The 60,948-nt window shown below is 40.2% G+C and overlaps 1 protein-coding gene across 4 annotated transcripts; it reads left to right on the forward strand.

Moving 5' to 3' along the window:
• The first annotated feature begins 45,458 nt into the window (after window positions 1-45,458).
• On the forward strand, window positions 45,459-58,498 carry PUP5 (purine permease 5). Of its 4 annotated transcripts, none has more exons than XM_028257554.2 (3): window positions 45,459-45,551; window positions 45,652-45,751; window positions 57,209-58,498. In XM_028257554.2, exons 2-3 carry the CDS (start codon window positions 45,727-45,729, stop codon window positions 58,282-58,284), a joined length of 1,101 nt encoding a protein of 366 aa, XP_028113355.2. In that variant the 5' UTR covers window positions 45,459-45,551; window positions 45,652-45,726; the 3' UTR covers window positions 58,285-58,498. The 4 variants fall into 4 exon arrangements, with proteins under 4 accessions (XP_028113355.2, XP_082780956.1, XP_082780955.1 ...); XM_082924830.1 differs by having other exon boundaries at window positions 45,471-45,551; window positions 56,562-58,498; XM_082924829.1 differs by having other exon boundaries at window positions 45,477-45,533.
• The last annotated feature ends 2,450 nt before the right edge of the window (window positions 58,499-60,948 follow it).

The following is a 60,948-nucleotide window of genomic DNA, read 5'->3' on the forward strand; positions in this document are numbered from 1 at the left end:
CTTGGACGTCACCATTTGAACACTCGGTGATTATCCATGTTTGTGTTTGTTTGGAGTTCCCGGAAGTCCCGGCTCGCGCATCCTGCCTCAGGATCTCCGAACTCGACCGTTTAGTGTCTAGTTTCATACCGAACACTTGTGCTTTGCCTTGGAAGGGCAGGGAATGCCTTGTGAAGCATCCCCACACACCACCGGCAGTGGCCAGAGGCCACCGGCTGGTCTTTTCCTGCCACCGGCACTATTTGTTGCCAGTCGGCACATTTTATTGCCGGTCGGCATAGTTTGTTGCCGGTCGGCACTTTTTTTTGTCGAAATGACATTTTTGGGCAGCCGACCACTGTTCATCTACTTTATGGAGATATTTTGTGCCAGCTGTGATAGATGGCACCAACTCTGCCTCCCTCCATACACGTGTATGGAGGGATCTCCCTCTAAGCAAGCTTGTTGTATAAGCTTTGCAAGAGGGAGTCTTATAAGAGGAAGGGCCTTCCTCTTTGATCTAGGTTAGAAAGTTAGGAGCAAAAACTAGAGCTTAGAGATATAGATATATCCTATCTCTATATCTCCCTCTCTCTCCTCCTTTGTGTGTGATTTTTGGCCCAAAAGTGTGTTTTTACCTTACTTTTGCACCATTACACACACTATTACGCCTAGCTCCGAGATTGAGGGACTTGGAGGGTTGATTCTTGAGTTTTTGGACTGGTTTTGATCAATAGAAGAGGGCTAGACCATTTGTTCTTCAAGGGTTCTTCAAGGGTGAGCATCTTGCTTTATATTCCCCAAACTTGCAATAGTCTTTTACCTATCTTGCTTGCTGTTTTAGCTTTTGTGTATAACATAAAAAGGGCTTGTATTTTCATGCTTTAGAACTTTTATTAAGGTCGTTTTGTGGTTTGAGTGCAAACTCACCCTTCTAGGCCTTGTTTGGTCCATTTTGGTGCCTCTTTGGTAAGGCTTTGTTCACTTCAGTGTCTTGGTCCTTTCGCCACTAAAAACCAGTTGATTTTCAGTGTTAAAAAAGGTGGTTTTAAGTCTTGCATAGGGGAGGGACACCCCTCTCCCTTCATTGTTTTGTTTCCTTGCTTTTTGGCTTAAAAGGGTAGCATGTGTGCTTGATCATTCTTGGCCTCACTTCAGAAGTTTTTTAGGTGTTTTAGGTCATATGTAACCTCTGTTTTTGGCCGGATTTGTGCCTCCTTGTATGCTTGTAGTACTTGCTTTGTATTGCTCCATTTTGCTTAGAAGTGCATCTCATGATTAGGCCATGATTCTTGCGTGTGTTGGCTTAGTTCCATGAAGCTTTTAGTATTTTTTTTCCATGCTTAAAGTCTGTTGGTTATCCATTTGGTCATGCTTGACATGTTTGTTATGGGTGCTATGTATTTTGGCTTGAAAGCTTTGAGCATGTTGACCTCTAGCATGCATGGTTGTGATCACCCTCATGATTTAACATCATTTAGGACCACATTTTAGTCCAAGAATCATGTTTGTATGTGTGCATGCATGACCTCTTTTATGCCTTGAGGGTGTACCCTCTTATGCCTAGGAATGAGCCTTGGTGCATATGCCTCTTGGGAGTCACCTTAGCTACCATATTAGGAGGGTTTGAAGTCCTATCTTGGTCCGTAAAATTCTGTTTTTACTTGTTTTAATCATGCCACTAGAGGTCATGTTGGTGGGGGTAAAATGTCTCCTTTTTGTGCCTTAACCTTGGGACCATTAGTTTGCTTGTTAGCATGAGTATTGGTCCACCTTTTAGACATCTTTTGGCCACTGTTTTGGGGTGGATCAAGGTCTGTCCCTTTATGGCTTAAGGCCCCATTGCATGCTTGTTCCATGTTTGTTGAATGGTTGCTTCATTAAGCCTCGTAGCATGTTAATCCCATTCCCAAATTGGTCCATGTTTGCATCACATTTGCACCTTGTATGCTTGGCATTACACATTTGTCATGTTGGTTGCATAGTACTTGTTGTGCCTTGCATCTTGGTATCATGTTGCATTTTGAGCCATGTTTGCATAACATGCATTGCATTTACTTGGTTTGGGGTGTCAAACCAAGTGTGGGAATCAAGGAACATTCATACTTCAAGTGATGTAATGTGCCTCGATTCCCGGTCACCGGGGCCTTTGACTCCAACTTGATAAGGCTTCGGTTCTCATTTTGTTTGTTGCATGCATCTTTATATCAAATGGGAAATTTGATTCTTTGAGCCACCATGCACCATTGATGGTTCGGGGATCGAGGGACATGCTTCCTTGAGTTCAAAGCATGATAGGAAATATGACCATGCTTACATGTGCCTGAAAACCCCATACCATGCACTGTCTATTCTCCGTTTGCTGTCAAAACTGTCTCTGCAGGAAGTTTCTGCCGACCGGCATAATTCAGCGCCGGCCGGCAATATTTTAAGTGCCGATTATCAATTCAACAGCCGATGGAAATTCTGGAGTGCCGGTGGGAATTCTGTCTGGCTGGTGGTGCTCTGCAATGTGTGAGGAACCTGCTCCAGGACTTTGGCAATTTTTAGAGAGACAGGGCAGTGTAAACAGAGGCAGCAATGCTATGGCAGCGAGTTTCCGGGCAAGGCGGACCGAGCATGCATCCTCTGCGCATCCCGAGGCAAAGGCTGTGGCTACCCTCTTCTTTCTTTTGCATCTTTTTTTTTTAATTAATTAGAAATTCTGTAATAATTTTATTTGTTTATTATTTGGGACTGTAATATTTATTTGGGCCCTCCGAGTGAGGGCAAATCTGTAATAAGTGTGTGTGAGTGTGTGTATGTCTTCCAACCTCACGTCTTTCTTCCCTTTTATTTACCTGCTTATGATGGTAGATTAGGGCATGTTTAATTTAGCATACCTTATGCAATGCATGCGTGCATTCATGCATTTGTGTTGCATGCATTAGGCTCGGTACATCACGCTAACTGCATTTGTACTTCAATTCCAAATTGAATATGTGATAGTTGATCGCATTTCACTTGCCATGCTTAGGTTAGCCGAGCCTGTCTAGATTGCATTTTTGCATGCGATGCATCAGCCATTCTTAACATGAACTAGGACATGCATATTTGCTAACTAGTTTATTGTTTTGGCACGGAGTACGATGTAAGTATTTATGTTTTAGCATCCCGCATGCGTGTGAGTGTTGCCATGACAGTATGCTTGCCATGCGGCTAAATGCTTACGTGAGATAAACTGTTTGAATGCCTGTGGGTGGAGGTTGGATTGCTTGAGTTGGGAAAACTCATTGAAATCCGTATTTTAGCCTACTTGCGAGTAGCAAATTCCAAGACATTTTTCCGAAACAAACGGATGTGCAATGCTTATTTCCAAATTAGGCAATCTAGTCTATACTTGTTTGCTGCGCGCATAACATAGTAATTCTAGGCTAACAATTGGTATAAGAACGCATAAAGTTTTCAAAAGTGGATATCACGGTTAGTAGAGGCCGGTCTTCGGACCGGGCGAAAGGGGGTGCTCATAGCTGACCTTCCCCGATCGTACCCAAGCTCCCGAGCCGAGACAACTCCGGTGATGACGGACATGTGGCCTTCGGCACCGAGTCAGAGTTTCCTAAATTCTCCCATTTTAAAATATTTAGGTGGCGACTCTGTATCTGGCAAAGCAGTCCATGTTTGGCACTACTTTTTCAAAAATCTGTTTTCTCAAAACGATTTGCCAGATTTGGACTCTTTGGTTCAGATTAAGAACCGCGACAACAAAAATCGCGAGTCCGAACTGTAGTAGTGAGGGCCCCCTCCGCGGGCGCGTCTACAGTTTCTGGCGACTCCGCTGGGGAATTTTAGAGAGCTTGACTCGAACTCGTGATATCCTGTTTTGATTACACTTATGTGTTTATTTGCATTGCATGTGCATTGGTGCGCTTAGGACACCGTGTTTGCCATCTGCCATTCCTATACGGTTTGCTAGAGGCTTGTCTTGTCAAGGCATGACAATAAGGCTAACCGGTTATGGGCTCTGACAGCATGGGAACACAAACCCCGATTTTACTGGGGCACCCTTTTTGACCATTCGACCTAGTGCATATTGAAATCCGTAGTGACCATTCCAAATTAGGACAGGTTGCTCACCCGATGTTAGGTTGTTTGAAACCGCTGTGTGCGTAGTGAAACCCTAGCTCCTGACAAAATAGGACAGGGAAACCCTACCCCAACATAGGGGTGTTTTGGCTCTCACTTATCTGCTATGTGCTTTAGAGTGCGTCTCTACAGGGAATGCGTGTATCAGTTTGCAAGTTTGGGCATCAGGCCTGCGGGCACCAGTTCAGTATTTTGGGATTCAGTTTACCTAAGGGTATCAGTTTACCGGCAGAATTTTGGGCAGAATTTAGTAGAGAGCACAGTCGTTCAGCTATGTGCATACCTGTTCTGGTGAAATCAAGCTGAGATACTGTCTGTTTTCTCTTTTGCAAGGTAGTCGTGGAACTATAGCTTCAGAGGGCTCCATTATCCCCCGAGGTTCATTGGATTTGTACTGATAGACTTTGTCAGGTCAGAGACTCAGTTCAAGGATAATCAGGGCCAGAGAAGGCTAGTCAAGCACAGACCACCTGTACAACAGCTACCAGATCAGTGATCTTTGAGCAGTCGGGTTGAGATTTCCAAGTCTGCTACCGACACAGATATACCGGTTGTTCAGTTAGATTAGAACAATATGTCGAGTCTGGAAGAGATGGTGCGCCAACTCCAGGATAGTATGAAAGCCATGCAGCAAGACGCTGTCCGTCAAGCGGAATTCGCCAAACAACAGGCTATGGCCATAACCCAACAGGTAGAGACAATTGCCAGATTGGAGCAGCAAACTGGAGTATCTACTTCGCACCAGGCTCCTCCCCCACCAAGAGTTCCCATACTCGGGGAGGCAACCCACGTCCAGGATGATACGGATATTCCAATCAGGCCAGCTCCGCCCCCGGTTCTACCCCAGCTATCCAAGACACCCATCAACCTACCGGACTCCCCTTTTGAGTTAGAGATGGATCCAACGGCGCTAAAGATGAGCAAGCTTGAAAGGTTGTTCAAGAAGGCTCAAGGCATGAAATCCATTCCTGACATTGAAGATGGGTATACAGACTCGGCTGTGACGCTGCCGGACAGATTTAAGATGCTGCACATCGACCGATTTGATGGATCTGGGGATCCCATGGTGCACCTGCGGCTGTTTTCAGACATACTAAGGCCGATGGGCCTCACCAGACTACAGAAGCTTTCTTTATTCGGTCGGACCTTGTCAGGTGTAGCGGCCATCTGGTATGCAAAATTGGAAGACGATGTTAAGAGGAATTGGGACGAGATGGCCGGGGCTTTCATCGATCAACACTCCTACAATACACAAATCGAGATTACAACTCGTGATCTCGAGACGACTAGGCAGGAGCCAAATGAGGGTTTCTCCGATTTTGTAACCCGGTGGAGGGCCAAGGCCTCGATGATGACCACTAGGCCCACTGACAAAGATCAGATTCGGATGATTGTGCGCAATCTCCAGCCCAAGCTCATGCAGAAGATGATCGTTCTTCCCTTCCCCACCTTTTCAGATTTACATGAGACGGGGGTACAAATTGAGGATGCTATGAAGCAGGGCCTCATTGACCAGGAGAGGGAGCAGCCTAGGAGGGCGTTTTCCCGCAGTTCGAATGTGACCACTAGTGGTGATGCAAGTGCAAGATCTTCTGAAGTAAACATGGTTACCACCACTGTATCAAAAACAGCTACCCCATTCACCGGTGCATCCGGAAGTAGCTCACAAAAAACCAAATATCCACCTCGAGTCAAGAGGGTCTTCACTCCACTTCATATGCCTTTGTCAAAGGCTCTAGAGGTCTTACTCCGGAAAGGACATCTGAAACCGTTGGAACAACGGCCCCTACCCGATCCTATCCCTGCGAAGCATGACCAGACTAAGTACTGTGCGTACCACCAACAAACCGGTCATGAGACCGATAGCTGCTTTCGTCTGCGCCATGATGTACAGGATTTGTTTGACAACAAGGCCATTGCCGCACCAGCTCAGTAAAGTCTATCACCACTGGATCAGTGAATTCGGGGGATAGTACGAATATGTGATCAGGGGATGAACCACCTGTGGGCGGCACTCAGTTTACTCCAGATGTGGCGTGTGGCACGCACTGTTTTGAGCATTTGCGAATGCTGGTTTTTTTGTAGCTTCTGACTTGGGTGTTGAGTCAGTTTTGTGGTTTTGTTTTGAGTCTGTCTTTTTGTATTGAGTCAGTCTTTTCATACTGAGTCAGTTGGGTCTGTCTTGTTGTGTCGAGTCAGTCTTGTTTTGGTAGAGTCGGGTGATTTCGAGGGTGTTACCTCGGACATCACTTGCTTGTTTTGTGTTTGTCTTTTTTTTCTCTTTCTTTTGAGTCTGTTTCTGCCTTGGAGCCAGTTACGCCAACAGATTTGAATGGAACAGCAGTGATTTTCACACTCTTGTGTTTGCTTCTGCCGTGTGCCAGTTGTGCCAGAAATTCTAAATGAGATGGCAGTATTTGACTAGAAGTTGTGTCTTTTCTGTGCCTTGAATTCATTGCATCGACCTAAGTTTTCTAAAACTTTTTTTCGATACATTGTGATAAAAACAAAGAGGAAGGAATTCCTCAGATTTTGCAAAATTTGATCAAACAGAGGGAAAGAGAGGCGTGCTAAGCCCTTAATGAATAAAATCATGTTTGTTAATGTGAGTACTGAGAAGGATCCTGGCTTGATCCAGATTGGTCCCACACTGTCTTCAGCGTGAGCGATTTGCCGCTTTCTTAAAAACTTTCGAAAAATGTTTTGCGCAGTCCTGTGAAGACTTGTGTGGAATCGCTCTTGAGATTGTGCAGCCTAGGATTGCTCTCAGCCTCAACATTCTGTCCATTTGTTTTCAAACCTCGGACTTAAATTCAGAATGTTCAATGGTCAACCGCCATATGAGGCCTGTGTGGCCAGATTCGAAGCAGCCCTCGGACAAGAGGCAAGAAAGTCAGATCAAGAAGATTAGACCTCATCAGAAGAAGCTTGCAAAGCTAGAACAGAAGTACCCTTCAAACTAGGGGCAAAGATGTCAGATGTGCTCGAAGAGTCGAAGATGAGTCCTCTTGCAAATCAACAGCCACTCTCCTGGATACGGATGGCTTCAAAATCTTACAACCATTTGGCATGGACCAAATTACGCTTTTACCCTTTGAGAGGCTCGCTGGGCCAAAAACCCGGAAGGGCGACCCAGGAAAAAGTTAGAGCAAGAGAAAAATACAAAAAAGAAAAAAAAATGCAAAGAAATGAAATGAAAAGAAAAGAAATGAAAAGAATTGAAAAGAAAAGAAAACAAAGCTCGCAAGGTCGAAAACCCGCATCGGGCGCCTTGGCAAAAGTTAGAGCCTAAAAAGGAGAGGTTAAATACCCGAGTGTACCTTAACCCCGAACTACGTAAGGCTTGATTCCCATCTTTGGGATACGTAGGCAACTTCATTCCGAAGTCCAGCCGTAAAACACTTCAAAATCAATTGTGTCCATGTAATGGTTCTGATAATTTTTGCCTTCTCTGTATCCGAGAGTTCGGTTGCAATCATCGCTTCGAGGACTGATTATAATGCGCTACGGTGTCGTGCAAACAAGGGGCAACTTTCCGTTGCCATGTAGCTCTCTTCGAGCAAGGGGGCAATTTTCCTCCAAATCCGAGGTTGTGCGTCTCAAGAGTGGGTTCCGTGCTTGTTAAGCATTGGTCATTTGCAAAAATAATTTTTGAGAATTTTTACTGAAGCTGACTACTTTTCTCAAAAATTGTTCCATCTTTTCCAAAAACTGGACCATTTCTTGGACCCAAAAAAGGAAAATTTTCAGTGCTCATAGCCTGACTTGCATGATTTCAAATCAAAAATCGAACAAGTGTGTTAATCTAACTCTCATATTGGTCAAAAATTGTTTTCGTAGAAAACCAAAAAAATGGTCAAAATGATGAACTAGGGGCACAGTTGAGTCAGGTGTTTTGTCTTTCCCCCGTCATCAACTACCCGCTAAGAAGGGCACCCGACCTGCCAAGAAGGGCACAACTGAAGTCAACAACAAAGGGCTAAAAGCTCTCTCATCCTCCAAGCAACGAGGAATCAAGTCAAGTACGAAGCACGAACTGGGATGGGGCGAGATATTCCACTCCCTCATCTGGACAGATCTAACCACGTCCAAACTCCCCAGCAGGGCATCATCAACTGATGTTAGCTGCAGATTTGCTACACACCCAGTTGTAGCACAACCCCTCTATGGGAGAAACTTACTGTTGTGAACAAGAGTCTGGTAAAATACCAGGGGCAAGAGCCCACAATTTCCAGCTTATCCATCAACCACCCAGGGGAGGGATGAAAAACGAGAGATTAAAGAATAGAGAGATGTGCGCTGAGAGAAAAAGCGAGAAAATGGTTTTGAGAGAAAAACCGAGCTTGAGAGCCGAGTGATGTGAGAATCACAAATAAGAAAGGGTGGGAATAATACCCGGTGAAACAGGCTCCCTGTGCACGTCTGTGTGTCGTGTCTTTTGTTTTGTTTGTCTCGATTCTTGCTTTGAGTCGTTCCGAGCGTGTCTCGACGTGTTTAGGTTGTTTACCTTTTGTTTTCCGTTGTTGAGTCTTTCTCGCTGTGTTCAGTCGTAGGCTCAATACCTGGTCGAAAACTCATCTCTCAATTTCAAAAATAAATCGTTTTGTGCTCAGAGTGCTGTGCCATCCTTCACGTTTGTGCAAAACAAGATTCTTTTTTCCATAAAACTACAGGGTCCACCCCCGATAAGTGTGAACGGTGAAACCAGGACCTATCTGAAGCTATGATGGTTCCAGACTACAAAGCAAAGATAAAAGAGCGAAAATCGAAGTATCTGAATTTGTGTCAACTTCAGAAAATTACGTGATTGTACTCCGGACGTACCTCTTCAGGGCCTTGTCAATGCTCCGAAATATGTGTGTACCTCTACCTCAGGCGCAAGATCAATCCTGCTTCAAGGTTATACACTCTTCCACTTACATTGTTATGCACCCACTTCACTTGCATTGTAATGCATTATACCTATCAAGTTTCTTCCTCAGTCATGCACGATATTGTATGCACGGTTCATTCAAAGAAGTTCCATTTTAAGGTCATTCACTTTCGTGTATCAATCACACACACTCACTTTAGTGTATCAATCACACTTCATTCGCTTAGTGTATCAATCACACTTCATTCACTTAGAGTATCAATTACACTCTAATTTCAATTACACTCTAATCTACTTAGTGTATCGATCACGCTTCAGTTACGCTCTCATTCATATAGTGTATCAATCACACTTCATTTGCCTTAGTGTATCAATCACACTTCACTCGCTTTGAGTATCTATCACCCACATTCTCATTTAGTGTATCAATCACACTCTCTTCACTTAGTGTATCAATCACATTTCTTTTATTTTGTGTATCTATCACACACATTCTCGTTTTCTGTATCACACTTTCAGTGCATCAATCACACTTCATTGATTTAGTATATCAATCATACTTGTTCACTAAGTGCATCTATCACACTTTGTGTTCACCTTTAGTATATCAATCATACTTGTTCACTAAGTGCATCTATCACACTTCGTGTTCACCTTTAGTGTATCAATCACACTCTGTTCACTAAGTGCATCTATCACACTTCGTGTTCCCTTTTAGTGTATCAATCACACTCTGTTCACATAGTGCATCTATCACACTTTGTGTTCACTTTTAGTGTATCAATCGCACTCTGTTCACATAGTGCATCTATCACACTTTGTGTTCATTTTCAGTGTATCAATCACACTTCATTGATTTAGTATATCAATCATACTTGTTCACTGAGTGCATCTATCACACTTCGTGTTTACCTTTAGTGTATCAATCACACTCTGTTCACTAAGTGCATCTATCACACTTCGTGTTCACTTTTAGTGTATCAATCACACCCTGTTCACATAGTGCATCTATCACACTTTGTGTTCATTTTCAGTATATCAATCATACTTTGTTCACACTGTGCATCTATCGCACTTTGTGTTCGCTTTTAGTGTATCAATCACACTCTGTTCACACAGTGCATCTATCACACTTTGTGTTCTCTTTTAGTATATCTATCATACTTGCTCACTAAGTGCATCTATCACACTTCGTGTTCGCTTTCAGTATATCTATCATACTTGTTCACTAGGTGCATCTATCACGCTTTGTGTTCACCTTTAGTGTATCCATCACACTACGCTTACCTAGCGTATTCATCACACTCTCTTCACTTTTGTGTATCTATCACGCATGTTTGTCCACTTAGTGTATCTATCACACTTCGTTCACTTTTGTGTATCTAACGCACATGTTCGTGAGAATTGCATAATTCTCTTACATCCTTTCTGCATGAGATGTAGTTTGGCTCATGTCTACTTGCTGGCATAGCATTCGCTTAAAATGTTGCATTTATTTTGCATAATTGCTTCATCACAGCTACATTCGCGCTATTTTGCGCATCGCACTGTTTTGTGCAGTTTACATTCGCGCTATTTTGCGCACCTCACTTGTACTTGTTAGTACATTGCATTGTTTTGAGTGCAAACTGGCTTCGCGTGGCGTATAAGTCCAATTATCAAAGTCTTCCTGCATATCATTTGCATCCTGCCCCTGAACTACGCCGGTTTGATTCCTTGCAAAGGGATACACAGGCAGCCTGTGGGCACAACCATTTACTTATCGGTATTTTGTTTGTTTGTCCAAGTCTTCGGCCTTGTCAAAAATGGGTCGTCTCTGGGCTTTGACATTCACTCCCGTCATTGTTATGACTTTCGAGTTCTGTCAAAGAGGGGCAACTGTAGACATCCCATTTTTGACCGTCCTCAAGACTTGGACGTCACCGTTTGAACACTCGGTGATTATCCATGTTTGTGTTTGTTTGGAGTTCCCGGAAGTCCCGGCTCGCGCGTCCTGACTCAGGATCTCCGAACTCGACCGTTTAGTGTCTGGTTTCATACCGAACACTTGTGCTTTGCCTTGGAAGGGCAGGGAATGCCTTGTGAGGCATCCCCACACACCACCGGCAGTGGCCAGAGGCCACCGGCTGGTCTTTTCCTGCCACCGGCACTATTTGTTGCCGGTCGGCACATTTTATTGCCGGTCGACATAGTTTGTTGCCGGTCGGCACTTTTTTTTGTCGAAATGACATTTTTGGGCAGCCGACCACTGTTCATCTACTTTATGGAGATATTTTGTGCCAGCTGTGATAGCTGGCACCAACTATGCCTCCCTCCATACACGTCCCTCTAAGCAAGCTTGTTGTATAAGCTTTGCAAGAGGGAGTCTTATAAGAGGAAGGGCCTTCCTCTTTGATCTAGGTTAGAAAGTTAGGAGCAAAAACCAGAGCTTAGAGATATAGATATATCCTATCTCTATATCTCCCTCTCTCTCCTCCTTTGTGTGTGATTTTTGGCCCAAAAGTGTGTTTTTACCTTACTTTTACACCATTACACACACTATTACACCTTGCTCCGAGATTGAGGGACTTGGAGGGTTGATTCTTGAGTTTTTGGACTGGTTTTGATCAAAAGAAGAGGGCTAGACCATTTGTTCTTCAAGGGTTCTTCAAGGGTGAGCATCTTGCTTTATATTTCCCAAACTTGCAATAGTCTTTTACCTATCTTGCTTGCTGTTTTAGCTTTTGTGTATAACATAAAAAGGGCTTGTATTTTCATGCTTTAGAACTTTTATTAAGGTCGTTTTGTGGTTTGAGTGCAAACTCACCCTTCTAGGCCTTGTTTGGTCCATTTTGGTGCCTCTTTGGTAAGGCTTTGTTCACTTCAGTGTCTTGGTCCTTTCGCCACTAAAAACCAGTTGATTTTCAGTGTTAAAAAAGGTGGTTTTAAGTCTTGCATAGGGGAGGGACACCCCTCTCCCTTCATTGTTTTGTTTCCTTGCTTTTTGGCTTAAAAGGGTAGCATGTGTGCTTGATCATTCTTGGCCTCACTTCAGAAGTTTTTTAGGTGTTTTAGGTCATATGTAACCTCTGTTTTTGGCCGGATTTGTGCCTCCTTGTATGCTTGTAGTACTTGCTTTGTATTGCTCCATTTTGCTTAGAAGTGCATCTCATGATTAGGCCATGATTCTTGCGTGTGTTGGCTTAGTTCCATGAAGCTTTTAGTATTTTTTTTCCATGCTTAAAGTCTGTTGGTTATCCATTTGGTCATGCTTGACATGTTTGTTATGGGTGCTATGTATTTTGGCTTGAAAGCTTTGAGCATGTTGACCTCTAGCATGCATGGTTGTGATCACCCTCATGATTTAACATCATTTAGGACCACATTTTAGTCCAAGAATCATGTTTGTATGTGTGCATGCATGACCTCTTTTATGCCTTGAGGGTGTACCCTCTTATGCCTAGGAATGAGCCTTGGTGCATATGCCTCTTGGGAGTCACCTTAGCTGCCATATTAGGAGGGTTTGAAGTCCTATCTTGGTCTGTAAAATTCTGTTTTTACTTGTTTTAATCATGCCACTAGAGGTCATGTTGGTGGGGGTAAAATGTCTCCTTTTTGTGCCTTAACCTTGGGACCATTAGTTTGCTTGTTAGCATGAGTATTGGTCCACCTTTTAGACATCTTTTGGCCACTGTTTTGGGGTGGATCAAGGTCTGTCCCTTTATGGCTTAAGGCCCCATTGCATGCTTGTTCCATGTTTGTTGAATGGTTGCTTCATTAAGCCTCGTAGCATGTTAATCCCATTCCCAAATTGGTCCATGTTTGCATCACATTTGCACCTTGTATGCTTGGCATTACACATTTGTCATGTTGGTTGCATAGTACTTGTTGTGCCTTGCATCTTGGTATCATGTTGCATTTTGAGCCATGTTTGCATAACATGCATTGCATTTACTTGGTTTGGGGTGTCAAACCAAGTGTGGGAATCAAGGAACATTCATACTTCAAGTGATGTAATGTGCCTCGATTCCCGGTCACCGGGGCCTTTGACTCCAACTTGATAAGGCTTCGGTTCTCATTTTGTTTGTTGCATGCATCTTTATATCAAATGGCAAATTTGATTCTTTGAGCCACCATGCACCATTGATGGTTCGGGGATCGAGGGACATGCTTCCTTGAGTTCAAAGCATGATAGGAAATATGACCATGCTTACATGTGCCTGAAAACCCCATGCCATGCACTGTCTATTCTCTGTTTGCTGTCAAAACTGTCTCTGCAGGAAGTTTCTGCCGACCGGCATAATTCAGCGCCGGCCGGCAATATTTTAAGTGCCGATTATCAATTCAACAGCCGATGGAAATTCTGGAGTGCCGGTGGGAATTCTGTCTGGCCGGTGGTGCTCTGCAATGTGTGAGGAACCTGCTCCAGGACTTTGGCAATTTTCAGAGAGACAGGGCAGTGTAAACAGAGGCAGCAATGCTATGGCAGCGAGTTTCCGGGCAAGGCGGACCGAGCATGCATCCTCTGCGCATCCCGAGGCAAAGGCTGTGGCTACCCTCTTCTTTCTTTTGCATCTTTTTTTTTTAATTAATTAGAAATTCTGTAATAATTTTATTTGTTTATTATTTGGGACTGTAATATTTATTTGGGCCCTCCGAGTGAGGGCAAATCTGTAATAAGTGTGTGTGAGTGTGTGTATGTCTTCCAACCTCACGTCTTTCTTCCCTTTTATTTACCTGCTTATGATGGTAGATTAGGGCATGTTTAATTTAGCATACCTTATGCAATGCATGCGTGCATTCATGCATTTGTGTTGCATGCATTAGGCTCGGTACATCACGCTAACTGCATTTGTACTTCAATTCCAAATTGAATATGTGATAGTTGATCGCATTTCACTTGCCATGCTTAGGTTAGCCGAGCCTGTCTAGATTGCATTTTTGCATGCGATGCATCAGCCATTCTTAACATGAACTAGGACATGCATATTTGCTAACTAGTTTATTGTTTTGGCACGGAGTACGATGTAAGTATTTATGTTTTAGCATCCCGCATGCGTGTGAGTGTTGCCATGACAGTATGCTTGCCATGCGGCTAAATGCTTACGTGAGATAAACTGTTTGAATGCCTGTGGGTGGAGGTTGGATTGCTTGAGTTGGGAAAACTCATTGAAATCCGTATTTTAGCCTACTTGCGAGTAGCAAATTCCAAGACATTTTTCCGAAACAAACGGATGTGCAATGCTTATTTCCAAATTAGGCAATCTAGTCTATACTTGTTTGCTGCGCGCATAACATAGTAATTCTAGGCTAACAATTGGTATAAGAACGCATAAAGTTTTCAAAAGTGGATATCACGGTTAGTAGAGGCCGGTCTTCGGACCGGGCGAAAGGGGGTGCTCATAGCTGACCTTCCCCGATCGTACCCAAGCTCCCGAGCCGAGACAACTCCGGTGATGACGGACATGTGGCCTTCGGCACCGAGTCAGGGTTTCCTAAATTCTCCCATTTTAAAATATTTAGGTGGCGACTCTGTATCTGGCAAAGCAGTCCATGTTTGGCACTACTTTTTCAAAAATCTGTTTTCTCAAAACGATTTGCCAGATTTGGACTCTTTGGTTCAGATTAAGAACCGCGACAACAAAAATCGCGAGTCCGAACTGTAGTAGCGGGGGCCCCCTCCGCGGGCGCGTCTACACCCGGCGATGATTGAAGATTTTTTTTAAGATTTGCATCCTAGACACTGGGCTAACACATATTTTAGGTATGAAACAATCTGCAAAATTGGGGAATGAAGGGTTATGGTATCATTTTTTTTGTGTAAAATGTTGTGTGAAGTGTCATGTTACAGGAAGGGGAAGGGGAGGGGGAAGGGGAAGGGGGTGTTGTAATTTTTTTATTCTTATTGATTTGTATATTGTTCGGCTGGAATTTTTGTAGTGGACAGCGTTACGACAAGATGTGTTTGAATTCTGCAGAGTCTCTCAATAATTGGATACGTGAGGCCCGTCATCATTTGATCACTAGGTTGGTTGATATGATAAGGGGTCAAATAACAGAGCAAATGGCGAAGCGCAGAGTCAAGTCTACCACATGGGTTGGCGTAATATGCCCTAAGATGAAAAAAAAAAAAAAAAAATTGGTTTAGGCGTACAATGACAATAGGGGTTGGAGTGTTAGCCATGCCAATGACGATGTGTATTAGGTCCATTCTCATCCATCGGTGTTAGTTGACATGGGGCGACATTCATGCTCTTGTTATGAGTGGCAGATAAATGGGTTTCCATGCTCGCATTCTGTTGTCGCATTTTGTTACAGCGGAAGAAACATATACAATTCAATTGATGGGTTTTACTTAATTGAAACATTTCGAGCTTCATATAGCGGAACAATATATCCCATTCCAACTATGGCGAAACCAGCATTCACACCTGATGTGTAGCGACCCCAAAATCCGTATCCGAAATTACTTTTATGTCCTTGTAGGTTAATGCATTTTAATTTAGTGATATCTGTTCGAATTAAGGAATTATCTGTTGAGTCACGGCTTTAAAATTTAAATTACCGACCTTTATGGGTTCAAAAATCAAAATTGAGTGTTTGGTTACGTTAATGGGAATTTTTAGAACTATTTGGGAAAATTAATTGAAAATCTAATTTGTCTGATTCGTTAATAGACGTTTGGGTGGTTAATTTTGTACTGCAAATTGAAGGCCTTATGTAGACACCCCATTTTTAACCGTCCTCAAGACTTGGACGTCATCGTTTGAACACTCGATGATCATCCATGCTCGTGTTCATTTTGAGTTCTCGGAGGTCTCGGCTACGCGACTTGCCTTAGGATCTCTCAACTTCTCTGTTTTGTGCTTGGTTGTGGACCAAGCACTTGTGTTTTTGCTTCTGAGGGAAGAGGGTGGCTTGTTTCCCATCCCCTCAACCCATCGGCCAAGGCATGAAGCCATCGGCCTTGTTTTCTTGCCATTGGCCAAAAGTGTTGGCTGATCGGCACTCTTTTTAGTCGATCGGCCCTTATGTTGGTTGATCGGCCATATTTTCTGGCCGAACCCTGGTCATCTGCTTTATGCAGATATTTTATGCCAGCTGTCACAGCTGGCATCCACAATTCCCCCCTCCATACACGTGTATGGAGGGATTTGCCCCTTGATTAGCTTGCTTAGGAAGCTTTAGAATTTGGAATTCTATAAGAGGGGAGGCCCTCCTCCCTTCTCAAGGGTCCTGAAAATCTGAGATATAAGATATATATATATCTCTCTATATATATTTGACCTCTCTCTTTTGTTTAGTGCTTGTTCTTGCTCTAAAGTGTAGTATTGTCTTACTATTGCACACAAACACCTACTAGAACACCATCCTTGGTTGTTGAGGTGCTAGGGAGTTGATGTTAGAGTTCTTGAGGTGGTTTTGATCAGAGAAATGTGCTGGAGCCTTGTTCTTGAAGGTGTTCTTCAAGCGTGAACATTCTTGCTTTAGATAACCCATTTTGGCTTAAGCTTTTAGCCCCTTTTGCTTATTATTTTAAGCTCAACTATAAACTACAATAAGTTCTATTTTTTCATGCTTTAGATCTTTGATTAAGGTCATTTTTGTGTTTGGGGTTGTTTACCCCCTCTCGGGCCTTGTTTGGCCTTGTTCTTGTGCTTTATTTTTAAGCTTTGAGATCACCTTATTTTGGCCTTCTCACCATTGAAATCCAGAGGGATTTCAATGGTGGGAATGGTGTTTTAAGCTCTCAAAAAGGAGAGGGTCATCCCCTCTCCTTGTTGTCTTGTATGCTAGTATAAATGGCTTATATTGGTAGCATGTTTGCTTAGCTTGTGTTAGCTCCATTTCAGCAAGTATTTGGTGTTATTTTACCATGATTTACCTCTGCCTAAAATTGGTTTAATGGCCTCTTACATGCTCCATATACTTGCCTTGCAATCCCCTCATTTGCCTTAATATGCATCTTGTGATTAGACTATCATTCTTGCATATTTTGGCTCAACTCCATGAAGCTTTTAGTCATGATTTGCCATGTGTAAGCTTTGTCTGGTGTTGTTTTGATCATATATGCCATGCTTTGTATAGCTACCATGTAATCTAGCTTGTTAGCTTTGAGTGTCCAAGTCCTAGCATGCTTTACTTAGGCCATTTCAGTGATTTGGCATCACTTGTTATGTTATTTCAGTGCATATAGTATGCTCATATACTTTCACTTATCACTTCTTTAATGTTTTAAAGAGTTGATGTTTTATGCCTCTTGAATGGATCATTGTGTATGCTTCCATGCTTAGGTCATTTGGATGCCATTTAAGTGGGTTTTTGGTCTTGTTTTACTATGCCATAACTCTATTTTTATTGGTTTATGTCATGCCATGTTTGGTTTTGATAGGTGTAGTGTAACACCCCTTTTGTAGCCTTGATGCCTCATGCTTTTGGCATTATGTTCTAGCTTGTGTAGTTTAGAGCATGTTTTTGGTCTTGTTTGGACCTGCCTTGGGACTATTTTAGCTCCCCTTGGCCCTTTGGGGCTTGTTTTTGCATAGCCACGGTTTGAGCTCCTTGGCTAGCCTTAAGTTTTAGGCTTTCTTGTATGGCTTGCTTGCTTTGTTTGGTTGGTTTGGTATCATTCCTAGCATCATTTCAGAGCTTGTAGTATTGTCATACTTGCATACTTTGTCCCTTTTTAAGTGTTCTTGAAAGTTGCCCTTTTATGCCTAGGTGATAGGCCATTACATGTGCATGCTTGTATGTGCTTTTGTCCACTATTTTTTAGTATTTCGGCCACTGATTTGGGCATGTTTGAAAGTAGCCCATTTTAGTTTAAGTCCATTTTATCATGTTGCTGCATGCTCGTTCCATTTTGCATGTTGTTGCATGCTATGCATGTTTGCATATTTAGGTTGTATGCATGTTGCATATTGTATGCTTGTATGCTCATGTTGCATTAGATTTGTATCATGCTTGAGTTGTTTGCATGCTTGCTTACATGTTTAGGTTGCATTGCATTATGTGTGCATTCCCTTGCCTCTTGATCAATCATCATAGAGGTTGGGGCCCCCTTATGTGTTTTTGTGCATTTCATTTGATATTGAATTGCACATTTGGCTCCTTTGGCCATCATGCATTGAAATGCGTGATTGGTGGTCCGAGGGTCGAGAACTACACTCCTTTGAGTCTCAAACATGATAAGGGGTGTAGCTGTGCAGACATTGTCTTGTAAATGTATTGCTATGCTCTGTTTGTCCTCTGCTGCAGCAACGGCAGCTTTTTGCAGGAAGAGATGGTCGATCAACCATATCCAGTGCCGATCAACTAACAACATTTGGCCGAGAGCCCTATTTTTGGTTGATGAACAGGTTACCTTGGCCGATGGCCCTATATTTTGGCCGATGACCTCCCACAGTGCCCACAAGGTGGTTCATAAGTGTCACAGAAGTTGGCACAATTTTCAGAGGTACAGAGCAGTGCAAACAGAGGCAACATGAAGCATGGCGATGGATTTCCGAGCGAAGCCGTCCGAGCATGCATTCATCCCTCGTCTCGAGGCCATTTCAGTGTCTTAATAACTTAGAATAGTTATAAATTTTAATTTGGTTGTGTAATTAATTAATTAGCTTGTTAGTTAGTTAATTAGATGATTTGTATTATTCTTTCGGACTCTCAGTCGAGAGGGCCAATTGATGTAATAAGCGTGCGTGTGTGTGATGCATGTCTTCCAACCCTCACTTCTTTCTCCCTTTTACTTACCTACTTTCAGTGGTTAGTTCTAGGGCATATTTCAATTAGTGTCCTTACGCTATGCATGTTTGCGTCATTCATCTGTATTGCATGCACCGGGCTCAGCGCATCATACTAACTGCATTGTATTTCAAATCCAAGTTGAATACATGTATCAAATTGTCGCATTTCATATGCCATTTTAGATTAGCCGAGCCTATTCTAGTTGCACTTTGCATGCGATGTATTAGCCATCTTGACATGAATTAGGATCATGCATTGATTACTAACTAGTTCTTTGTTTTGGCTCGGAGTACACTGTGAGTGTTTATGCTTTAGCATCTTGCATAAGTGTGAGTTTTTCCATGGCAGCATGCTTACCATGAGGCTAACCGCTTATGTGATATAACTGCCTAAATGCCTGTGGGTGAAGGTTGGATTACTTGAATTGGAACGATTCATTGAAATTCATGTTTTAGCCTACTTGCGAGTAGTAAACTTCAAACTATTTCCAAACAAATAGATATGCGATGCTTTGTTCCAAATTAGGCGATCTAGTCTACACTTGTGTGTTGTGCGCATCACATAGTAATTCTAGCTAATTAACCGGAATAAGAACGCATGTGTTTTTTCAAAAACAAGATATCATGCTTAGTACAGGCCGATCTTTGATCAGGCGAGTGGGGGTGCTCATAGATGACCTTCCCCAATCGTACCCCAAGTTCCCGAACTGAGGCAACTTTGGTGATGACGGACACGTGGCCTTAGGCACGAGTCAGGATTTCCTAAATCCCCCCAAAATAAAATATTTAGGTGGTGACTCTGTATCTGGCAAAGCAGTCCATGTTTGGCACCTCTTTCTTAAAAATCAGTTTTCCAAAACGAATTGCCGGATTTGGACTCTTTGGTGATTTATCGGTCTCGTATTTCACTTTGCGAGATTAGATTCAGAACCGTGACATTTAAGTTCGAACTGTAGTAGCAAAGCCCAAGGGCGCATCTACACCTTAGGGACTTTAGAAACCAGAACAGAGGACATATTTATGATCAGCGTAATTTTTAGAGTCATCTGAAAAGTTTAATTGAAATTTGATTTCGTACGATTTGTAAGGCCACGTTTGGCTCTCCCTATTGTGTTAAGCTTGTGTGTATGTATATTTATATAAATAGATGCCTTATGAGTTGTTGAACTCATCTCTTAGAACCAAAAATATCTAGAGGAGAGGGGGAAGCCACGTGAGAGGGAGAGGAACAAGAGAGTTTTAGAAGTGTTGAAGGAAAGCTTGGAGATGGAAGAGATTTAAAGGGCAAATTCAAGGATTTGAACTAAGGTATGTGAAATTCAACTATAATCTTGTAGATACTTCATCTATTGCATGGAATCAAGAGGAAGTATGAAGATTAAACCCCTAAATAAGCTAGGGTTTTGAGTTATGGTTTCTTAGAGTTAATAGGACCTTATTTCTTTTGAGTTTGTTTGATTTGAGTTTAATATGAAGAAATGGACATGAGATGGACTCTAGATTTTTCATGGAAACGGTTGAGTGAAGAAATCCAACCATCAATTTACTTGAAAATGAACTTTATGTTGAAAACCTTGAATTCATGGAAGTTAATATTTTGATTTTGGAATCAAAACAAGTTGATGCAATTGAGCTTGAATTACCCTTGAAATATGTTGGTTTATCATGTTTTAAAGAAAGATTATATGAGATCTTGGTTTGAATTTGAGTTTGAAAACTCACACTTTGATGAATTTTCGGACTATCTGATTTTGCCCAGACCGCACGAGCGGCCACGGGCACCGCATGAGCGGAACATGAAGAAAAAATGAGGTTTTCATTCTACTCTTTGGGCGCTCGAGCGGCCGGTTTTTCCGCTCGAGCGGATTTGGGCCGCACGAGCGGTCCAATTGGGCGCACGTGCGGCCAACCCTATTTCAACTTATACCTGGTAACTTCAAATAGGCATATCTCCTCCATCCGGACTTTGTTTTAGACGATTCTTGAGCCTAAAATCAAGCCCCGGAAGTCTAGTTTCTATTGGTCATGGTCTCACTCCCAAATTATAAGTACATAAATAGTTATGCCCAAATTAGTGATGATTGTTCACTTTCTGTTTAGCGGGTTTGTACCATTTCTTCATCTGAACCTTTTTCCTATCGATTCCTCCTATCTTCTGAGACATGGATTATAACCTATGGAGGACTAATGAGTTTAGAACCACCATGGATATTGATTAAGGAATAAGAAAGAGATTGGTTTTATTCTCATAATCTGCTATGTGCATTGTGTCTGTAGGTCAAGACGAGGACATCGTTCCACCGCTGTCAGAGACCTATCACTGTGAGTAATAGTAGTGTAACGATATGTTTCACTTACTTCCTGTGATTAGGACTTATGTATTGTTATTTGTGAATGGCCTATTCCATTGATATTATGCTTTGATTAAATTAATGGATATGATTAAATAATGGCATTGGTATGGACCTAAGGTCGTTCTGTCCCTATTAATAGTACTGCAGTGATACATGTGCCTTCTATTTATAGTTATTATTAATGTTCTCTTATACGCAAGACAACTACGTCGAATTTTAATAAACCATGGAGAAATTTATGTGCACTATTGTGTAATGGTATTCTTATGAATCTGGGATTATTCTACTTTGCTAATACTCGGCCTAAGGCCGTTCTGTATAATCTGTTGGGCCTGAGGCCGCTCTGTATAATCTGTTGGGCCTAAGGCCGCTCTGTATAATCTGTTGGGCCTGAGGCCGCTCTGTATAATCTGTTGGGCCTGAGGCCATTATGATGTAAATTGGTTATGATTCATGGCCAGAGGCCAAGGGAGGTAGTGTACATGTCGATGTTCTACCTACCCTATAATGTGTGGACAGTTGTCGTTATGTGGGCTTAAAGTCGTTCTGCATCATATCTTGGCTTAAAGCCATTCTGCATCATATCTAGGCTTAAAGTCGTTCTGTATCATATCTGGGCTTAAGGCCGTTTTGTATCTTATATGGGTCCGAGGCCGTTCTGTATTATATGTGGGCCTGAGACCATTTTAAAATATGATTATAAATAAGATCCGTGTATGGTTTGATATGTATATTTACATTCCCTAAGTCTATGCTCAATTAATTAACCTCCTTACATTGCTATTATTCACTGAGCTTTGCTCAATCCGTTTTTATGTATATTTATGTAGGTGAGCCATCGGGGATCGACATTAGAATTGTATTGAGATCCGTCTGTTTGCCAAGCTACCTAGGGTACGCCTCTGTATCGAGGCCTTAATTTTGATTACTAGGAGCTATGTAATTCATGGAGTCATATGTAAATGTGTGTGAGATCTACATAAATTCTATGATTATATATGTATATTTGGAAGTGTATTTAAATGCTTAAATCGAATTAGGCCATCATGTATGCACAAGCTCAATGGATGTTGTCTTTTATTAATATTGCTTCCGTTTAAGGTCCCGTATGAGGTTAGATAATGTCACGACCCGAACCCGCCGCTATGGGTTAAGGACATGACCGGCCAGTAATCCTGTGATTACATATGGCCTCAGACCGAAACAAGGTGACTAATCAGAGTAAAGGGGCCAAACGGAAGCAAAAATTTAAAAACTTTGTCCATAGAGCCGTGCTTATATGCACATCAAACAGACCATACTCAGATACGTTAATAACCCACATCAAAAGTACAGTTTCCCAAAATTCATTACAGACAGGATCATCCAAAACGAGTCAACCTATGACAGACTATTTATAGATATACATAAAGTCCTTGCCGGCAGGACAAAATATAATTACATAGCAAAAAGGCAAGGATAGGTCTCAAGAGTGAGACGCAAGGCTGACTTCCTCAAAACTTGGATTTTTCCTAGCAGACTTCACTAGGGCTGGGTTTGGACTTCCCTTGGCTCACCTACAAACACATGAATGAGCGTGAGCGATAGCCCAGTGAATAATATCAAATACAGAAGTCATATAAACAATATGTAGAACAATATACTCCAAACGGCCTTGGGCCCAATTCATATTCCTACTTAACATATGTACATTTATACAAAGTTTAGATCAAGTGACTGTAGTTCTAAACATATTGGCCTTTGGCCCATTCTGATTTCCATCTACGTCAAAACGGCCTTCGGCCCATTCATTTATGTCAAAACGGCCTTCGGCCCATTCATTTATATCAAAACGGCCTTCAGCCCATTCATTTATATCAAAACGGCCTTCGGCCCATTCATTCATGTCAAAACGGCCTTCGACCCATTCATTAATATCAAAACGGCCTTCGGCCCATTCATTAATATCAAAACGGCCTTCGGCCCATTCATTAATATCAAAACGGCCTTCAGCCCATTCATTCATGTCAAAACGACCTTTGGTCTAATTATTCATTCATGTCAGACCTTTGTCCACAATCCCAATTAGCAACTCATAAAGCTTATAAGGGAATACACAATTGGACATTGATAAGCTTTCAAATATTGATATTACTCACAGTGATCGCCTTGTGGATTTGCCCTGGAACTTGACACTACACATTTCATGAGCACAAAAGGTCACTAACAGTGCAATCCGTTCTTTAATTCACATATCTCTCTTTAGGCTTAATTCACATTTCATTTGCTCATTTACAATGCCTAACATATGCCTAAGAGTGCTTACAAGTGAAAGAGAACGGAAAACAGAACACAGAATGCATGAACGAAATTTCAGAAAACAGGGTCCCCGCTCGAGCGTGGACTTACCCGCTCGAGCGGACCCAAGAGGCCTGCAAAAGTACTGGTTACCTCAAAACTACGCTTGAGCGCGAATTAGGGAGCTCGAGCGGAAGGCTCATCTACAAAAGATCCCCGCTCGAGCGTGAAATATTCTGCTCGAGCGAACAACCAACTCTGCAAAAAGTGCTGGGAGCACGAAATTTACGCTCGAGCGTAGTTTCTCCCGCTCGAGCGGGCCTCAAAATTCTGGAAAACCCAGAATGTGTTCTTGAGCTCAAATTCGGCTTCCAACCAACATATCTTGCATGCAATGACTCAAATCTCAAATATAATTATACTAACATGATGTAAACCCCAAATCACAACCCAATGGAGCTCAATTCACAAATAATTCACATGCATGCCCCAATCTCCCATCAAACTCATTCTAACATAATAAATTTATACATTCAAGTTCATATCTTCATAAATTGTACATGCATGTGATGGATTGCCACATTCTCAACTTAGACAACACAAATGGTGATCAAGACATGAGTTTCAACCAAAACTCTACATGAATCATGTATTTTAAGCTTATACATGTTATTTCAAAACATTTCCTTACATGCATGCATATATCAAGCTTTAATCCAACAAAACCAACCCAATTTCATTTCAATCTTACTTTTGATCACCCAATTAGCTTGAACACACAAAATTTACAAACTAAAATCCAAGAATTACTCACCTAGGAGCTTGATTCTCACAATCTATGATTAAATCTTGAATTAGACTTCCAACCTCCAAGTTCAAGACCACAATTGCACAATCCCTCTCTCTCCCTCTCTATAGTCGGCTCTCCCTTCTCAAATTGAGTCCAAGAATCAGTCAAAATGAGCTAAAAGAGAGGAATGAGGTGTAGTGCTCAAGTACATCAAGTCCCACTAAGTCAATATAATAATAATAAGGCAATTGGGCACCAATCCACCAATTTCATCGATTTAATCTGACCCGAATCAATTTTTCAATTAAATTTCACCGTAGGCTCTAAAATTATGCCAACCACAATAGCGTAATCAATTCCGGGTTCTGTGGCCGATAAGGCCTTCAATTTAATTTCCAAAACAGATTATTCAGACAGGTATTCCTACGGTGAACAGATAAGACTTCAAAATCACAAACATTCACATAATGGCACATAAAATCATGTTAAATACATAATCATACTCAAATTAAGGACCAATTAGAATATTACGGGACAGGGGTATCACAGATAATATTCTAAAATTCTGTTTTGAGGCCTATGTACAAGCCGGTCATGGACCAAACTTTTAGGGGCAGGTTTGGGTCGTGATATGATGATTACATGATAGTGCCGCCAAAAGTGAAACGTCCTCCTAGAAGACCCAAACATAAGCTGATTCCATCAAATGGTGAGGTAGTCCAGTGTATTTGGTGGGGACAGTGTGGAAAGTTTGGCAACCACAACAGGAAGACTTGCAAGGAACCTATGTAGATGTGCGACACTGTAGACACCTCATTTTTTACCGCACTTAAGACTTGGATGCCACCGATTGATCACTCGATGATGAAAGTTGTGATGTGCAAATGTTCGATTTCTTTAGCAAGAAGAGATTTTAAATCCTAACCTTACACCCCATTTTGGACCAAACCATTTTCACCAAAACTATTTTAGACCTTAAAACCCTCTCTTTCAAAATATTTTTAAAAATTCTTCTACGATGTTCCGAAGCTCGCATTTCGTTAAAAATTGCACTTTTCGTTAAACCGAGTAAGAACAAAGTAGAAATAAATGGAAGAGAGCTGAACTCTTTCAAAAATATTTTAAAACATCTTATTTAGAGGTTTGGAGTTGAAGAAAATTGGAGGAGAAGGAAGAAACCTAGTTAGAGAAGAAGTTGGGCATAAACTGTTAAGAGAAAATTGAGCAGCCTTTACTAAATCAGGTCTATCCTTTTGTACACTTGGACTTAAGTTGTGAGGCCATCACCATTGGAAAGTGGACTTCCAGGGCTTCATTTTACACTCAAGAATCTCCTAAAGCTGAGTTCAGATGAGGGAGATATGGCTGGTTAAAGTTAGGAATCAATCCGATTAAGCCAAAACTGAGCAACCTTCACTAAAATAGGCATATCTCTTAGAACATTTAGAATATAGATGTGAGGCCACTTCCAAGAAAGGAGTCCAGATGAAGGAGATATGTCCATTTGAAGTTGGGCCTGGAAGTAGTTTTTTGATGGCCGACAATCCACACTTCTGGCCGGTCGGCCACTGGTGAAAAACATAGATATTTTTGGCCAGCTATCCCCCACAAACTCCATCTGTTCAAGGCTTGATATTTTCAACCTGTTAGGTTGTTTTTCTATATATACCTGGCCAAACCTCTTGATTTAAGGTTCCAAAAAATTCCAAAAGCTCTAATTCTTGGAATTCTCTCTCTATCTCTATCTTGCAACCTATACACCTTACCCAAAAAATTCCTAAACCATTATTGAAGCTCTCCTTGCTGAGATTGTTGAGTCCAAATTTCAGCCCTTGAGAGTGAGAATTGGTTGGTTTGTGAACAAAAGTGTTATTTCTCTTCAAGAGGTATAATTTTAAGCACCTTTGCACTACTTCTTTTCTTGCTTTTCTTGCTAATTTAGAAGTGTTTTTCAAGTGTGTTTTTCGGCTGAAGCTTGGGCCCAAAGGCCATTAAAGGTTGAGGGGTTGATAGCCCTTCTTTGAACCTTGTTCTCTAAGCCTTTACCCTTGTGTTTCCCATCTCTTCATAAAATTTTTTAAAGCTTTTTACCACTGATTTTTAGAGGTTTCTGAGGCTAAAAAAGTGGTTTTGAAGTCCCAAATATGGAGGGGTTAACCACCCCTCCTTTGGCTTGTTTACTAGCTTAAATTGCTCCATGTATTAGCTTATTGTTTTAGCTACTTTTGTCTTCATTCCAGCATGTTTTCCAACTGATTTTGAACTGTAAAAAACTCTATTTTGTGGCCTAAAGGTGGTGGTTTGAGGCCATTTTCAGTTAGGAGGTGGTTCACCCTTCTTACTTCTTTGTTTGTAAAGCTTTTGTACCTTTGTTCACCAGTTTCAAACCAACTCTTTTGGGCCTTTTAACCACTAAATTTCAGAGGTTTTTCAGTAGCAAAAAACTCACTTTTAAGTCCAAATTTGAAGGGGTTAGCCTCCCCTCCTTGTGTCTTGTTTGCATGCCTAGTTGACCCCATGTTTTAGCTTTTTGTGGCTCAAGTCCAGCATATTTTGAACTCTATTTTAAGCTGTTTTGCCACTGCTTTGGCTGTTTAGTACTTTTGAGTCTTGTATTGCGTAGTTGTAGTGTAAAACCTTTCACTAGTTGGGTGTTTTAAGGATTTAGCCACCATTGGTTTGAGTTGATTGCATGTTTTAGTCTTTTTCTCACCTAATTTCAGCACTTATAATCTCTGCAATCTCTCTCATTTCTTCACTTTTTCATTTTCTTTAAGGATTGTTTCAACCTTAGGGTTGTTTAAGCTTGAGGTTAAGGCTCATGCTTCATGGTTTAATCCTCCTTTGAGGGTTCATTACCAACGGCATGAAGCTTCTCTCATGCCTTAAGCTATCCCTTGGTTGACACTTCTTTCATCTTAGAAGACACTCACCAATGGACAAATTGATTAATGAATGATTTGGTAACTAAAATGTGTAAACAAATTTGGCAAGTAAAAGTGACAAGATAAGCATTCCTTTGTGTTGCATTACATGTGTTCAAATTGGACGTTAATTTGAACACGAGAAAAATGGGACATTCCATACTCAAAAGTGATGAAATGTGTCATTTTCCTAGGTCTCCATTGCCCTTGATCATGCATGATAGGGTGATGGTCATTTTAGTCTCATTTTGCATTTATTAAACTCGCACAATTGATTTCACAAGCCATCATGCAATGAAATTGCTTGATTGATGGTTTATGAACCAAATATTGTCCCTCCTTTGATTTCTCCATGAAAAGGAGAGGCAAAGTGTGCAAAAAACCCTTGAGAAATATACTGTTTTGCTCTGTTTACTCTCTGTTGCAACAAGGAAGTCCAGGTTATCAGTGGCCGACAGCCACCACCAGTAGTCGACCGGCCACTAGTGGTAGTCGATTAGCCCCTTGTCGGCCATCAGTGAAATTTGCACAGTGTGTTGGTAAGGTGGAGCAGAGGTGTTCTGGAAGTGGGCAGAATTATTAGTGTTCAATGTGCAAACAGAGGCATTCAGCAGCAAGCCAGTGGCTTTTCGGGTGAAAACCAAGCATGCAAAGGCCTCCCTCGCTTCTTGGGATTAGCTAATTAGTTTAATTAGCAATAGATCAAATATGTGCTGTAATTAATTAGTTGTAGCTAATTAAGAGTTGTAATTAATTACCTAGTTTAACAAGTTCGATTTCGTTTTGTAATTAGTTAACTAGAATAATTAATTAATTCGAGTTTTGTAATAATTAGTTAGCTTAATTAGCATAGCTAGTTGGTTAGCTTATTCATTCAGACCCTCCTTCGCGAGGGCGTAATGTTGTAATAAGTGTGCGTACGTGCGTGCATGTATGTCTTCCAACCCCACGTCTTTCTCCTTTTTACTTAACCGCTTTTGATGGTTAGATTAGGAGCGTCATGTTTCAAATTAGCATACCTTGTGCCTTATGTTTGCATCCATTCATTTGTATTGCATGCACCAAGGCTCGGCGCATCATTCAAACTACATTGCAATTTTCAATAATTCTTTGAACACGTGTTTAATCGCATGTTGTTCAAATTACTTCATATGCCACATTAGTAGCCAAGCTTATTAATCGCATATTGCATGTGTTGTATTAGGCATTTTGTATAGTTAGGAATCATGCATATTTTTCTAACTCGTATTTTCCTACCTTGGAGTACTAGGTGAGTTTTTACGTTTTAGCATACTCGCATGAATATGAATGTTGCCATGTTTAGCATGTTTGCCATGAGGCTATGTGCTTAAATGATTAACTAGATGAAGGCTTGTTGTTTGAATTGGAACGATTCAATAAAATGTGTGTTTTAAGCCCACTTTGTTGAGTGGCAAATCATGTTTTAAGCCCACTATGTTTGGTGGCAAATCTGCAAACTTTAAGCCCACTTGAGGTGGCAAATTCAAACCATTTTTGCAAACAAACATGAGTTGAATTATTCCAAGTCTTGCAAACTAGTCTATACTTGATTGTGCGCATTACATAGTAAAGCTACCTTAATAACCGGAACAAGAACACATAATGTTTATAAAAAAATCATATCAATGCTCAATCCATGACCTTCCCCTCTCGTACCTAAGTTCCCAAGTCGAAGCAACTTTGGTGATGACAGACACGTGGCCTTTAGCACGAGTCATGGGTTTCCTAAATTTCCCCAAAAACAAAATATTTAGGTGGTGACTCTGTATCTGGCAAAGCAGTCCAACTTTGGCATTATTTGATTTAAAATCGATTTTCCAAAAAGATTTGTCGGATTTGGACTCTTTGGTGTTTATCGGTTTCACATTGCACTTGTGAGATTAGATTCAGAACCGCGGGAGTTCAAACTGTAGGGATTTCCTTCAAACCTTCCGAAAGGGAGCACGAAAAAGGCGAGCCACAGTTTTTGGCGACTCTGCTGGGGATTTAGGGAACTCGACTTGAACTCATGATATGACATTTTATCTACACTTATGTGTTTCTTTGCATTTGCATTTGCATTGGTGCGCCTAAGTCACAGTGTTTGCCATCTGCTATTCCTGAACGGATTGCCGGAGGCTCGTTTGGAAAAGCTTGCCAAAAGGCTGACCGGTTGCGAGCTCTGCCGCGATGGGAACACAACCCTTGGATCTGGACTACCGTTGTACCGTTTGATCCTCCTTTCACTTCTAGGTATTAGGTGTGAGAGGTACATTAGGTAGTCTTGCTGAAGTACCCCTTTTGACCAATCGGCCTAGCTGCATATAGTAAAGCCATAGAGACTGTTCCAAACTAGGACAAGATGTTTACCCGAATGCAAGAATTGTGTGAAACTGCTTGTTTTAAATAGTGAACCCTAGCTCCTGACGAAACTGGGACAGGGTAACCCTACCCCCTCATAGGGGTGTTTTGGTTCTCTTTAACTGGTATGTGCTTTACAGTGAAACAGTACAAGAATGTGCGTATCAGTTGCAAGGTTGGTATCAGTTTGTGGGGCAGAATTCAGTATAGAGTAAATAGTCATTCAGTTGCGATTGTATCCGTTCTAGTGAAATTGGGTTGAGGTGCTGTCTATTTTCTCTTTTGCAAAGTAGTCCTGGAACCATAGCTTCAGAAGGCTTCGATATTCCCCGAGTACTCTGGACTCGTGTCGATAGACTTTATATGGTCGGGGACCTAGTTTAGAGGCAGCCAGTGTTTGCTTCACTTTCGCCAGTAGTGAGACGAAGGAGGGCCAAACAGGGTTCACCAGTTCCATTGGTCCAACATTCACCAGTTAGATTACCTTCGTTCAGCTCATCTCGAACATCTACCCCTATCATGGCTCAATAGTTGACTCCTTCCAGCATGATACGACCCGTCAGGCTATCCCTGTACCTGATACCACAGTAGCCAGCATCGATCTATACATCACATGTACCCACCGTGGCTATCCCTGTGCCTAGTACCACAGCTAATGCTACCACTACTCAAGATCCACAAACCGAGGGTGTTCTGGTTCTCCCAGTTCAAGCAGAACCTATCCCAGCACAAACTTCCAAAGCCCTGGTGTATCCAACTGAGGCACCGTTCGAATTTGAGGTTGATCCAATTGCGCTCGAAGTCAACAAGATGGAAAAGCTGTTAAAAAAGGCACAGGGTTTCGACTCTATTCCAGACATAGAGAATGGGCACACTAAATTGGCAGTTACCTTACCGAAGCGGTTCATGATGCCGCATATTGACTGCTTCGATGGCTTTAGAGATCTGATGGTGCATTTGCATCTATTTTTCGATATCCTACGACTGATAGGTTTGACTCGAGTACAATAGTTGTCACTATTCAATCGAACCATATCTAGAATAGCTATTATCTGGTTTGCTAAATTGGAGTACTCAATGAAACAGAGCTGGCAGGAGTTGGTCGAATCCTTCGTTGCCCAATATTCCTACAACACGCAGATCGAGGTCACTAGAGAATGAGGGCTTTTCAAAGTTTCTTATTCGATGGAGGGAAAAGGTGGCTATGATGGCAAATAGGCCTCTAGAGAAAGAGCAAGTCCGTATCATTGTTAGAAATCTGCATGAAAGGCTATTACAGAAAATGATAGTCCTTCCGCTATTCAACTTTAAGAACCTCCATGAAATTGGGGTTCAAATTGAGGATGCCATCAGGCAAAGGATCATTGTGGAGGCTAATGAACCTACGAGAATGAATGCTGTTAGCGATTCCAATAGTAGCACAACTGCGAAATGCTCAGAAATCAATACTGTCGCCACTAATCATAAAACTGCCAACCCTTTTGCCAATACCAACCCACAAACAGCCGGCCCAACTTAAGCTCAAGGCAGAACTTTCACCCCCCTCTATATGAGCCTAACCAACGCACTAAAAGTCTTGATGGAAAAAGGGTATCTCAAAGCCCTTGATCCCCAACCTCTTCCTGACCCACTCCCTGCCAGATATAACCCCACCAAATTTTGTGTGTATGATTAGCAGCGTGGTTATGGCATCAATCATTGCTACCGCCTTCGTCATAAGGTTCAGAACCTCATCGACAATCAGATGATAGCTCCACCTCAAGACCCTAGTGTTACCACCAACCCATTTTCCATCCATGACCAAGTATCTCCTCCCTACCTCAACCCATACATTACTATCCACCTACAATCCCAGCATAGACATCACCCCAGCCCATTTACCCAAGCCTGAGGTGTTCATTCTAGAAAGCACGGACTTGTGCATGATGGATGCACTCGAACCCTAATCATCTTAAACCCATGAACCCACTACTTCTGAGATGATGAGCATGATTGAAGATCTTCAGAGAACAGTGGAAGATTTAGCCTTTGAAGTTTTGGCCCCATCATCGACCACATCACATGCCAGAAATTTCACGCCAAAAGGCTGCCCAATCTTTGGGCGAGCTACAATTGAAAATGGCTAACCTAAAGCTATCTCAAGTCTGGGCAATGACATGTCGACAACAACTGGGCTCTGCTCTGATATAGCAACCCAATCCCTTGGCAAAGTGGAGGCAAGTGGTAAGAACAAGGTCGGGGCAAGTATTGGTCCCTATGAACATCTTCAGTGGACTGTTGAGGCTTTGATAGCTGAAGGGCTAAACAAACAGCAAGTGCTTGCAGTTGTTACAAAGATTGTGGATGACACTTTTGCCACTCAGGTTCGGGGCATTTCGAATCAAGGGACAAGCCATGAAAAAGGCTGTCAGAAACACCCTTTTCAGCTCCAATCCTACACTCGGAAGAGATCATCAAACCCAGTCAGCACCTACCAACCCCTCTGTCATTCCCTCCATGACTGGTAACCGCACCTATAATCCCTTCTACATGACCTTATCCAAAGCTCTCCAAATCCTCATAAGACAAGGCCAACTCAAACCCCTTGACCCTCGGCCTCTCCCTGATCTCCTTCCATCCAGGTATAATGTTGCCAAGTACTGTGCCTTCCATCAACAAACCGGTCATGACACTGACAGTTGTTTTCGTTTTTACCATGAAATACAAGATCTGATTGACAACGAGGTCATCGTCACACCAAGTCCTGCAAAGTCTATCGGTACTGGATCGATGAACTTGGCAGATAACGTGACTATGTGATCGGGGGATGAACCACTTGTTGATGGCACTCATTTTATCCTAGTTATGGCAAATAGCACGCACTGTTTTGAGCAATTTGCAAATATTGTTTATTTTATTTTCTGACTTGGGTATTGAGTCAGTTCTATTGTGTTGTATTGAGTATGTCTTGTTGCATCGAGTCAGTCCTGTTGTGTTAGAGTCAGGTGATTTCGAGGGTGTTACCTCGAACATCACTATCTTGTTTTGTGTTTTTCTTTTACACTCTTTCTTTTACGTTTGTTTCTGCCATTGAGCCAATTGCGCCAGGAGATCTCAATGAAACGGCAGAGATTTTCACCTACTTTTCTGTGCCTTGAAATCATTGCATTGACCTAAGTTTTTCAAAACTTTTCTAACACTATGATGAAAACAAAGAGGAAGGAATTCCTTGGGATTTGTAAAAATTTGATCAACTGAGAGAAAGAGAAGCACACTAAGTCCTTAATGAATGAGATCATGTCTATTAATGTGAGTACTGAGAAGGATCCTGGCTTGATCCAAATTGGTTCTGCATTGTCTTCAGAGGAGCCTGAGCGACTAGTCACTTTATTAAAAGATTTCAAAAAATGTTTTTCATGGTCCTACGAAGACATGTGTGGAATTGCTCTCGGGATTGTACAACATAGGATCACTCTCGGCCTCGAGACTTGACCCCTTTTGCTTTCAAACCTTGAACCTAGACTCAGAATGTTCAATGATCAATCACAATATAAGGCTTGTGTGGCCGGATTGGAAGCAGCTCTTGAACTAGAGGCAATAAGATCAGATGTGATCACAAGAAGCTTGTAAAGTTAGATCAGAAGTAGCCCTGAACTAGTGGAAAAAATGTCAGATGTGCTCGAAAATTCAAAACTGGGTCATTTCTCAAGCCAATGGAGATCGGCAAGAAAGCCAAAATCCCACGAATTGAGAAAAGAAAAGTTTTGCTGAAGGACAATCAAGTTCCTATCCACAACACTAATGGCAAATTCAAACCCCAATTGGATGGGCTCTTACATCATCAAGACTATTTAGTCTGCAACAGTAGCTATTCTCATGGGCTTAGATGGCTAGAGATCCTACGGCCATTCAACATGGACAAGTTAAACATTTCTATCCTTGAGAGGCTCACTAGGCCGAAAACCCGAAAGGGCGACCCAGGAAAAAGTTAGAGCAAAGAAAAGAAAAAGAACAAAAATGAAAAAATGGAAACAATGAAAAAAAAAAGGAAGAGAAATAGAAAGAAAAGAAAAATAGAGCTCGCAAGGTTGAAAACCTAAAAAGGGCGGTTTTGGAAAAAGTTAGAGTGTAAAAGGAGAGTGTTAATACCTGAGTGCCTCTTAAACCCTGGAACTATGTCAGGCCTGATTCCTATCTTTGGGATACATAGGCAACTTTATCCTAAAGTTCAGCCCCAACCATTTTCAGCATGCTTGGCTCATCCATGTTGATTGGCTTATCTTTGTTCAACTCGGCTATCCTATCCATGTCCAATTGGCTCATCTTCATTCAAAATCGGTTGTCCTATCCCTTTGGGAGATTCAGCTACAAGACAATTCAAGATCAGATTTGAGATTGTGTATCTTGATAGTAGATTCCGTGTTGGTTGAGCAGTGGCCATTTGCAAACAGTTTTGAGGATTTTTAATGAGCTGACTAATTGTCTAAAAAAGTATTCCATTTTTCCAAAACTAAACCATTTCTTAGACCTAAAAAAGGAAAATTTTCAGCACTCACAACTTGACTTACATGATTTCAAGTTAGAAAGTCAAATAAGTATGTTAATCTAATTCTCATATTAGTCAAAATTATTCTAGCAGAAAGTCAGAAACAAAAAAAAAATGGATAAAGCGATAAACTAGGGGCATAGTTGAGTCAAGTTTCCTGTCTTTTCCCATTATCAATGCACTCACCAGAAAGGGCACAAATAAAGCTAACAGTAGAGGCCAAAAGACTCTCTCATCCTCTAAGCAGCGAGGTACCAAGCCAAGTGCGAGGCACGAACTGGAAATAGAGCAGAGTATTCCACTCCCTTATCTGGACAGGTCTGATGGGCATTGTCAACCGATGTCTATTGCAGATCTCCTACACATCCAGTCGCATCACAACCCCTCTGTGGGAAAGCTCACTAGTTGTGAGCGAAAGAAGAAGAATCTAGTAGAATACTAGGGGCAAGAGCCCACAACTTCCTGCTTATTCATCAACTACCCAGGGAAGGGATAAAAAAATAAGAGAGAGTAAAGAATAGAGAGATGTGCGCTGAGAGAAAAAGTAAGGAAAAGGCTTTTCAGAGAAAAAGAGATTGAGTGCCAGAGTGATGTGAGAATCACAGATGAAAAATGATGGGAAATAATACCTGGAGAAACATGCTCCCCGTGAATCGAGAGGTCTCTCGCCATTGGAACATATCCGAGTGTTATGTTTGTTGTTTTTGTTTGTCTCGATTCTTGTTTTCAGTCGTTCTGATTTTAGTAAATGTCAACAGTTGTGTTGTTTTTACCTTGTCTTTCCCTTTGTTGAGTCGTTTTGACTATGGTCAGTCGTAGGCTTAATACCTAGTCAAAAACTCATCCTCAATCTCAATTTCAAAAAAAAAAAAAAATTGTTTTGTGCTCAAAGTGCTATGCCATTCTCAACATATGTGCAAAACAATATTCTTTCTTTTATAAACTGTAGGGTTCAGCCCTGATCAAGAGGGAGCAACCGAACCAGGACCTCTCTGAAGCTATATAGTTTCCGAATTGCAAAGCAAAAGAAAAAAGGGAAAATCGGAGCATCTGAGTTTGTTTCAACTTCGGCAAATTCTGAGACTACATTCCAGGTGCACCTTCTTAGGCCTCGCCATTTCTCTGGAGTATGAGTGTCCTTCGACTCCGAGTTCAAGCCTACTTCAAGTCAGAATGGCGATCAAAGCGGCATACAGATGTTACCCTTGCCAATATGAATAGGATGTATCCTTTTTTGAGCATGTTGCAAAGTCTCTGAAGGGTAAATCAGAGGTTGTAGCCGAACAACACTTTTTGTTACATATTTGTTCTCTTTTGTTGCATAGAATGTGCATTTTTACATATACTTATGTTGCACGTGTGCCTTGCATCGTTTATGATTCATGCATAGAATATGCTTTCAATGTTGCATAGAATATGCTCTTGTTTCGTGCATAGAACATGCTTTCAGTGTTGCATAGAATATGCTCTTGTTTTATGCATAAAACATGCTTTCAATGTTCCATAGAATATGCTCTTGTTTCATGCATAGAATATGCTTTCAATGTTGTATAGAATATGCTCTTGTCTCATGCATAGAACATCCTTTCAGTGTTGCATAGAACATGCTCTCAATTAACATCATGCATTGGTTGTTTATCTTGCATGGAACATGCATCGTCAATGTATTGCTTTGTAAACCAATCATTATGTGCATCCACCGTACAATAATCTCGCTTTTATGTATCTATCGAACAATAATCTCACTTCATGCATCTATCACACAATCAATCATTCTATGCATCATCGTACAAATCACTGCATGCATACCGCACAATTTCAAATCACTCGCGCTTTCTTATGCATCGCACTTTCTTGTGCATTTCAACTCACTCACGTTTTCTTGCGCATCGCACTATCTTGTGCATTTCATTATATCACACTATCTTGTGCCTTGCATCGCGCTACCTTGTACATTTCATTTTGTCGCACTATCTTGGGCATTTCACTTTGTATCGCTCGGACTATCTTGTGTATTTCATTTCATCACACTATCTTGTGCATTCCACTTTGTATCACTCGCACTATCTTGTGCATTTCACCTTGTATCGCTCTCACTATCTTGTGTATTTCATTTCATCGCACTATCTTATGCATTTCACTTTGTATCGCTCACACTATCTTTTGCATTTCACTTTGTATCGCTCGCACTATCCTGTGCATTTCACCTTCGCACTATCTTGTGCATTGCATCGCACTATCTTATGCATTTCACATTGTATCGCACTATTTTGTGCATTATATCGCACTATCTTGTGCATTTCATCTTGCATCGCACTATTTTGCGCATTGTATCGAACTATTTTATGCATTGCATCGCACTATCTTGTGCATTTCATCTTACATCGCACTATCTTGTGCATTGCATCTTGTATAACACTATTTTGTGCATTCATTCACCTCACTCGCACTGTCTTGTGCACTCCTCGGTCTAGAAGACCTTAAATCCTCTAAAGGTGTAATTCCTTTGGTGTTTGTTGTGCCCGAACGACTTCAGGCGGTCTGGTATAGCCACCTGCCTATGTTTGCGATGAGTTCCTAGGAGATCAACTGAGATGGTGGAAACTAGACTTCGAATGGCCGATGCCTAGAATGCAAAGGTTCAGGATTTCCGAGACTAAAGTCTGGTTTAAATACCCAAAGGTGTATTCTCGGCTTGAAGTTTGTATGGCAGCCCCATAGGTTGAGGTAGCTTGTATGCGTCTCAATTCTAGATACTGACCTAACCTAGTCTGTCACCCTATTGAAGAATAGGGAAAGTTGCGAACATAGCCAGGGAGAAAAGTAGTACCTGTGGTTCAACCAAAAAAAAAAAAGCGAAAAATCCCCAACAGCATAAGGTGAGTCATCACCAATTGCCTCTGTAAGGTACTTTCACTTTCTAACTGCTACGTCGCATTTATTATCTATTACATCACATCTATCATTTCTATTGCATATAGAATTTGTTGCATACATCTATTGCATCATACCATTTTATTGTTTACATACTTTCCATGTTAAGCTTTAGTTTAGCATGTGCCCATACTTTTCATGTTAAAACATAGCTCGGCATGTGTACGCGCCTATTCTGCAAGAATTGTGGTCTGAAGGTTTCGGCATCTTACTGTGTTAGACGTGGTTTGTTTTGTGTCCACACCTTTTCTAGGTAATATGCGGTTCGGCCTATGCCTTATTCACTACATCCATTGCATCCATTTCATTGTACTTTGTTTTGTTGCATTCAATATTTAGGATCATCTTTCCTAAGTAGATCACTCCTCACTTATATCATCCCACCCAATTACTTGTACTCTTTCTTTTTCTATGAAACACATAGTTTTGCATGTGCTTACACCCTTTCACATTGAAACACGGTTCTGTTATGTGTAAGTGTCCATGCTGCGTTGAGGCCAGTAATGAGGATGTGGGCACTTGGCCTGTGTTAGACGTCGTTTGGCTGTGCCCACTTCTTTCTGTGGTAAACGTAGTTTGATTTGCATCTCCATCCCTTTGTGGTATTTGTATGTGTTTTACACTGCTTGTGGTTTGATTATTTTGTTACATTGTATATTATTGCATTGTTTCATTACAATTGTGTATCATTTTGCATTCTACCCCTGAACTATGCTGGTTTGATTCCTTGCAAAGGGATACATAGGCAACCCTCGGGTTCAACCAACTGCATCTACATTTCGTTTGTTTTCCCAAGTCTTACACCCTTGTCAAAATGAGTCGTCTTCAGGCTTTGACATTCACTCACGTCATTTTATAACTTTGAGCTTTGTCAAAGAGGGGTAACTGTAGACACCCCATTTTTGACCGCCTTTAAGACTTGGGCACCACTAATTGATCACTTGACGATGAAAGTTGTGCTGTGCAAATGTTCAATTTCTTCAGCAAAAAGAGCTTCTAAATTCCAACCTTACACCCCATTTTGGACCAAAACTATTTTGACCAAAACTATTTTAGACCTTAAAACCCTCTCTTTCAAAATATTTTTGAAAATTCTTCTACGATGTTCCGAAACTCGCATTTCATTAAAAATTGCGCTTTTCAGTAAACCGAGTAAGGACAAAGTAAAAATAAATGGAAGAGAGATGAACTCTTTCAAAAATATTTTAAAACATCTTATTTAGAGGTTTGGAGTTGAAGAAAATTGGAGGAGAGGGAATAAACCTAGTTGGGGAAGAAGTTGAGCATAAACCGTTAAAAGAGAACTGGACAGCCTTCACTATATCAGGTCTATCCTTTTGTACACTTGGACTTAAGTTGTGAGGCCACCACCATTGGAAAGTGGACTTTCGAGGTTTCATTTTACACTCAAGAATCTCCTAAAGTCGAGTCCGGATGAGGGAGATATGGCTGGTTGAAGTTAGGCATCAATCCAATTAATCCAAAACTAAGCAACCTTTACTAAAATAGGAATATCTCTTAGAAAAATTAGAATTTAGATGTGGGGCCACTTCCATTGGAAAGTAGACTTCTGGGGCTTCAATTTAGACTCAGGAATGACCTGCAAAGGAGTCCGGATGAAGGAGACATGCCCATTTGAAGTTGGGCTAGGAAGTAAATTTTTGATGGCCGACAATCCACACTTCTGGCTGGTCGGCCATTGGTGAAAAACCTAGATATTTTTGGCAAGCTGTCCCCCACAAGCTCCAATTGTTCAAAGCTTGATATTTTTGACCTGTTAGGTTGTTTTTCTATATATACCTGGCCAAACCTCTTTATTTAAGGTTCCAAAAAATTTCAAAAGCTCCATTTCTTGGAATTCTCTCTCTATCTCTATCTTGCAACCTATATACCTAACCCAAACACTTCCTACACCAATATTGGAGCTCTCCTTGCTAAGATTGTTGAGTCCAAATTTCAGCCCTTGAGAGTGAGAATTGGTTGGTTTGTGAACAAAAGAGTTATTCCTCTTTTAAGAGGTATAACTTTAAGCACCTTTGCACTACTTTTTTGTCTTTTCTTGCTGATTTAGAAGTGTTTTTCAACTATGTTTTTGGGTTAAAGCTTGGGCCTTAAGGCCATTTAAAGGTTGAGGGGTTGATAGCCCTTCTTTGAACCTTGTTCTTTAAGCCTTTACCCTTGTGTTTCCCATCTCTTCATCAACTTTTTTAAAGCTTTTTACCACTGATTTTTAGAGGTTTTCAGCGGCTAAAAAAGTGGTTTTGAAGTCCCAAAAATGGAGGGGTTAGCCACCCCTCCTTTGGCTTGTTTACTAGCTTAAATTGCTCCATGTATTAGCTTATTGTTATAACTACTTTTGTCTTCATTCCAGTATGTTTTCCAACTAATTTTGAACTGTAAAAAACTCTATTTTTGTGGCCTAAAGGTGGTTTTTTAAGGCCATTTTCAGTTAGGAGGTGGTTCACCCTTCTTCCTTCTTTGTTAGTAAACCTTTTGTACCTTTATTCACCACTTTCAATCCAACTTTTTTAGGCCTTTTAATCACTAAATTTCAAAGGTTTTTCAGTAGCAAAAAACTCATTTTGAAGTCCAAATTTTGAGGGTTTAGCCTCCCCTCCTTGTGTCTTGTTTGCATGCCTAGTTGGCCCCATGTATTAGCTTAATGTTTTAGCTTTTTGTGGCTCAAGTCCAGCATGTTTTGAACTCTGTTTTAAGCTGTTTTGCCACTGCTTTGGTTGTTTGGTACTTTTAAGTCTTGTATTGCATAGTTGTAGTGTAAGTCCTTTCATTACCTTGGTGTTTTAAAGTTTTAACCACCATTGGTTTGAGTTGATTGCATGTTTTAGTGTTTTTTCTCACCTAATTTTAGCACTTATAATCTCTTTAATCTCCCTCATTTCTTCACTTTTTCATTTGCTTTGAGGATTGTTTCAACCTTAGGGTTGTTTAAGCTTGAGATTGAGGCTCATGCTTAATGGTTTAATCCACCTTTGAGGGTTCATTACTAACGGCATGAAGCGTCTCTCATGCCTTAAACTATCCCTTGGTTGACACTTCTTTCATCTTAGAAGACACTCACCAATGGACAAATTGATTAATGAATGATTTGGTAACTAAAATGTGTAAACAAATTTGGCAAGTAAAAGTGACAAGATAAGCATTCCTTTGTGTTGCATTGCATGTGTTCAAATCGGACGTTAATTTGAATACGAGGAAAATGGGACATTCCATACTCAAAAGTGATGAAATGTATCATTTTCCTAGGTCTCCATTGCCCTTGATCATGCATGATAGGGTGATGGGCATTTTGGTCTCATTTTACATTTCTTAAACTTGCACAATTGGTTTCACAAGCCATCATGCAATGAAATTGCTTGATTGATAGTTTGTAAACCAAATTTTGTCCCTCATTTGATTCCCCATGAAAAGGAGAGGCAAAGTGTGCAAAAAAACCCTTGAAAAATATACTGTTTTGCTCTGTTTGCTCTCTGTTGCAACAAGGAAGTCCAGGTTATCAGTGGCCGACAGCCACCACCAGTAGTCAACTGCCACTAGTGGTAGCCGACCGGCCCCTTGTTGGCCATCAATGAAATTTGCACAGTGTGTTGGTAAGGTGGAGCAGAGGTGTTCTGGAAGTGGGCAGAATTGTTGGTGTTCAATGTGCAAACAGAGGCATTCAGCAGCAAGGCAATGGCTTTTCGGGTGGAAACCGTGTATGCATGGGCCTCCCTTGCTTCCTGGGATTAGCTAATTAGTTTAATTAGCAATAGATCAAATATGTGTTGTAATAAATTAATTGTAGCTAATTAAAAGTTGTAATTAATTAGCTAGTTTAACTAGTTATTCGATTTCGTTTTGTAATTACTTAACTAGAATAGTTAATTAATTCGAGTTTTGTAATAATTAATTAGCTTAATTAGCATAGCTAGTTGGTTAGCTTATTTATTCAGACCCTCCTTCGCGAGGGCGTAATATTGTAATAAGTGTGCGTCCGTGCATGTATGCCTTCCAACCCTACGTCTTTCTCCCTTTTACTTAACCGCTTTTGATGGTTTGATTAGGAGCATCATGTTTCAAATTAGCATACCTTATGCCTTATGCTTGTATCCATTCATTCGTATTGCATGCACCGAGGCTCGGCGCATCATTCAAACTGCATTGTAATTTTCAAAAAAAATTTGAACACATGTTTAATTGCATGTTGTTCAAATTGCTCCATATGCCACATTAGTAGCCGAGCCTATTAATCGCATATTGCATGTGTTGCATTAGGCATTTTGTATGGTTAGGAATCATGCATATTTTTTTTACTTGTATTGTCCTAGCTTGGAGTACTAGATGAGTTTTTCCACTTTAGCATACTCGCATGAATGTGAATTTTGTCATGTTTAGCATGCTTACCATGAGGCTATGTGCTTAAATGATAAACTGCATAAATGCCTGTGGATGAAGGCTTGTTGTTTGAATTGGAACAATTCAATAAAATGTGTGTTTTAAGCCCACTTTGTTGAGTGGCAAATCATGTTTTAAGCCCACTATGTTTGGTGGCAAATCCGCAAACTTTAAGCCCACTTGAGGTGGCAAATTCAAACCATTTTCGCAAACAAATATGAGTTGAATTGTTCCAAGTCTTGCAAACTAGTCTATACTTGATTGTGCGTATCACATAGTAAAGCTAGCTTAATAACCGGAATAAGAACGCATAATGTTTTTAAAAAATCATATCATGATTAGTAGAGGCGATCTTTGATCGAGCGAGCGAGGGTGCTCAATTCATGACCTTCCCCTTTCGTACCTAAGTTCCCAAGCCGAGACAACTTTGGTGATGAAGGACACATGGCCTTTGGCACGAGTCATGAATTTCCTAAATTTTCCCAAAAACAAAATATTCAGGTGGTGGCTCTGTATTTGGCAAAGCAGTCCAATTTTGGCTTTATTTGATTTAAAATCGATTTTTCAAAAAGATTTGCCAGATTTAGACTCTTTGGTGTTTATCAGTTTCACATTGCACTTGTGATATTAGATTCAGAATTGTGGGAGTCCGAACTGTAGGTCTTTCTTTCAAACCTTCCGAAAAGGGGCGCGAATAAGGCGAGCCACAGATACTACGATTATGTTTCGCCTTACCAAATCGTATATCATTCACATTTATCATATCGTTATTAACGCATTGCCATTTTTAGTTTCCTTAATGTTAGTTACTTCTGTAGTACTTTACTTTTTCTTGATGTTATTTGCTTCCCAAAGACTTTACGTTTTATAAGTATTGTCGACATGACACAACACATTATATCTACTTAAATAAAAATTTAGACCGCGCCGTCGGCAATATGAGTTCGCATTTTTTATTAACATTTATGTCATATTTCATATTATGTGAGGGCCATTACATTTTTGCTTTTTAATTAACAGTTCTACCCGCGATACATTTTGTGAGACATGGTTTAATTTCGTGTCATGGGTGTGTTTATTTTACTTTCCCATTCCATTGTCAGTCAACTAAGCTGCTTACTTCCTACGTTTCTATTCCACCAAATATTACTCGTGTAATCACCATACAAACATTGTTCAGTTGCGGACATCGAAATAGCACAATATTTTTGCGCACAAATCTCACCAATTACAATGAACCACAAATGGGACACGAGACCACTATGTTACCAAATTAAAAATTAAAAAAAAAAAAAAAGAAAAGAAATGCGTCCGGACATACGTTATGTACTGCGTATATGATGTAAAAAAAAAAAATACAATCAATGATAACAACACAGCACGATGCATAAGACCATGTAAATGGATTATAACCTATTCTCGTTGTCAACACACCTACCAACATTGTCAACAAACAACAATATCAACCAACAACATAAGCATATTGGGACAAAATAATGTCCCAACCAAATGTGGGATTTCAAACACACAGAACTCTAACAAGCAACCCAACCACACGTTAAGGAAGATCAATATATATGGATCAAAATAATTATAACCAAAATTCGACGATCACCAAATCCAAAATGTCGTTCCAATTACCCAAAAACAAACAAATTAGCAGTTTTGCAAATCCTACGAACCACAAATGGGCCACGAGACCACGATGTTACCAAATCAAAAATTCAAAAAAAAAAGAAAAAAGAAAAGAAATCCGTCCGAGCATAAGTTATGTCTTGCATATATGATGCATAAAACAAAATAAAAATCGAACAAAAGAAATGATCAATTTTTAACGGTGCGGTAGATGCATTCACGAAAGAGCCACCAACTGTTACTGGCAGGGACAAGGGTAATGTCCTTTCTTTTCCGAAGTGGGAAATGACATTCAACAAAAAAAAAAAGTTCACAACCACTATAATCACGTACCGTCACTTTCAATGTCACACAATCTACACAGGAACACCAAATGAACGTCAACACGATACCAACTGACCATCACGACCATCAACACACTACCAACCGACCCCCATCAATTGCACATTCAACCTCACTCACATTGCGATGTAACACAACATATAAAGTAAATGTACCTGCGAAACCAAATACAATCCACTATCACTATCAAGAAACACAACCCTCCAACCATCATACTGATAAACATTACACCTCACCCACCGCCTCGCAAAATGACACTATCATATTGAAAACGTACATACTATAATTTTATTGCATATGATTTGCATGATTGTAACTACAGACACATCGTCAACAATGTTAAACATACATCCCGAAAACCGAAACACACATTTTCCTATTACAAATGAGTTGGAAACCAACTCACATGGCCATCCCCCAAACAATGCTCATACATCGCACACTACGTCGACACGCCCATTTATGACACAGACATACGTAATCATGTACCTAATTCTCTAACACCAATGTACATACATATGTAACCCTGTACCCTGAGCATAACATTACCCACACTACAAGGACTCAAAATTAACATAACATTAGTCACACTACAACACGAATCAAAATTGGAAAAAACACCAATAACCAGATCATATATTCCTCCACCCACAAAATGACAACTATTCTTTCATTTTCAAAATTATATTCCTTTCAGTGTGCACACTCTGTCTACATCAAACAACATTACACATCAAACTACCCAAACATCACTCTATACTGAAAATCACAGTAACAACACACCAACGTGAGAAACCATTACGCACCAAAACAACAGTCATCATAGGCGCACCAAAAAATGATAGCACACAACATTACAATCTGAAAAATCAAACAACATAACAAAATAAATACCTGATTGATTTTTGATCATGTTATGATGTCCCACCACTACACACTTTGACGCAATGTTTTCGCACCAAAACAGGGTGCAAATGCCGTTTACCAAGCACCATTCGATTCGCCCTTTACACTTCACAAATTGTATACATAGCTACCAAATCGATGACTGAACTAATGTTTTAGGGTTTCCTATATCTAGGGTTTCCACCATTCATTTTCAGGGACGTAAACGTTACACTCAAACTGTAATTACGAAAAATCCGATGCTCACAGACTGAACGTTGATCCCCAAAATCTTTCCATTTCCCTAGCTTCAACACCAACCAGAAAGGAAATGAATATTACACAGTTTCGTAATTCCGCCCCCTGTAAAATACCATTGTTGTCCATTACTTTGTAACATAGGACCACATTACGAAAGCCCTTATTGGTAATATTGTATATAACAGGACATTCTCATCTACAAGAAATCTTTTAGGACCAGACAGTGCATGAGTCCACAATCTAGGATTTATTGGTGCATCACCCAAAATTTTATTTAAAAATAATAATAATAACAATAAAAGTTATTAATACACAAATCCTAATTTATGAACTTTTACTCTATTAATTCTTAACTAAGATTTTTTAGACTTTTAAGCTCCATTAAATTTTTAACAGTTGGAATTGCCTTTCAAATAATGATTATTCATCATTTATGATTATGTATAAGGAAACATGATGATTTGACATTTATTTTGATTTTCAAAATTTTAAAGTATCAACTTTCAAATTGAAAAAAAAAAAAATTATGTGCCAAAAAAAAAAAACTAATGTTTGAAAAAATTGAATTGTTTTTTTTTGTACAAGATCGAAAATTTTGTGTCTATAAAGAAGTATGATGATGGAATATTGATGTGTAAAATTAGAAAAAAAAAATGAAAAAACTGAGAATATTCTCAGTTTTAAAACTAAAAAAGAAATAATAAGTTGAAAGGGAAAAACGTTTAATTTCATATTTTTCTTTTTTTCATTAGTTAGTGAAACAATTATCTGAAATATTAATATTTAAAAATTGATAATATTCTTAGTTTTAAAATTTGAGAAAAACTGATAATATTATTAATTTCACTAAATAGGACTTAATTTTAAAAAATTTAGATAGAATCTGAAATACATAATATTTGTAAATAAGACTGGGAAAATGTCTCGTAGCTTAAATTTTGTGGCTCAAATGGCCAAAACGACGTCGTTTTGGCCATTTGAGTCACTTTTGAGCCACAAAATTTGAGTTACGTAGCATTGTAATTAACTCAAAAAAAAAAAAAAAAAACCAACCACCACAATATATAAGATTCCCAAACAACGTATATAACGATCTTTTGGATTTTCGAGAATTGAAAGGAACTACGTGGTCCCATTGTCTCCTCTGAAAGCAAGTGTCTGTATCTACAGTTGTATGTAGACAATAGGGCTCTAATTCTGAATCATTCAATTGAATTCAATGGTGTGTATATAGAAAATTATATAATTTTTATGTATCGTCTCTCATCGCAGCAAAGAATTTGCATACAACAGCGTTGACTCAGCTCTTGTCAGTCTCAGCTTCCGAGTCACTCAGTTTCAGGGTTCATGCAACATCCTCTGCTTCAGCCAGGTCAAATTCAATTTACAAATATTAAATCATCTTCATATGTGTTTTATGGGTTTGTATTAAATTCTGACCTCATTCTAGTTATGGGTTTGATCTCTTTTATATGTACATGTGTGTGAGTGCTATCTTCTAATTTTGATACGTGGGTTTTTCTTGATACATGAAAATTTGAAATTTTTTTATGTTGTGTTTTTGTTTTTAGGTACAAACCCATGGAGGTTTTTTGGGGTTGTTACACATTTATAATTTTTTTTTTTCAACTAAACCCAAAATAATGTTTAGATCTGAACTTCGAAACTTGAAGCTGTTGGATTTGGGGAAACTTGGTGCTAAAAAGACAAATAGGGGTGTTTGGAAGTGTTAAGGCTTGATGTAATGAGGACTATCTACCCAAAGGAAACCTGAAATGGATAGTGTAACAGAGAGTAAATATAGGAAATGGATTTTCTATATTTATTTTCTGGATATACGCGGCTTTGTGCGATCGATTTGCGTTTTCCTAGGTTTTTTTTTTTTTTTTTTAACTACGTTTTCCTAGGTTGTTGAACAACTAATTCTAGTGATTTGGGAATAAAAAAAATGATTGCTTAAGACCCTTAACACATTACCTCCTAAATTTACCCCTAATGACGTGAACTGTTGGAAGTAAGTTGTTGATTAGTTTAGGAATCAACGAAGACTCAACCCCTGTTAGTGTGGATAAATTTAGGGTTAATGTTTTAGGGTTTTCTGGCATTACCATTTAGAATAATAATACCACTTGCAATTTGTAACAGTGTGGATTTTGAAGAATGTGGTGAAAGTTGGACACCATCAGCTACTGAAACTTTAATGAAATTAAAATGATGCTGTTTAAACTTCTTGTGCATATTGTTTTTGTAGAAGAGTGTCATATTTTATTAATTTTTAATTTAACCGAGCATACAACCCTTGACTGAGCGAAATTGTCACGACTCCAAACTGCCCCTACTAGTTTGGTGCCGTGATGGCCAGTAATCCGGGATTACCGAAGGCCAACCTCCAAAATCTACACACAATCAGAGTATAAATATATATATGGGGCTCACAAATGCGGAAACATTAATTTAAAAATACAAGTGGTTCGTAAGAGCAGTGCGTAAGTTATATGGAATGGCATACAACTTTACATAGTATTACAACTTGAATACAAATACAATGAAATACAAAATACATTTTTCATCTTGATCAAAAGGCTTCTCCAGCCGACATGTGTAAATTGCAGACATTATAAGCCGAGAAGCATAGTTTTCAAGACTGCCGACATGTATACAAGTTAAGCCGACATGACAAAAACCCAAAACAAGCTTGCGAGTCACACTTAAGCGTCACCGTCTTTCTGCTCATCACCTACATATATATATAGAGAGGGCAAGCTTGCATACTCAGTGAATGGTATAAGAAATAAAGGGGTTTGTATGACTGGTATTCAAAATCTTTATCAAACAATACATAACATAATTAGTACAAGTCAAAGGATGAACCAAGTCCATCTAGCAAATCTGTCAAGTTTCAAAGGATGCTTACTAACATCATTATAATAAAAGTGATGACATCTCGGCAAACAAAACCCACGCGGTAAATCGTCAGTGGCAAACAAGACAAGACAAGGCAAGACAAGGTAGATATCTCAATTCGATGGTGTCGTTGCATTATAGTCCCCGGACACTAAGGACTTGTGCTATTAATGCTTAGAGTCCCCTAGCACGTACGGACTTCCAAACTTTGTGCTACCAATGCTTATAGTCCCTTAGCACGTACGGACTTCCAAACTTTGTGCTACAAATGCTTATAGTCCCTTAGCACGTACGGACTTTCCAAGAATGTCATCAAAACAAGATATATATATATATATATATATATTCCGATTAGGGATAACCATTCATGCTTACAAATACTTTCCAAAACAAAGCAAAACAAGACTTTTATCAAAGCATTATAAAATAGCTTTATTAAAAATACCACTCACTTAGTTCTTCAAACGTCGGGGTCAAGGCAAGTCCAAACCCTACAAACACATGGCAAAGTCTGTTGAATGCACTTTCAAACAAATTTCACATGCATGCAGATGATCTCGGCATTCCTCAAGACTAAGTCGAATCAAAACAAATACAGTTCTTTATCTCGGGGAAATATGCTGGGCAATTACCAGGTCTAAGCCGAGGTCCCACACCTCCTTGCCGAGGTGTCGCCTCGATGGCCACACTCAACGGAATGAAGTCGGGAAAAATCTGGGTTTCCCTTTCTTGAAGAACATGATGAACATGAACAACATGAACATGAGGGAGATGAATGCAAAGATCGTGATTTGCTATTACAAAATCTGAGATTTCATGCTATGAGTTCAAAAACATGGACCTGGGTACCCATATTCAGGGATCTAGTGAGAGCAAACACAAAAACATGAAACTTAATGCAAACTTTCAGATCAAACAAGACCTTTCTTTCAAGAACACGTGAACACCATTTTCTCTTTCTAAAACCAACTTTAAATCGATGTATGACATGCAAAACGGGTTCGATCATGCAATGCAGCTAGATGATCAATAAGAATGACAAGAGTAAATCAAGAATCTAACCTCAATACGCGAATCTAATGGTTTGATCTCTAGGAATCAAGCTCGAAAACCCACTCTCTCACTCCAAACTTCTTCTTCTTCTTCTAGAGCTTCTCTCTCCTCACAAACAAAGACATATAGCAAAATGATACATTTCTAAGTCTGCTGGCTGACTTAACCCTCTACAGAGGCACGTGGCAGCGGCTGGTTGGTGCTACACAGAAAGGTGGCTGAGTGACAAGACAAAACTATGACAAAGTGTGTTCAACAAGCATGACGGCATGGGCACTCTGGCGAGTAATGATCTCGGCTAATAACAAGACATCGGCAAGTAGGGGATAATGACCTCGGCTAGGAAGGACAACACTTGACTAAGCTGTGCCACACCTTGGCCTAGATGTGCCACACCTCGGTCTAGGTCATACCTTTCCAGGACAAGATCACTTAGGTACAAAGGTAACATCTCGGCCTAGATAATTCACACCTCGGCCTTGGTGATGAACGCCTCGGCCTAGATAATGACATCTCGGCCAATATGTCGGGGCAAAGGTGGAGGTCAAACAAAGTGGTTCCACGATAATTCTAGACATGAAGACGACCTCGGCTAAACTCTCACCATGCAAAGTACAAAACATGCTGTAACACTTAAACGTACAAGGACAAGACTAGAAACGCAAGCTTACAAGACAGACTCACGCGAATGCATATGAGTATGGTTAGGATAGCGTGAGGGTTATTACATCCTACCCCCCTTAAAGAAGTTTGGTCCCCAAACTTGAGTTACCTTGGTTCGAGAATAACTCCGGGTATCGGACTTTCATACCCTCTTCCATTTCCCACGTAGCATCCTTGCCGTAATGCTCTTTCCACTCAATCTTCACCATCGGTATTGCCTTATTTCTCAATCGTCTCACTTGTCTATCGATGATGCGTATCGGCTCTTCTTCATAGCTTAGGCCTTCATCAACCACAATCCCGAAATGATCGATCACGTGTAGTGGATCCCGTATATACTTTCTCAACATCGAGATATGAAACACATTATGAACTTGACTTAATCTCGGTGGTAAAGCAAGTCTGTAGGCAACCGGGTTGACTTTCTCAAGGATTTCGAACGGTCCAATGTAACGGGGTGCCAATTTACCCTTCTTCCCAAATCTTAAAACTCCTTTCATTGGTGAAACCTTCAAGAATACATGATCCCCAATTTCAAATACCAACTCCCTTCTTCTCTGGTCGGCATAACTATTCTGTCGACTCTGAGCAGTCTTGATCCTTTGTCAAATGAGCTTAATCTTCTCGGTTGTAACCTGAACTAACTCAGGACCAATCAAAGCTTTATCTCCCACTTCAGTCCAACATATCGGCGATCTGCACTTCCTTCCATACAAAGCTTCATACGGCGCCATGCCAATGCTAGCTTGATAGCTGTTGTTGTAAGCGAACTCTACTAATGGCAAATGCACTTCCCAGCTTCCCTTGAAGTCCAATACGCACAGTCTAAGCATATCTTCAAGTGTTTGAATTGTTCTCTCTGTTTGGCCATCGGTCTGGGGATGAAAAGCTGTACTAAACCTCAACTCGGTTCCCAAAGCCCTTTGTAAGCTCTGCCAAAATCTAGAAACAAATTTTGGATCTCGGTCTGACACGATGGACATCGGCACACCATGAAGTGTAACGATCTCATTCATATACAACACAGCTAGTCGTTCAGCACTGAACAAGGTCCTAACCGGCAAGAAATGCGCTGACTTAGTTAACCTGTCGATTATAACCCAAATTGAATCCATTCCTTTCTGTGTCTTCGGCAAACCAACTACAAAATCCATGGAGATGTCTTCCCATTTCCACTCAGGAATCGGCAAAGGTTAGAGAAGTCCTGCCGGTCTCTGATGTTCCGCTTTCACTTGTTGACAATACAAACACTGAGACACGAACTCGGCTATCTCTCTTTTCATATTCGGGCACCAAAAGGTCTGTTTTACATCTTGATACATCTTGGTGTTCCCTGGATGAACTGCAAATCTGGATCCATGAGAGTCTTGCAAAATCCTTCTTTTCAATTCTGGGACGTCGGTCACGCACAATCTTCCTTCAAACTTAAGCACTCCATTCTCAAGGGTGTAACCCGACCTCGGCCTGGTGGTAATCTCGTCGGCTACCTTCTTCAGGAATCCATCCTCCATTTGCCTTGCCTTTACTTCCCCAATAGTAGTCGGCTCCACTGAAATCATGGCTAGGCATGCCAAACTTCCCATTGACTTCCTACTCAATGCGTCGGCTACCGAGTTCGCTTTACCTGGGTGATACTGAATCTGCATGTCGTAATCCTTCAATAATTCAAGCCATTTTCTCTGTCTCAAATTTAGTTCCTTTTGGGTGAACAAGTACTTCAAACTCTTGTGATTCGTAAAAACTTGGCAAGAGGCTCCATACAAGTAGTGGCGCCAAATCTTCAAAGCAAACACTACGGCTGCTAGCTCTAGATCATGGGTTGGATAGTTCTTCTTATGAAGTTTCAACTGACGAGATGCATATGTTATGACTCTGCCCCCATGCATTAACACACAACCCAAACCCTTATGTGAAACATCGCTGAAAATCTGAAATTCCTCGTTACCTAACGGGAGTACAAGAACGGGTGCCGTAACTAACCTCGTCTTCAACTCTTGGAAGGCTGATTCTCTATCATCGGTCCATTCATATGTTGTTCCTTTCTTAGTTAGTTGTGTCAATGGTACTGCTATCCTTGAGAAGTCCTTCACAAACTTTTTGTAATAACCTGCCAAGCCCAGAAAACTACGAACCTCGGACACGTTGGTCAGCGTCGGCCAATTCACAATGGCTTCAATCTCACTCGGATCAACTGATATACCCTCTTCATTAATCACATGCCCTAAAAATGAGATGCTGGAAAGCCAAAATTCACACTTACTCAACTTGGCGTACAGTTTCTTGTCTCTCAAGATTTGCAGGGCAAGCCTCAGATGATTCTCGTGCTCAATTGTACTCTTGGAATAGATTAATATGTCGTCAATGAAAACAACTATGAACTCATCTAGATACGACTTAAAGACTCTGTTCATCAAGTCCATGAACGCTGCAGGAGCATTGGTCACTCCGAAAGGCATTACCAAAAATTCGTAGTGGCCATACCTTGTCCGAAAAGCAGTCTTCTCAATGTCCTTGGCTTTAACCTTCAGCTGGTGGTAGCCCGACCTAAGGTCAATCTTGGAAAAGACTCGTGCCCCTTGTAATTGATCAAGCAAATCGTCAATCCTAGGCAATGGATACTTGTTCTTGATGGTTACCTGATTAAGCTCTCTGTAATCAATGCAAAGGCGAAGTGTGCCATCCTTTTTCTTAACAAATAAAACGGGTGCTCCCCACGGTGAAGTGCTCGGCCTAATGAATCCTTTATCCAACAATTCTTGTAACTGTAGCTTCAGTTCTCTAAGTTTAGCAGGGGCCATCCTATAGGGTGTATTGGAGATAGGTTGCGTTCCCGACACGAGGTCCACAGTAAACTCTATTTCTCTATCGACTAAGTGGCCAGGCAGCTCATTTGGAAAGACGTCGGGAAATTCCTTAACAACTGGTATGCCGGCTAACTCAACACTTCCATTCAAATCACTTAATATATTGCACAAATAACCTTGACACCCCTTTTGGATTAACTTGTATGCTTTCATGGATGAGATTAAGTAGGGTGGGGGTACTACTCCCTTACCCTGGAAAAAGACCTCGGCTTTGTTCGGGGTCTTCAATGTAACGCTCTTAGTAACACAATTAATGGATGCATGATGCGCTACTAACCAATCCATTCCCAATATGACATCGAAGTGAGTCATGCTTAATGGCATCAAATCAGCTAATAATTCTACATCCTCAACCACCACAACACACGCCCTATATATGGATGCAATAATTATAGTTCCCCCAGATGGAGTAGATACAGATAGCACATAATCAAGGGGTTCTAACGGTCTGTTCAACTTCTCGGCAAATTTAACAGATACAAAAGAATGTGTAGAGCCCGAATCAATCAAGACGTATGCAACTTGAGAGCAAATTGAGAGTGTACCTGACACTACCGTTTCAGCATTCTGGGTGTCTCCTGGCACTAGAGCAAAAACTCTGCCCTGTCTCATCTGTGTCCTTCCGACGTTGCTTCCTTGTGCAGAGCCCGAGGTGCTCCCATTTTTCTTACCATCATCGCTCTTGCCTTTGGACAGTCTTTCACGCAATGGCCTATCTCCCCACATTCAAAGCAGGCTCCTGTCGCCCAGCGACAAACCCCTAGATGCGGCTTCCCACAACTCGCACACATCGGCTTAGCATTACCATCCTGATCTGAGTTGCTGGAACTGCCCACATTCGCCTTCTTCTTGGCATTAAACGGCATCCGGCGACCTTCATAGTTCTGTCTCTTCCTCTAACTCTCTCCTGAACTTTGATATCGGTTTAAGTTAGCTTCTGCCAAGATGGCCTTGTCTAACACCTCGACATAAGTCGGCATATTGAGCATGTTGACCCGATCCTGGATTGGTCCACGTAGTCCACTTTCAAACTTCCTAGCTTTCCTATACTCATCACTGACCATCTGAGGCGCGTATCTTGCCAATTCTGTGAAGGCACGGTCGTACTCTGCCACTGTTCTGCTGCCTTGAGTCAGAGTCTGGAACTCTGTGGTCTTGCGATCTCGAACGCTAAGCGGAAAATGCTTGTTGTAGAACAATTCTAAAAATCTAGCCCAAGTTAAACCAGGATTAGCCTCCCGGATCATCATCCGCCACCTTCGAGCGTCGTCGTCTAATGTGAATGCTACTAATGTCACCTTCTAAGTGTTGGTGCTGGGAAAGATCTCGAACAGCTTTTCCATTTCCAAAACCCACGCCTCGGCCTTCATCGGCTCTATGCCCCCTGCGAATCTTGGTGGGTTCATCTTCTTGAACTCTTTAATCAAAGTCATCGTCCCCTCCCCATACAAGGCTGGCTATGGAGGCACTTGGGGCACTGGAAGAGGTAGAGCTGCATGTCAGCCATCCGTCTGTTCGGCCGGGGTAGATGTAGCACTTGCATTCTGTTGTCTCATCTGCCTTAATTCACGGGTTAACCCTTCAACTAGTCTTTCTAGTCTGTCCAATCTATCCTCTGATTGATCTCGGCCAACTGATGGTCTACCTCTCCTCATGATGCTATGAGTAGGCAAAATGCAACCTTAAAACAAATTGAACCAAGAACCATGTATGCAAATAACAAATGGTTATGCCGAGATGATGCACACCTTGTCAAGTAACAAGCAATATGATGCAATCCTAAAATTATTCTAAGGGACATCCTATGCTCTTTAGGACTCAAAGTGTGTGAATAACGCACTATAAGGAATGCATGCTCTCATACCAATCTGTCACGACCTCAAACTGCCCCTACTAGTTTGGTGCCGTGATGGCCAGTAATTCGGGATTACCGAAGGCCAACCTCCAAAATCCACATACAATCAGAGTATATATATATATGGGGCTCACAAGTGCGGAAGCATTAATTTAAAAATACAAGTGGTCCGTAAGAGCAGTGCGTAAGTTACATGGAATGGCATATAACTTTACATAGTATTACAACTTGAATACAAATACAATGAAATACAAAATACATTTTTCATCTTGATCAAAAGGCTTCTCCAGCCGACATGTGTAAATTGCAGACATTATAAGCCGAGAAGCATAGTTTTCAAGACTGCCGACATGTATACAAGTTAAGCCGACATGACAAAAACCCAAAACAAGCTTGCGAGTCACACCTAGGCGTCACCGTCTTTCTGCTCATCACCTACATATATATATAGAGAGGGCAAGCTTGCATACTCAGTGAATGGTATAAGAAATAAAGGGGTTTGCATGACTGGTATTCAAGATCTTTATTAAACAATACATAACATAATTAGTGCAAGTCAAAGGATGAACCAAGTCCATCTAGCAAATCTGTCAAGTTTCAAAGGATGCTTACTAACATCATTATAATACAAGTGATGACATCTCGGCAAACAAAACCCACGCGGTAAACCGTCAGTGGCAAACAAGACAAGACAAGGCAAGACAAGGCAGATATCTCAATTCGATGGTGTCGTTGCATTATAGTTCCCGGACACTAAGGACTTGTGCTACCAATACTTAGAGTCCCCTAACACGTACGGACTTCCAAACTTTGTGCTACCAATGCTTATAGTCCCTTAGCACGTACGGACTTCCAAACTTTGTGCTACAAATGCTTATAGTCCCTTAGCACGTACAGACTTTCCAAGAATGTCATCAAAACAAGATATATATATATTTTCCTATTAGGGATAACCATTCATGCTTACAAATACTTTCCAAAACAAAGCAAAACAAGACTTTTATCAAAGCATTATAATATAGCTTTATTAAAAATACCACTCACTTAGTTCTTCAAACGTCGGGGTCAAGGCAAGTCCAAACCCTACAAACACATGGCAAAGTCTGTTGAATGCACTTTTAAACAAGTTTCACATGCATGCAGATGATCTCGGCATTCCTCAAGACTAAGTCGAATCAAAACAAATACAGTTCTTTATCTCGGGGAAATATGCTGGGCAATTACCAGGTCTAAGCCTAGGTCCCACACCTCCTTGCCGAGGTGTCGCCTCGATGGCCACACTCAACGGAATGAAGTCGGGAAAAATCTGGGTTTCCCTTTCTTGAAGAACATGATGAACATGAGCAACATGAACATGAGGGAGATGAATGCAAAGATCATGATTTGCTATTACAAAATCTGAGATTTCATGCTATGAGTTCAAAAACATGGACCTGGGTACCCATATTCAGGGATCTAGTGAGAACAAACACAAAAACATGAAACTTAATGCAAACTTTCAGATCAAACAAGACCTTTCTTACAAGACCTTTCTTTCAAGAACACGTGAACACCATTTTCTCTTTCTAAAACCAACTTTAAATCGATGCATGACATGCAAAACGGGTTCGATCATGCAATGTAGCTAGATGATCAATAAGAATGACAAGAGTAAATCAAGAATCTAACCTCAATACGCGAATCTAATGGTTTGATCTCTAGGAATCGAGCTCGAAAACCCACTCTCTCACTCCAAACTTCTTCTTCTTCTTCTAGAGCTTCTCTCTCCTCACAAACAAAGACATATAGCAAAATGATACATTTCTAAGTCTGCTGGCTGACTTAACCCTCTACAGAGGCACGTGGCAACGGCTGGTTGGTGCTACACAGAAAGGTGGCTGAGTGACAAGACAATACTATGACAAAGTGTGTTCAACAAGCAAGACGGCATGGGCACTCTGGCGAGTAATGATCTCGGCTAATAACAAGACATCGGCAAGTAGGGGATAATGACCTCGGCTAGGAAGAACAACACTTGACTAAGCTGTGTCACACCTTGGCCTAGATGTGCCACACCTCAGTCTAGGTCATACCTTTCCGGGACAAGATCACTTAGGTGCAAAGGTAACATCTCGGCCTAGATAATTCACACCTCGGCCTTGGTGATGAACACCTCGGCCTAGATAATGACATTTCGGCCAATATGTCAGGGCAAAGGTGGAGGTCAAACAAAGTGGTTCCACGATAATTCTAGACATGAAGACGACCTCGGCTAAACTCTCACCAAGCAAAGTACAAAACATGCCGTAACACTTAAACGTACAAGGACAAGACTAGAAACCCAAGCTTACAAGACAGACTCACACGAATGCATATGAGTATGGTTAGGATAGCGTGAGGGTTATTACAGAAATGATGAAAAAAGATTTATGTTGTGACCTCACCTGATTGAGACTGGAGACTTGGTTTGGTTTGGTTAGAGTACATATTTTTATTGAGAATTCTAGATCTCTGTGTGAATTGCTTTTTGTGTTTGTGTGATGAAGTGTGAACCAATTCTGGATCTCTTCTTGTTATTTCACTTCTTTGATAAAAATTGCATCCTAGTAAAATCACACAGTTTATTTCACATATCCAACTATTGTGGTCCCATTATTGCCAGCTTCCTATGTTCAGCTTAATATTTTGATAGAAAATTGTGGGATGGATAACAAGAATATCGAATGTGCTTTGGTGAGTTCTTTCCCAGTTTTATATTTGAATAAAAGAAATGTTGACGAGAAGATAGAAGCATTATAAGAAGTCATTATCCACGTCCTTACAAATATGTTCTCTGCCATCTATGTTACATGGGCTCTGTGCAGGTGTCAGGTGTTGGTTGCGGATGCATATCCAGAAGTTGGACCCATTGAACCTAAAATTTCAGGGCACATGGACTTTGCAAAAAAGGGACATATAGTTATATTTGTAGTCTACTATGTGGGATAAAATACTGTTATATTTATATATAACATACAAATATATAAGAAGTGTCCAATGAAAGGTATAGGATACATATTTCACACCCTTCTCCAAGCATTGTGTGTCCGATGCCATAGGTAAGTTTGGGTACCCGTTGCTAATTCCCAATTTGCGGTTTTGAAAAAGAACATCACCGGACATCCCAACCTAGTCAATTATCTACCCTTAGTCAATTATGTACCCTTAGATTGTCTCACAGCTCTAGAAGAGCCAATCTTATGGGATGTGTCAAACTTCTCTCAAGCCAAAGATAGACAACATAAAAAAATATTTGCTATCTGATCCTCATTTTATTGCAATCGACAAAACACCAAAGTGCCAATTGCAGTTAACTTCTCTAAACAAATGAGAGCAGTTGAATTTCAAAGACATTATCCATATTATATGCATCGTTTTGTGTTTATGCTTGCACCTTTGACCTTTTCTTCTATTTGATCCTGATACTATTGGGTTTCGATTGGCATTTGTTATGATCGTTGATCCATGGTAGGTGGGGAAGGCATGGAGGAGGAGGCATTATCGAGGCCATCAGTTTCATTGCTGGAAAAGATTTCCAAATATAAGACCATGGCTTGGGAAACATATAAAACCAAACCGATCTCATATTGGGTTTTGCTACTCCTAAGCAGTGGAGGAATGCTTGTGGCATTCCCCGCTTCTAGCCTCCTATCCCGTGTCTATTACTCCAATGGGGGCAAAAGCAAATGGATCATTTCATGGGTGGCTGTTGCGGGGTGGCCTCTGACTGCTTTAATCTTAGTTCCTACGTACTACTTTTGTAAAACGTCTCCGACTTCTCTTACCCTAAAACTCACTCTTTCTTATATTGTATTGGGTTTTTTAAGCGCTGCCGATAACCTCTTGTATGCATACGCATATGCTTACCTCCCAGCATCAACTGCTTCGCTTTTGGCATCATCATCCCTAGTGTTTTCTTGCCTATTTGGATACCTAATTGTGAACAACAAAATTAATGCTTCGACAATAAATGCTATTGTGATCATCACCGCTGCTATGGCCATCATTGGTTTGGACTCTGATTCGGACAGATATGGAAACATCAGTAACAGCCAATACATCGTGGGTTTTGTATCGGATATTTTGGGATCTGCTCTCCACGGGCTCATTTTCGCTCTTTCAGAGCTTGTTTTTGTGAAATTCCTAGGTAGACGATCCTTCCACGTCGTGTTGGAGCAACAAGTGATGGTTTCTTTCTTTGCCTTTGTATTCACCACGATTGGGCTTGTTGTCAATAACGATTTCCAATCAATGACTTCCGAGGCTAGAAGTTTCGTGGGCGGTGAAGTTTCATATTTGATGGTTCTTATCTGGGGTGCTATTACTTTTCAGTTGGGGGTTTTAGGTAGCACTGCTGTACTCTTTTTGTCTTCCACCGTGCTAGCAGGTGTCCTCAATGCAGTAAGAGTGCCAATCACAAGCATTGCTGCGGTTATATTGTTACATGACCCGATGAGTGGTTTCAAAATCATGTCTCTGATCATTACTGTTTGGGGATTCGCTTCATACATTTACGGTAATCATTCTGTGAGTAGAGATTCATCATAAATTGTCTGTGGGTTTTTGATTTTTTTTTTTTTTTTCCCTTTCATTTTCTGTTCGTTAGATATAGTAATCATGTTAATAGGATGGATCTGTATAATTATACTCCAATTGCCTGTTGTAATGCCTAATTTACAGAAGAATATATTCGTATGTAAAGACATTGTTGGCTGCTAGATGCATATATGGAGTGATTATATGATGTGTAATGTTATTGATATGATCCCCGGCATAAATTCGTTTTTTTTTAATTATTATTATTGTTATTTATTTTAAATATTTTCATAGCATAGATGGGTTGACAGTCAATATTTAATTCTGCAGTTTCTCAGCTATTTTAATCATGGTTTTTGATATATTTGAAGAAAAAAAATAGTTATCTGTTTGATTGAATGGTGTTGGGAAAATATAGTGTTGAAGTAAATAGGATGACAATAAGTGCCCGTTTGGAAATTTGGTTTTTTTAGTGGCTTTTAATTATTTTATGAAATGAAAAAAAGTTTGTGTTTGGGATAATTTGTTTTAGTTGAATAGATGATTGTAAATGAAAAAATGATTGATTGATGTGTAGAATATGATATTTTGACATTTTAAATTTTTTTTTTTTTTTTAAATTTACTTGTCAATGTATTTTAAAAAATTAATTATAAATTCATAAAAAAAAATTAACTTTACATTTTAATATTTATAAAACTTATCATTAATTTCAAAATATATTTTTAAATATACATTGAAGTGTAATTTTTCCTTTTTTATTTATTTATATTTATTTTTAGCTTTTTGGCTTTCCCAAAAGTTTGAATTTAAACCACATTGCTTTTGTTGGACAGCATGCATTGATAGCACAAAGAAGATGACTTTTTGATCACATGAGTGGCAAAGCACAAATCATAATAAACCAAAAAATATTACAAGTTTTATAATTTTGATATAATTACATTGAGTGCCTACGAGATTTGGAAAAAATGTTACCAACTTCGTAATTTTAATATAATTATTTTTGACTCTTTGAAGTTCTAACTCACATAACACTTGAAATTATTTTTATTAATATTTCGTTAGTTATATGAATAGAATATATTATGAAAAATCTTACGTACATGAAAAAATTTCACATAATAAAACACAAATACAAGACACTCACCTTTTATCTCGTATTTATGTCTCGTGTTTTGTGATTTTTGATTTTTTGTGTTGCTAGCACAGTTTATATATTGGCGCTGTTTGGGAATGATGATTTAAGGCTATTATAGCCTAAATTGCAAAATTAGCCCAAAAGTAAATACTGTTCATAATTTTCCAAAAAAAAAAAAAAAAAAATTTATGGGCTGCAGCCGGGCAGTGCCTACACTGCCACAGCCGAAAATTATAACATCATGGGCTAAATTACCATTTTGCCCCTTTATATCCAATTAAAAAAATATAATTTAGGGATAAATTTGTCATTTTAAATTCAAACATCATTTCAACACACTTTTCAATACAACAACTCAACTAAAAATTCATCTCATCTCTCCCAAACACAAAAACTAAAATAGCCTACTAAAATAGCCAAAAAATCAAATAGCCTATTAAAATAGCCACTTCCCAAACGAGGCCATTGCTTCATATTGGCATTGATGAGTCATGAAACGATGATGAACACAGCAATTCTATTAAACGTTTTGTATTTCGTAAAACTCTCTAGATGGCACTAACAAGAGGTCATCAAGACCAAATCAAAATCCTTTTACAAGATGAACTCACCGAATTTGATATAGTTTGTAGCAAGCTGAAATCTAATAATCGAAAACAAAATCTATGAACACATCTCTCTGTGGGTTATGATGGAAGGTGCAAGGTCAGGAAAATTGACAAAATTTTATGTGTTGGCTATTAAAAAACCTATGAAAAAATTTAAAAACCTTTTGGCTACTTTCCCAAATTGCATACCCCTTGATGCGATCGTTATAGTGTATTTTTATTCCTTTAATTTATATATTTTGTTAGACTTATTTATATTTTATTTAGTCTTGTTTTGTTTATTTTTATATTTTGTAGGTATTCCAAAAGTTTGGTAAAGAAATTGTGAAAAATAAAGAAATTTGAATTTACATGGAAAATGCTTAATAATTAAAGGGAGGATTAATGTGGGGAAGTTTACTCAAACTTCTCTTCCCTTTACTTCACCATGAAGAAAGAGAAGAAAAGAGAAGCTTGGATTCTCTTGTGAAGTCCAAACCAGAAGACTCCAAAAGAAAGAGTTCATCTTGAGTTCAACCTCCTGAAGTTCAACAATGAAGGCACCTTGAAGCTTCTAGAATGTGTCTGAAATGTGGTGAAATTTCCGTCACCACCAACGCATCTCACCCTAAAGAAACTCTATAAATAGAGAGGTAAGCTATTGTATTTGATATGCAAACATTGAATTGAAGAAGAAGAGAGTTGTGAGGAAATAAGAGTGAATTTGTATCTCTCCAAAATATATAGAATTTTTGCTGCCCATGGACGTAGGCAATTACCGAACCACGTAAACTCTGTGTTTCTATCTTATGTGTGTTTATTTGCATCAATCTATGGCTCCCTCTGCCCAGCAATTAAGTCACAACTTGGTGTTTGGCCTAGTTGGTTGGCTACTTATTCTTGGTAGTCTATAATTTTTAAATTTTTTTAACATAAGAAATAGGAACA

Source organism: Camellia sinensis, chromosome 4, assembly GCF_055761805.1.
Source record: "Camellia sinensis isolate YWXY chromosome 4, ASM5576180v1, whole genome shotgun sequence".
NCBI lineage: Eukaryota > Viridiplantae > Streptophyta > Magnoliopsida > Ericales > Theaceae > Camellia > Camellia sinensis.

Coding starts and splice junctions, on each gene's coding strand:
- PUP5 (XM_028257554.2), top strand. CDS start 45,727: ATGCAACATCCTCTGCTTCAGCCAG. Junction 45,752..57,208: donor ACATCCTCTGCTTCAGCCAG/GTCAAATTCAAT, acceptor GATCCATGGTAG/GTGGGGAAGGCATGGAGGAG.